At 34.6% G+C, this 72089-nt stretch overlaps 1 pseudogene; it reads left to right on the plus strand.

The window, feature by feature from the left end:
• Positions 1–20845: 20845 nt before the first annotated feature.
• On the plus strand, positions 20846–22392 carry LOC143641017 (antizyme inhibitor 1 pseudogene; annotated as a pseudogene).
• The last annotated feature ends 49697 nt before the right edge of the window (positions 22393–72089 follow it).

Here is a 72089-nt window from a genome sequence, read left to right on the forward strand (position 1 = left end):
TGTCCTGTATAACCTTAAAGAACAAATGAAAAAAAAAAGACAAAAAAGCAAACAACCTAATTAAAATCTGGGCACAATGTTTGAAAAAAATAACTCACACAAGAAAGGTAAAAATGACAAATAAGCATCTGAGAAGAATCCCAATATCATGTCTCATTAGGAATTTATAAATTAAAACAATAGTGAAATAGAACTATGAAACTATTATATTGATTAAAATTTAAAAAAATGTAAAAATACAAATTGCTGACGTGGATGATAACAGGAGTTATCGTTCACTGCTGTTGGCAATGCAAATGATACAAACATCATGATATACAACGTGACCAATTCTTACAAAGCAAAGCAAAATCTTTTCATATACTCCAATGATTATGCCCTTCATATTTACATAACTGATTTGAAAATGTATACCCATATAAAAGTCTGCATACTGTGTGTACAGCAACGTTAGTCATGTCCACCAAAACCTGGAAGCATCCAAAATGTCAATTACCTATTAAATTCAATAGGTAAATTAATTAAATATGATGTAACCATAGAATACAATAGTATGGGCTGACAAAAAGAAAGGTGAGTTATTATATTATAGATGAAGTTTTAAAATACATTGCTAAGAGAAAGGCATGCATCTTTAAGGATTAAAAATCATATGAGTTCAGTTATGTGACTTTCTACAAAACACCATATTAAGAGAGTTAAATGTTCCATTGTTCCTAGGTGTTAATGGAATGGTTACAAGGAGTTATTGGATGAAACACAAATAATTTTTTAAAGCAGTGATGCTAACCCATATGATAGTCTAATGGTGACACTATGAATTTGACACATCCATAGAACTTTGCAAAACAAAATATGAACCTTTATGAATATGAGTTGAAAACTAATTGTTTTCAGATCTCCAAATGGAATGAAGAATATACCCAACAATTTAACTCAATTTAATATACCCAACAATTTTACAATTTATAATGCAAAATGGCACAAACAAAAAGAAGCCTTTTAGTTTGATTACATCGATGCATGGAATAACATCATTGGGAATGGTAGTGGGTGATGGAGGAATGTACTGATGTAGTAACTATGGAAATGAGTGGACTCTGCAACAGCAAAGATAAAACAACTGCACAGAAAGGTTTTGATCTAGCTGAAGAAGCAGTTTCCCACAAAGTCACAGATAAAAAAAAATGACACTATTATATATACATCTATAATTGAACCACTAAAGAAGTGGATGGCAAATGATAAAAGTCAGGTTTATCGACTATTGGAGTGGCAGATTACAGATAGAACAGTGGAGAAGGCTGGAATGATTCCTTTGGAAATGAATTAGAGTCATAGAAATCAGTATGAACTGTTTAATATGGACACAGATGCCCACACATAGACAGAGTTATAGACTATGTTTATATATGAGTTAATGTACATATTTTTTTTCATCTTACTCTTGTAGGTGAAAGGCTCTGGAAGCAGCTACACTCCAATTGCAATGGACACACCAGGCATCTGTGTCTTGATTTCTAATTTATTCTACAATAAATGTGAATCAATTTTTTTTGTGTGTGAAATGGCTGATTCTAGGACTCAGTCAGAGAATATGTAATACGGGAATCTATGGAAATGCACAAAATACATACATGTACATGCACACACAAATGCACACCTCCTTACAGACGCCAACTTAAAAATCCCACAATTTTCAAAGCTGAAGCAATATGAATAATAAAAAACATGAAAATGGTATCTATATGAACAAATTTTGAAGAACGTAGATCATATTAAAACACAGTTAAAATATGTATGTAAACTAGGAAAAGAATATAAACTGTATAACTCATTCTGAGATTCATGTAATGTAGATTACAAACAGAGAAAATAAAACTTTAAAATATTGATAGCTGATTTCACTTTGAAAATGGATACAAAATTGTTGTATAAAATATCTACTGAATTAAAAGTATATTTTAAAAAGTCATTATGTAAAGGTTTTTACTAAATTATGCAAGAACATGAGGATAGACCAGAAAACCCATTATCATAGTTCACCATATTAAAATGTTTAATTTTCACATTTGATGAAGACAAATACATGACACAGCCGTATACCTAAAAGTTTTGTTAATAACTTTTAGTAAAGAAGAAGGAATGAAGAATGACCTCATCTCAATAAGGCCACATTCCAAAATTTATAGCAATCAATATGATTAGAGAAAATCTTGGTGCATTTCTTTTAAGAGGGGAAAAATGTACGTGTTCTGGACATTCACAAATGTTCAACATAATTCTGCTGGTTCTAACATGTTCATCTCAAATGGAAAGCTTGATCCTAAAACATAGAGTGACATACATAATAATCAAGTAAAGACAAATAAAAAGGGTATATTTTGTGAGGGAAGAGAAAGTACAGAAAAATTTAGAACAATAAGAGTAAGCATCAAAAATGGGAAAGTATAGAAAAATAGGGCAATAAGAGTAATCATCCAAAATGACAAAAATCAACAATAAGAGTAGTCATGAAAAATCAGATCAACTTACAGAATTCTACTGCAACAAGATAACACTTATAACTTCAGAAAAGCCAACAAAAGATCTAACTTTAAAAAATATTTTCATACACCCAATTTTAATGTATTGATTAAAGACATAGATGATGATGTAGATAATTTACATCTTCTTATATTAGAAGAAAAATTTTAGGAAAATTTGAATATTTCTCAAATTAATCTAAGAATATAAATGTTAACAAATTAAAATACTTATGCAACATTATTTGCAGAACATGGAAAATATAAAATAAACATTGAAGAGACGGATTTTTAATCAACAAAATCATCCCTGAAAAAGAATAATAAGGGAGGGTAAGTAAACTACCATAAAATATTACAATTTATTAAAATGCCTTAGGAATGAAACATTATAATAATGAAGGATGAAGGGGCAATATGATCAAGCTAAGAAAATGAAAATCTCAAAAACAAAGATAATATTATTTATTACATAATATTTTGTATTTTGACAAATGGTTTCCTCCATTCACTATGGAGGGATGGATGGTATAGTAGATATTTTTCAAAGCCTGGCTCTCCACTTAACACCACAAAAACACTAGACACAATAAGGACATAAATATATAAAATAAAATATATACAAATAATAGAAACTTTTAATTAAATTAGGTTGTTGTTGTTGTTGTCATTGCTTTATAAGAAAAAAATGTAGAAGAACATTTTTCCTGGATAGTCAAATAGATATTTTTAAATGCGACCCCAAAAAACACAAACTATAGAAAGGGAGGGAGAAAGGAAGGGAGAGAGAGGGAGAGTAAGGAAAGGAGAGATAAAGACCAGAGACAGAGACAGAAAGAAACAGAGAAATAAAGGGACATAGAAAGGAGGGGAAATAGAGAAAAAGATGGAAGCAGGGAGAGGTAAAATATGTGAAGAGACAGAAGCATGAATATTTTTTTAATATCAAAAAGAAAGGATGTCTGTTCAGTTAAATTAATGGACAGATGATGGCGCTTCTTGTAGAGAAAATTCCCAGAAATGAAATTTTGCAAATCAGCGGCAAAAAAAGGAACAACAATAAAATGGGAAAACATATGAAATATATTTGAAGAAGCCATTTATAGAAAAAGAAAATTAAATGGTTACCTTGTCAGCAAAGAATTCAAATATTAACAATAAGAAAATGTAGGGCTGGGGACGTGGCTCAAGCAGCAGCGCGCTTGCCTGGCATGCGTGCGGCCCGGGTTCGATCCTCAGCACCACATACAAACAAAGATGTTGTGTCTGCTGAAAACTAAAAAATAGTTATTAAAAAAAGTTCTCTCTAAAAAAAAATAAAATAAAATGTAAATTAAACCAACAATGAAATATCATTTTATATTAGAGAGCTCAATGTTCCCTGGAGCTGCAGTGATGTGTGACTACTGAACTGTCCTAAGGTACCAGGGGAGATGTAGACCTATGCATGCATCAGACATTATGGTTTGGATCTGGAATGTCCCGCAAAGGCTCATGCACTCAAAGATTTGGTCCCCAATACAGTAATGTTCAGAGGTGAGGCTTTTAGGAAACGATTGAATCATGAGGGCTCTGACCTCATCAGTGGCTTAATCCATTGACTAGATTAATAAATTGAATGGGATAATTGGGAGATCAGACATAGTTGGAGGAAGTAGGTAACTTAAAGCTTGTCTTGGGAGGACTTATCTTGTCCCTGGTCCCTTTCTCCCTTCCTCTCTGCTTCCTGGCTGTCTTGAATTGAAATTTCCTCTGCCATCCCCTTCCAATATGATGTTCTGCCTCATTGCAGGTCTAGAGAGCTGGAGCCTGCGACCATGGATTGAATTCTCTGAAACCATCAGCCAAAATAAACTTTTCCTCATTAGTTGTTTTTGGTCACAGTGACCAAAAACTAACAGAGGGAGCAAGCACTGTAGAATTAAATATAAACAGAAATTCAGCCAATCTACTTTTAAATATAAATCTTACAAAACTTCTCTCATCAATATAGGACCCAACAAATTTGAGAATATTTATCAAGGAGTTACTAGTGGTAGTAAGCATTTTGGAGGAAATCTATCATCAAATGGATATGTGAAATGCAATGAGAGTACTATGAACCAATTAGAAGCAATAGAATACTTGAATATATGGGTTCATGAATGAATCTTAAAAATCAAATGTTCAGTGATAAAAAGAAACATAATATCATAACAACAAAATTTCTAGGTACACAAAATAACAATTCACAGTTTGCAACAATGCATGTTTACTCACTCTGAAGAATCTTTCAAAATGGAGTGTGAAGTGAATTCTAAATACAATTTTTTTTAATTGGAAGTTGCAGTCCCAGAACAATAGAAGCAAGTCAGAGAAAGATGGGATGCTAGAAGAGAGTGGTGCATTTCTCGCCTGACCACTGCTTTATGGTGAACTACAAGAAGGTACAGCTTGTACTCTGTGTGCCTGGTTCATGTGCTTGGCCATGTGAGATGTTTCTGAACAGACTCTATGAAAAACATATATAAATACTTTGAAAGAATTAACAGGAAATTGAAATAGAGATCAAAATTTATTTGGAGGTCCCTCATATTTTCTGTTTCCTTTGGTTAAAATTTTCTGCTTATCTTTAAAGTTAGGGAAGGGAACTTGCTGCTTGTTGAAGGCAGAGTCCATGTTTTGTGGTGTGTGTGGCATATTGTGGAGTGGCAGGAGCCCCAGGTGGAAGATGCATATGAATGTTCACAGAATACGTGAGCTGCAAAAATGACTGAAGGAGAACAAAGTTCTAGAAAGAAGAAACTATGAGGGAATGTATAGTTGACACACAGAAGAAAAGAGGTACATAAGAAACATGTTAAAATGACTTCTGGGGAGGCAAGAAGGTGTGGGGAACGTGGACAGTGGGGTGTGAATAAAAGGAGATTGTGCTTTCTGGAAACTAGGGAGATGATGAGTGGGATTATAACGTTACCTGTAAAATCAAAAGGAAGGAGAAACATAGAAAATGCAATAGATTGTGTTGTCATCATCTGCAAAAAGTTGGGGTCTACATTAATGAACAAGCATAAGAAAAATGTATAATGGAAGAGGATATGCCTATTGTTTTCTTTTAAATTCAGAAAATAAATCAATATTGGTTTTGTTCAAATAAATATGAAGAAAACTTGTGATAAATGTAAGATTTTTCTATATCACTTATATTTTAAAGAATACTAGGAAAGTCCAGAAAGGATTAGTAATAATTCATGAAACAAAACAGAGAAATTATTTACTAATATATTGCCAAATGTATTTAATTTAGAAATGGGTTTCTCATAAACTCCCTCAGTTTTGGAATAGGAAAAATGCTGCCTTTGTAAAAGAGAAATAGTTAATATTTGTTAAGGTTCCTGTCTTAGTCAGCTTTGTGTCACCATGATGTAACACCTGAGACAGGCTACTTATGAGGAAAATGACAGTTTATTTCTCCTCATAGGTTTGAGGGTTCAAGTCCAAGATGAATGGCCCTAGAGGTTGCAGCCTCTGGTGAATGTGGCATGTCATTGCAAGACTTCATGTCCAAGAAGGTGTTCACACCATGCGATGGGAAGCATAGAGACACTGAGAGCCAGGAGTCTCCCACAGTCCTCTTTGATGGCAAACTGATGACCTAATCCTCCCACTAGACTTCACTCTTACAGGTCCATAGCACCACTAATACTGTACCTTAAGGACAAAGCCTTTATGTTTGGACTTTGATGGGACACTTATCCATGCCATAGCAGTTCCTTTTACTTGCAAATGATAAAAGACCAACTCAAACAAACTTTAATTAAACAGCAAAAGAATAGGTAAGAGGCATACATGGTAGTAACTTTCAAATAATGGGTGCAGTTAGGCTCATTTTCAGCTGAATCTCCAATATCTAAGAGCATCACCCATTTGGATCTGCCTTGATTTTCTCTTTCAGTTTCTCAGTTTCTTGTCACAGTTTCTGTCATTGTGTTGACATATCCTTCAGCTTTTTTATATAACAAATCACCATGTATGCTAGAACTCTGAACTTACCTTCAATAATGCAATAGGAAAGAAAGAAAAACTGTACCTCTAACTCAAGATCAGGAAATTCCAGACAACTCTGAGTAGCCAAGCCAGGATCTCAGACCCAGTTTGTAGCAACAGAAAATAGGATTTGTAGACACACTAGAAAAACATAATTTCTACAAATATTACCCATAATCTTCTGCTTTATCTGATGGCATGTTTTTTTCTCTTGCTTGAATTTTGACATAAATGGATTATTCAAAGTTTTTATATTTCTACAGGGATGAGTTAGCTTTAATTCTCACTGGAGAATTATCTTCTCATTTCTGATTTCTCAATTGGTTTCTCTCAAAATTAGGATTAGGAAAAATATATAAATTTCCCAAAAAATGCTGAGAAGGGGATCCTCATATACATAACTCGAATTTCTCCCAAATCCTTTAAATACCTTATAACAAATAAAAATCTTGATTCTGAAACATCAACTGACTTTTGACATAATAAATTTATGAAACAATCTAGTAGTTGCTCTCCCTTCCTCTTCTCTAATAACCTCTTCCTACATTTCCTAATGGCTATCTCTGAGGGGCAGAGATGGCTATTTAGGGTAATGGAGACTCAACAGGAAAGCTTATTCATGATGGATAGCTTCTCCATCCTAATGATAAAACAGTGTGTGTATTTGATATCATTCTCTATACAAAATTAATTTCTGCTAGGACAGAGGTACTCAATGTGATAATTGACTTTTGTAAAACATGGAAAGTGCAACAGGAATAGAACCTAGAGTAAATTTTAAATTTTTAAAGGAATATAATAGATATTTAGATATTACTGACATTATCCTTTTCTTTTTTTTCTGCTTTTTTCCTCTTTAATATTAGAGGACACCAGACTCTAAATGTCTTGATTAAAACAGTTATTCTAACTTTTTGTGATATTTTTTTTAAAAATAGTTTTAAGGCTGGGGATGTAGTTTAGTTTAAGATAGATCATTTTTGTATCATGTGTGTGGCTCTGGATTTCAATCCCCAATGTTTTCAAGAAGTTATTTTTTAAAAAGTCTGTCCTTTCTCCCACAATAATTACCATTCCAGGATACATTTTATATTATTCAGTTATTATGAGTTTTGTACATAAAACCTTTTTTGGCTTTCCAAATAATTCATGTTTGATGATTTCTTTACACACACACACACACACACACACACACACACACACACATCACATCACATCATATTACATTCAAATAATGTGTTTCTTATTCTTTCTTTCTTTCTTTTTAAGCCATTCTCTTTTTAAAACTCAGATCTGGGAATCTACAATCCAAAATCCGGGTATGATTACCTAGACAAACTAGTATTCCACAGGGAATGTAAAACCTACATGGTCTCGATTTTTATTCTTGATTAAGAGTTAATTACCATTTAAAATTCTTTTTTTTAATCTTTTCTGGAATGCAGGCTTTCCCAAGAGCCCAAATGTTTTAGAGTTATTATTCCATAGGTCAACTCTATGCCTTCCTCCCATGGAGTTAAATTGGCAGTCAGGACACAGGCTGACAGCACACAATGCTACGGTGGACTGAAAGGTTATATAATCAATCAACAGCCTGTTAGAAAAGGTCAGTAATATTACAATTATTAAAAAATACATTTTCTTTGGGGACTTGAAATAAAGATCTTCAATGAAGAACTAATGAAGCTAAAGTTTGCACTTCTCTGTTTACACATTCCAGGTGGTACCTGACCTTCATAAATTGTACAGTGCCTCAGAATCTTCATGAAAATGTTAATTTCCTAGAACTGTAGTGGAGCTGTGATGCTGGTATGTTTTTCTGTGCTTTGGGGTTTATTAGAGTTCTGTATTAAAGCATGTTTTTCCTCTTTGATTCAGAAAATTTCATTTAAACTAATTTTTTTTCCTTTAGAGCATGAAAATTAGGACTTTTCTGGATCTCATTTTTCTAGAGTTTTTTTTTTTTTAATTTGAAAGAGGTGGAAAGAAACCCTGCAATATAGGCCTCTATAGACTAATGACTCATCTCTATCTCCTTAAGATTCAGAATTTCTGGAGGTCAAGAAAAGAAGTGAGGGTTGATGTTTTTGCATTGTCCTCCTGCTGTTTGTTTTGGATCAGAGTTTACAAGATTGAATGTCAAGTTTTGGAAGTTGGAATCCAATTTTTATTTTTAACTACAACAGCAAATCCTTATATATTCTAACCTACAGTAAGGTTAGAATTTGGTTAGCAATGAGGTATTTTTATTTCAAAATAGCTAGAATAGAGGAGTTTGAACATTTTTTTTCCTATAAAGAAATGATGAATGCATGAAGTAATATGGAAATGCTAACTATAATGTTTGAATCAGTATACAGTGTTTATAGGTATTGCAGTGTCAAATTGTACTGTATAACATATATATATACACACACACACACACACATATATATATATATATATAATTATATCAATTTTAAAAAGAAAATATAATGGGGTAAAAGTTTGGAAGACCTTTATATAAATGATCAGTATGACCTTGCAGATTAGTATCATATCATAATACTGAAAACAATTTTTGATTTTTTTTAATGGGACATATATACACTGTCAGTTTTATTATATGTAAAAAGATGCTAAAGCACAAAGTATTTTTTATTGGTTGCTCAAGACAATACAATGATCTTGACATGTCATACATTTGATTAAATGGGGTATGCATTCTTATTTTTTGACATGTGCAGATTGCAGGATCACATTGGTTATACAGCCACATTTATACATATAGCAATACTAGTGTCTGTTGTATTCTGCTGCCCTTCCTAGTCCCCCTCCCCTCCCCTCACCTCCCATTACCTCTCTCTACCCAATCTACTGTGACACATATCTCTCTCTCTCTCTCTCTCTCTCTTTTTTCTTAGAAGAAGATTACCACTAAATAGGGACGAGAGGTGGGAGAGAATGGGAGGGAGAAGGGGAATTGCACAGAAGATGTAAGGAGAACCTCATTGTTATACAAAATTACATATATGATGGTGTGAGGGGGGAGAAAAAAAAGCACAAAGTATTTTTATTCTATAGTTCATAATTTGATGCTTTATTCATGAAGCAAATATGGGAAGAGCAAAACATATTTACAAGGTAACTCAGAGTGTAAATTTCTTAATAAATATTTCCTGGAAATACAACAGAATAATTAGAGACAATTCTACTAAGCATATTCCATAAAGAACAAGGTAAAATATTGGAACATGCTTTTGTAACCACATAAATAGCAAGAGAGGAATCAATTATTCTGGGCCTACATCCCTTCCTTCACAAAAGAAAGCAATGAATTCTTTTATAGTGAGGCAAAATAAGGACAGGAGTGATAACTAGTCAATCAGACAGGAATAAATCATAATTTTTCGAAATAATTTTAGAAAAAAAATTCAATAGTAGTTAAAAGAACATAAAAGTCTAGTACCCAGGTGATAAAATGCCAAAAGTATGGTATCAATTAAAAATAAATAGAAAGGAAACTATAGTTTATAGACCCCCCAAACTCAAGCTAATACTAGAAATAGCAAGGAAAAAACACATTAAAACAATTATCCTAACTCTGATCTATATTAAAAATAAGTAATGGCACAGAAGATATGGAAGAGTCAGTCTGAATTTTAAGAATGAAAACTAAAATGTATAAGGTAAAAAATGCACTGAATGGAATTAATGGCTGATTAGATAGTGTGGAATTTGTCTTTAAAGATTAATGTACTTGAAGACATAGCAATATAAACTGTACAAAATGAACAGAGTAAGAAAGGAACTTTAGAAAATGAAAAGGTTATCAATCACATCTGGGACAACTTCAAATATCCTATACATATGTGAACGGAATTATTGTGGGGGTTCCAAGATCAAAATACACAAATATTAGAGAAATAATGACTTTGAAAAATATTTTATTAAAACAATAAATCAACAGATTCAGTGATCCCCTAGCAGAAGAAACATGACAAAATCTCAACCAGTGCATGTCAAATATTACTCAAGAACAATGACAAACAGAAAAATGTCAGAAATCCCTTGAGATAAAAGAACACAGTGACATATGATCAAAGACAAAGATGACCGAAGATTTCTCATCAGATAAAAAGTCATAAGACAGTAAAGAAGTATTTTTAAAGTATTGAAAACAAAAAGAAATAAGACCTCCTTAACTTATAATTAATTCTATAATTACAAAAAAATGTCTTGGGAAAATTAAGTCAAAAGGAAGACTTTGAAATATACAAAAGATTTTTAAAAATCAGTCACCAGATGGGCACTACAAGAAATCCTTTAGTAGAAGGTGAAGAATATAGCAACATGGAGTTACATAGGAATTATACACACTGGATATGGTAACTATGTGGTTAATGCAAAAGTTATTATAGTTACTATTCCAATATCTTAAAAAGAAACCTGGGTGGAGGGTGGGGAGATTGGCATTTGAAGACAGAGGAAGTAGTATGAGCCAAGACATGTAGGCGAGTCTCTAGAAATGTGAAAAGAAAAGAAACTTGACTTCCTTGGATCCTCAAGAAGCCACACAGTCATGTCTGCATGTTTATTCTAGAACTTCTGACCTACAACCACACAACATTGTATTTGTGTCCCTGAGTTATTTTATAATTTGTTACAGCATCAATAGAAAACTAATACAAAGACCAAGTGAGGTTTATATCAGAATTGAACAATATAAAGTTTTAGAATCATCCAATTTAATGTTTCATATTAACAAACTGAAAAATTAAACCATATGATTATCTTAGTAGATGTAGAGAATGCATGAGACAAAGCTCACGTTGATTGCTGATTAAGAACAAAACAACATACAAAAATCCTCCTAGCCAACTATGACTAGAAAGGAGTTTTGATCTGATAAAGTAGATCTATAGAAAACTTACAGGAAGCATTATACTTAAAGATAAAAGAGAGTACTTTTCCCATAAGATCACAAGTATAACAAATTTGTAAGATACAAGATACATGTACAAAAATCAATTATATCACTATATATATATATACGATAACCAATTAGAAATTGAAATTTGAAATACCATATGCACTAGCTTCACATATACAAAATGCTTGGAAATAAGTATGACAAAATGTGTGAAAATTTTGTACCAAACTCATTTTGAAATGTTGATTAAAATAACTTAAGAAGTGCAATAGAAATTCAATCTTATACTTGGTCCTCATAGTCCAAAACAAAAATGATATTATTATATCAATTCTTTCCAAATAGTTCTATAAATTCAGTGCAATCTCAATTTAAACCTTAGTAGAATTTTTGCATAAAATGAGTAATTGTTCTAAAAAAAAAAAAAAAAATATATATATATATATATATATATATATATATATATATATATATATATATATATAACTGAGAATAACCAAAATAAATTTTAAAAATCTTTTTCTCTCAGCTTATCTATGTTCTGTGAATGAAAAGATTTTCTCCTTTATATGACTAAATAGTATCCCATCATGTATATATACTATATTTTCTTAATCTGTCCATCAATGATGGACATTGGGTTTATCCCATATTTAGCCATTGTGAATAATGTTTCAGTAAACATGGAGCACAGCTTTTTTTTCTCAATATACTGTTTTCATTTCCTTTTGATACATACTCATTTTATTATATAAAACAATCCAGGCACAGAAATACAAGTAACACAACGTGAATTCATTCATTTGTGGAATCTAAAAAAGTTGATTTTATGAAAGTAGAAAATAGAATGATGATAACTAGAGACTGGGAAAAGTGGCAGGAAGGAGGAGATGAGGTAGGATCGAATACATAAGTATAAAACTATAGGTAGCAGAAAGCAGTTCTAGTCTACTTCAGAGTAGGATAGCTATAGTTAACAACAGTACCTTGTGTATTTCAAAAATGATGAGAGAATTTGAATGTTCTCACCATAAAGAAGTGGTAAAATATTTGAGATGATTATATGCTTGAATTTGATCATTACACATTATGTATGTATCAAAATATGATATGATGCACATAAATCTGTCTACTATGTGTCAATTAAAATTATGTGGAAAAAGAGTAAAGTTGGTGGGTTAATGATGTGTTTCAATAATTATGAAGCTACTATAATAAAAAGTAATGCTCTGGTACAGTGATGGAAAAAAAGAGTGAACAGAATGGAGAATCCAGAATTAGACTCACTTATATAAACAGCTGATTTCTGTGGAAAGTCCAAAGGCAAACCCTCAGTGTAGAAAGAGCAGTCTTTAAGGCTGGTGCTGTAACAATTGAACAATCATATGCAAGTCACTAAACTTTGAATTGTCATTTATACCATACAAAACAATTCATTCCAATCTAGCATGTATCTAAAATGCAAACTGAAGAAGTACCAGCAAAGAGATAATAAATTGAGAACTATTCAAGTTAAAGATGTGATCACTCACAATTGAAAAAATACAAAAACAAAAGAACTTCCAAGAATCAAGGTGGACTAGTATAAAGAAAATCATCCTTAGATTTCTTCCCGGGAAACGGAGAACATCAAGAGAAAGAAAGACATCATAGAGAAAGATAGAGGCTCACTCAAAAGCCATGGAGTAGCAGATGTCTTCTCAGCAACAATAGAATCCAGCAGACAATGAAGTGATGCTTTCAAATTACAAGAGAAATTATTATGACCCTACCATTTTTATTGAACTGAACTCTTTCAAGATATTGTGACATAATTTTTTTTAGACAACACGATTTTTTATCCAGATAGATCAGTAATGAGAAAAGCATTACAAAAGAAAATTACAACATGGAAGGAAGTTAAGGCATTCAAGACAGAGCATTGGACACAGAAAACAATATGTATTTGGACAAATATAATTATTGTTAAATGTGAATTTAAAACAAATTTATGTGTTTACCATAAAAATGGTAGAACCAGGTGTTGGGGCTGTAGCTCAGTGTCAGAGCGCTCGCCTAGCCTATGGGAGGCACTGGGTTCAATCCTCCTCATTACATCAATATAAAATAAATAAAACAAAGGTATTGTGTCCATCTACAACTAAATTTTTTTTTAAAAAGGGTAGAACCATCTCTGATGACACTGGAAAGATGAATGGGGCTTTTGTGCAATGGATAAAGTAGGATTATATGCTTATCACATTTAAAAGGAAAATAGAAATTCTAAATAATTTTAAAAATTTTATTGACATGGGCTGGGGATGTGGCTCAAGCGGTAGCGTTCGCCTGGCATTCGTGCGGCCCGGGTTCAATCCTCGGTACCACATACAAACAAAGATGTTGTGTCCGCAGAAAAACTAAAAAAAATAAATATTAAGAATTCTCTCTCTCTCTCTCTCTCTCTCTCTCTCTCTCTCTCTCTCTTTAAAAAAAATTTTACTGACATAAAATTATTCATATTTATGGGGTACAGTGTGATACACATGTGTACAACATGAACTGATTAATTAGGGTAATTATCCCTTCATCTCCTTATTCAACCATCTTCTTATCATTTCTTTGAGCTCTTTTATGGTTCTTCATAAAATAAGTAGTAGGGTATTGTGAACTATAATCACACTACTATGCTGTGGAACAAAGTAAAGATAATTTTTGTTGTTATTTTTCAATTACTACTAGTATCATTGCACATAAGAAAAAAAATTCAAACACTAGTGATTTTCAAAAAGTGTAATTAAATTTTTGTCATGGTAGACCAAGGTGCAGTCACTGCAAGATTACTAGGGTGGCTCAGCAATCATTTATTTCAAGCTTTCAGCACTGTGTTTCTTCTTCAAGTTCATGTTCAAAGTCTAAGATAGTTGGTGGAGTTCTGGATTTCTGACTGGAAGAAAAAGAACATGTAAAATCTCAAAACCAAACCACTCTTTCAGACAAATGTGTTTCCTTAAAGATTACCAATAAGCATTTTGCTTACATCTATCTCACTTAGAAATGATCACCTATGGTTGCAAGTGAGGCAAGAATAGGCAATGTTCTATCCAGTATGAGCCATAAAATAATCCTTTATCCTGTGTTGTTAACAATTGGAGAACTCAAGAGTAGATTTTGTTGACCTCAGAACAAATCCCAGTTAATTGCTTACATAGGATTGATCTTTTTAACTGAAATTCTTATTTTTCTTTCTGAATGCAGTTCTTTACAAAAAGGGCAAAAGTAAGTCAAACGAGAAAGAAGTAAGCTTTTTCCATTTTGGAATAGAGGGAAAAGGCCCTAAATTTCCTGATGTAGTGATTTATAAATAGTGAGAATTCAGTAAATATTATATAATCTACTGAATAATTTCTTATATCACATATTCTTGCTAAACACTGAAAATTTGATCAGTGTTTAGCAATTATAGACTCATGCTACTGTGCAAATCCCTTTACATTTGGGATTCTCTAACATGGTGGCAAGAGATTTGGAAAATACAAAACGATTTCCTGTAAAATAAAGTTTTTCCTTTTCAAACCATTCAAGAAAAACAATATATTTAATTTAATAAAATTTTAATATTTATGTTTCATGTATTCCTTTCCATCTCTTTTTGAAAGAAAAATGATGTATAAATTCAGTTTGAACAGTTTTAATTCTGCTATAATATGACATTTCCCTCATAATAACTTGAACTGGTGCAGAGAACATAAAAGCCACAATATAGTTATATATAACTAATAGGATCCCTTTCCTTTGTTCCTTGGTTTACAAATCTTCCTGACTTAGCAGTGGCACCCAAATGCAATTCTCCAAACCCTGCTGACAAGTCTTAGGAATTCAGTTCAGAAGAAATACTGTCTAGTGCATATACTTTTCTTTCAACCAGAGGATTTTGAGCAAGCCTCTGAGGGGTTTGCTGTAATACACTTGTTCCTCTTGGGTAGATCAGTTCTTCAAGAAAATATTCCAAAGGATAGCTGCAGTAAACAGCTGAGAATATACTAGCAGCAAGGTTGATAGAATGCTATCAAATAAGCAAGAATTTCTTAAGACATAAAAGCAAAGACAAAAAAAAAAACACAGAAAAACTAAGAGAAATATTATAAACCCCACTTAATTTTCCAGTTGGCAAGCCAAAGATCATTCCATGAAATGCATCTAAAAATTTTTTCTGTTAAACTCTTTTTAATCGAAAAGAACTTTCTAGGAAAATCAACGTTTTCGTCATTTGTCCTTCATAATTCATAGGTGTTGGTATTGCAAAATAACAGAGACACTTACAAATATTACTGAATACCTCAATATGTCCACATATTTTAAGGATTTTTTTCTTGGCTCATTCTACCTTCCTTTGTGTATTTATAAGCGAGCAGTCAGCATTTGGAGCTTAAAGGGTGTCTGTGTTGCTAGCAATTAAACTATTTTTTCTGTTTCAAACTCAGTCTTCCATATTCTACTTTGTAATGCTGGGGTTAGGAGTCTGCCAACCATACTTCCCTTTTTCCAGCTGTTTCCCTTTAGATTCTGCCAATGAGGACACTAGGAAGAGACAGAAAACACAGAAGGAAGGAAGTCACCCTTCTTTTCATTCACTACCTTTTCTTCCTTTTCAGGTTTCCATTTTTTTTCCTAGTGTCATCCTGGCAGGTAAAATTTGTTCAGTAGCAGCACTTAGTTCCAGTTTGTTTTGTAAAAGTACTTGTAGGGCTCATTTCATTGTGCGCTCTCAATGCCATCAGTCCCAGCCAACTGACACCCCTCCACTGTCCACAGGCTAGCTCCAGGTCCCTCTCTGAGCTTGGAAACACCCTCATGGAGCAGTGCATCCTCCTTAACGTCTGTGTTCAGTTTCAGGAATCCTTTGCCAGTTTTCCAAGTTTTAATAACTGCAATTTTGCCCCGTTGTCTTCAGCATGAAGGATCGTACTAACTTCCAGTAGTTGTTAATTGTGTGATATCTCACTGGTTCTTTCTGCAATTTCAGTATTTGAAACCTTGAACACGATTCATTATTTTAAATGATCTCTCCTAAAATAACTGGTGTGTTTTTTTTCCTTCTAATTACACTCCGTCTAGTGCTCTTTGTTATCCTCAACCATAGAATAATTGCCCTCTTTGTGGAAGTAAATCTTTTTATTTAGAGATTAAATTGATGTGTAAGACTAATTCATTCTTTCAAAATATTTATTTGGTATCTAACAGATATATATATATATATATATATATATATATATATATATATATATATATTGCTTCTGGCACTACAAGGAATTCAGAAAGTTATTAGGCATAAATTCACCTGTGAGTATTTAGGAAATTTTAAATTGTGGAACCTGGATATGTTTATAATAGTTAAAAGACATTAACTTCTTTGTGAATATTACATAGAATGAGTTTTACAGCAATTTATAGTAAAGAAATTATTATTTTTGAAAATTAGAAAACACAAAGAATTTTAATAGAGAATACATAGTAGTAACTTAGATTTTAAAAGTGTATCTATAAGGAACAATTATAAAGTATATTCACAAAGAGATATTGAAATATGACATTATAAGGGAGAAAAGAAAATTAAAGGAAGAGAATATCAAAAGCACTCAAAACATGTATACTACATCAATATTTGGTAGGAATAGTGGGTTTATAAAATGTAGTAGCAGGAAAGAAACTCCATGAAGCATATTGGAGTGAGATAGTGTAAGATCTTGAGAGATTATTTAGTGATCAGAGGGTCTTGTTTTGCTTTTTTTCTCTCCAGGTAACACAGTGAATTCCAAAGATAGTTGATGGCTTACAAGGACTGATCTAAAATATCTTGAGAATTGACTTGATATGGAGAAGACTGAAGAACAGAAAAGCACTTGGAAATATGGGTAAAATAACTAAAAACTTCTTCTCATACAGGGAAATTCGTGTGTTGGGGGCTGTCAGAAATTAGTCATTCAGAGGCTTGTGTTCTCAGCATCTGAGGGAATAAATATAACATTTATTGTGATGGAAACACATAAAGAAGAGGTGTGTGTATGTGTGTGTGCGTGTGTGTGTGTGTGTGTGTGTGTGTGTGTGTGTGTGTGTTATGGAGACTTGAGTTCATTTTTGTACCCAGAAAACTTTTGATATTCTATCCCTCTCTTGTGATGAAGACGAACTTTATCATATAAGGTTAAAAATAAACCTTCCATGAAATCATGGAGGCAAGATGGCGTGTTGTTGTAGAAGCAAAGGTGTGTATGTTATGCAGGAAGGATTAACTGAACCATGATATCAAAAGACACTGCGATAAGATATGAACTGAAAAAGTATAAATTTCCAATGTATAGATAATTGACAACTTTATAAAGGGAAATTTTGGTGCAAAATATGGGGGTCTAAAACCTGATTGGAGGGTGTCAAGTCATAATTTCAGAAATGGATTAGACTTAGCCAGTGCAAACAACACCTTTGAGCATTTTTGCTGTGAAAGGCTTTAGTGAAATGGGACAGTGAGAGAGGTTCAGTTACATTGAAGTGTAACTGAGAAAAATTAGCCTTTACAGAGGGAACTAAGAAAGTTTTTGATAAACAAAAGAATGAAAATAATTTCAGTAAAAGGGCCTTAAATAAGTGATAGTAGATTTACTGATGAGAAAGAAGGTATCCGTAGATAAGAACAAAAATAATTTATTCATAGTGATATAAAGAAAAAAAATTGGGGGGCACAGAAGCATATATTTTGGCAGATTACTTACTAGGTATACATAAAAGTTCTCTTCTGGGTTCTTCTGATTTATCAGTAAAACAGTAGTCATTGTGAGCACTTAAGAGAGTTATTTTTAGAATTTTACAAAGAGATGATAATTGTTTCATTATGAGATTTAGAGAATGAATCAATTTTAAAAAGGCTTTTAATTGCCAAGGGGCACTCAAGATTTTCTTAATTTTTATTGACTATATATCAGTAGTACATATAAATGCTTTTGTTTTGTTTCATTTTGTTTTTCCAAATTTTCACCTGCTTTCAGTATAGACTGAAAATAAATTGATTTAATTGGCTAGGGTTTTGCCAGATTCGCACAATGGAGAGATGTGGGAATTATGGAAGTTGAGGAAAAATGTGAGGGATGATAGAACAGGCAACCTAAGTGAAGAAAAGAAGTAACTAAGTATTAGAAGCAGAGAATAGAAGGGTTCATTGTAGATCTCACTGGGGTAATTGGATTGTTGGATGTGTTAGTACAAGGAGTGAAGTGAAGAAGTATAAATTGATAGTCAACAAGAAGGATGCTTGACTCTGAGATTTTGGATGTAGCACCATTATTATTAATTAAAATATATGCATTGTGACCTTAGGAGTCAAGTAGAATGGGTGACAAAATCATGAAAATAGAGGAATTCAAAGAACTGAGAGTCTAATGTGTTGGATTATTTTTTTGAGTATCTAATTTTCATGATAGGAATAATATTGAAAATGAAGGCAATAATCCAGAAAAAATTTTCAGTAAATTAGTTATGTAAACTTTTTAAATCTATTTAATGCTAATTTTTTTCAGATATTTGTGCTTTGTGTTTGTGATTTTGCTATTTAAAATGTTATTCAATTCCTGTTCAGTCTTGATGAGGAGGCTGTGATGTGCTTTACAAAGAAAATATGTGTTAGAAAAGCTTTTTTTTTTTTCACACATGAGATACAGTCCTGTTGGTCACAATGGGTCAAATATATATACTAGTAGGGTGTCTTCATACAGAAACACATATAAAATAAAACCATGTGTTGATCAGTTGATGAAAATGTTGTGACTAGACTAGAGGGCTTGCAGGAAACTACCCATGCATATTGCTGGAGCAATAGCTCATTATTTGCTAATTCAGTGTTGAATGGGACTCTATAGAAAATAACTACCAAAAATAATAAGTGAAATTTATGTGGGTGTGTGTGTGTATACACACACAGAGAACAAAAATGAATTCAGAAAAATATGTGGTTATATTAAAAACAGTTCCTTAATTTTTGAATCTTTTAAAAGAAATATATGACTGGGGCAAAAATAAGAGCATTATATGGTAATATATATGTAAGTTTTATGTATGAAAATAATAGCATAGTAATTGAGAAAATGAAAATTTACTGTTTTAGGTTTTCATATCAAAGGGGTAACATTATAACAATATTTGAAGACAGACTGTAACAAAATGAAACTGTATACTTTAACCATTAGAACAGACACTATGAAAAAATACAGTATAAATAATAAATCTATAATAATGATAAAAATGAAAAAAATCAAATCTATCAATTTGAAAGAAAAAGAGAAAGGTACAGGAAACAAGAACATATAAGACTAAAAGAAAACAAACAACAGTGTAAAATTTTTAAACCCTCCATGACAATGAATAGCTTAAAACTAAATTAACTAGGTATGCCAATTAAAAGGCAGAAATATGCAATGCAAAAATCTGAAGGAATTTGAAGGTGAAATAAAGATGCACCACCTCATTCTCAATGATTAATAGAACAATATAAGCCAATTTTACCTAATTGATATCTGTAGAATACTTAACCCAACAATAGCAGAATACATATTTTTTTTGCAAGTGAAATTGGAACATTTATCAAAATGAACCAAATATGAAGATACATGATATATCTCTATAAATTTTAAATGGCTGAAATTATACAAAGTTAACATTCTAAGTACAAAATACAGTTTAGTTAAAAAATAAACAAGATATGTGGAAAATCTACAAATATTTGGAAATTATACAAAGTACTTTCATATAATTTATGCATGAAAGATAAATTATAAGGAAAGTTAGAAAATACTTTGAACTGAAGGAAAATAAAATTAGCCATATCTCGACACTCTTTGGCTCTCCTCGCGGCTGAAGCGTTTCCTTTTTTTCACCCTGTTGTCGCCTTCTCTGCCTCTTCTTTTCCTTTCTCGTTCTGCTGCTCTGCGGTGTGACGAGGCCAAATCCTCTCCCCACCCAGCCCGCGACTTTTTCCTTTTACCCGCGCTGCTCCATTTCTCTCTGGCCGCCGCTGCCACTGCTGCTCAGCTGGTGTCGGTGCAACGCTTTTCTGCCCACGTCGTCCCCGCAGCCTATGGCCCAGGCCGCCTTGGGTATTTCTGCTCAAGGTAACCACATCCCTCTTTAAAAATTCCGCCGAAAAAGAGAAGACGCTTTACCCGACTCTTTGGGCCGTTATCTCATGGCGAACTTTCTGACCAAGTATACAACTACCCAGAAGGCCTAGGAGAAGTTCTGTATAGAGAGCAGTTCGACTTTAACGCCGAGCCACCTTGGGAACCTAGCTAATGATAGGGGGGTTCCATCTCCTAACTTGTCCATGGAGGTCTTCACTTCAGAAATCCAAGATTCATATTCATCCAGCTTGGTGTCAAGTGGGCTGTTGCTGCCAGAATTATCTTGTGATTATTTGAAAGATGTATCAGTTTCTTCTGAAGTACAATCAACTGTAGAAGCCTTTGTAGCAGTTTGTTGCATATTCTAAGGACCCAGACATAGGCTTGGTGGCCCGTCTCTTGTTTTTCCTGGTTTATGACTTTCGGCTTTGTGGAATACGGCTGAGATGAAAGGATTTATTGACGATGCAAACTACTCTGTTGGCCTGTTGGATGAAGGAACAAACCTTGGAAATGTTATTGATAACTATGTTTATGAACATACTCTTACAGGGAAAAATGCATTTTTCGTGGGGGATCTTGAGATTGTGAAGAAACACAGTCAATGGCAGAATGTAGTGGCTCAGATAAAGCCATTTTACACAGTGAAGTGCAACTCTACTCCAGCTGTACTTGAGATTTTGGCAGCTCTTGGAATTGGATTTGCTTGTTCCAGTAAAAATGAAATAGCTTTACTGCAGGAATTGGGTGTATCTCCAGAAAATATCATTTACATAAGTCCTTGCAAGCAAGTTTCTCAGATAAAGTATGCAGCAAAAATTGGAGTAAATATCATGACATGTGGCAGTGAGATTGAATTGAAGAAAATCGCACATAATCATCCAAATGCCAAGGTCTTACTACATATTGCAACAGAAGATACTATTGGAGGTGAAGAGGGTAGCATGAAGTTTGGCACTACACTGAAGAACTGTAGGCATCTCTTGGAATGTGCTAAGGAACTTGATGTCCAAATAATTGGGGTCAAATTTCATGTTTCAAGTGCTTGCAAAGAATCTCAAGTATACGTACATGCTCTATCTGATGCTCGATGTGTATTTGACATGGCTGGAGAATTTGGTTTTACAATGAACATGTTAGACATTGGTGGAGGTTTTACAGGAACTGAATTTCAATTGGAAGAGGTAATCATGTTATCAGCCCTCTGTTGGATATCTACTTTCCTGAAGGTTCTGGCATTAAGATAATTTCAGAACCTGGAAGCTACTATGTGTCTTCTGCATTTACACTTGCAGTTAATATCATTGCAAAGAAAGTTGTTGAAAATGATAAATTTTCCTCTGGAGGAAAAACCGGGAGTGATGAACCAGCTTTTATGTATTATATGAATGATGGTGTTTATGGTTCTTTTGCAAGTAAACTATCTGAGGACTTAAATTCCATTCCAGAGGTTCACAAGAAATACAAGGAAGATGAGCCTCTCTTTACAAGCAGCCTTTGGGGTCCATCCTGTGATGAGCTTGATCAGATTGTGGAAAACTGTCTACTTCCTGAGCTGAATGTGGGTGATTGGCTTATCTTTGATAACATGGGAGCAGATTCTTTCCATGAACCATCTGCTTTTAATGATTTTCAGAGGCCAGCTATTTATTACATGATGTCATTCAGTGATTGGTATGAGATGCAAGATGCTAGAATTACTTCAGACACAATGATGAAGAACTTCTTCTTTGTGCCTTCTTGCATTCAGCTGAGCCAAGAAGACAGCTTTTTCACTGAAGCTTAAACAGGCATTCATGTTTCTTTAGATCTGAAGTTAGCAGGTTAAGCTTGTCTGGTCTACATTCTGATGAAAAAAATTAAACAATCTTATTCTGTTAATTCTCTTGGAAACAAAAATTAATAGTAATAGCTATTTGGGACCAGACGAAATCAGCTTTCATTTATAATTCATTTTGGGGGTAATGGGAGATTTAGATAATGTATCCAGATTTAAACTTACCAGTTTGAACAGCCCCTTAAGTGTTTAAAATAAAATATGCAACAAAATGGATGACTTAGTGGAGATGGAAGCCCACTAATTGGGTTCCCCATTAAACCGTTTACATACCAAGTACACAGTTTTTATACTAAGGATTCGTGTTAAAAAGTCTTGTAAAGTTAATGTCTTTCACCCAGATATATCAGATGTCAGTGGAAGGCAAACGTGACTTCATTAGATACGTTTAGTGTATTTAGAATGTGTAAATTTGTGCTTTGAACTGTAGTTTAATAAATGTAAAATTGCATCATAGTATTTGTTGTATTTGACCTAATGTAACCCTTGTATGATTGCAATAAAATTTTGTGTAGATTTAAAAAAAAATTAGCCATATCAAAAATTTTTAATGTAGTTAAATTAGTGATTAGAGGGAAATGTATAGCATTAAACACATATTTAAATATAATAGATATTTATTACCCAAAAAAGTAAATGATAGAATAAGAAATAACTGTATAGGTGGAAATAAGTGCAGTAAAAAATGAATCAATAGAACAAATCAATAAAACTAGAAGATGCTTGTTTAAGAAGATGAAGTAAATGAATAAACCATTAGTTTAACTAATTAGGAAATTAAAAAGAAAAGATAGAGAACAGGCAAAAATTGCCAATATTGTGGACATGTATCATCCCTGGGCATTAGATAGATCTTATAAAGACAATACCATATAGGGATATTTTTAACAATTTTATTTCAATGCATTTGACAATCTAAATAAAATGTACAATATCCACTTCAGACATATTTCACTTAAGAACAACTGGATAAACAAAAAAATCCACATTGATAAAAGAAACAGAATTGGCAGTCAAAACCTTCCCATAATTAAAATCTCCATCTCAGAAGGCTTCACTAGTGAATTCTACCAAATGTGAAACAATGAAATAACAGAAATTTTATTACACCAAATATATAATAATGAAATAACAGAAATTTTATTATAAACATTTTTTACAAAATTGAAGAGGAAAGAACATTAATACATGTATGAAGCCAACAAAGAATTTAGATTTCAATTTGTAAAAAATGGCTATCATTAACATACAAACAAGTTCTTAATAAAATTTTAGCATACCAATTCAAACAAAATGCAAAAGTAATATTATGATATGCATACTGTTTTAATCATTTAAATAAACTTCCATAACTTAATGATTGTATTATAGTGGCACCCCTCCTCCATAAAAAAGTCTTAACTGGGGTTCTCCAGAAATCTTCACCATGGCTGATTTTAGGACTGTCAGCAAAAGAATCTCTACAAAAGAGCTCAATGTAGATAAAGTTCCTATTTTCATGTTACCCTATTTTACTTGGCTACTGGCCAGGAAGAAATCAGCACTCCAGAATTATTGCCTGCAAGGTTGTGGTCTCTGAATATACAGTTGTATGATAAAATTGGGGATTCCCCTGTTTGTTTTTTTTGCCAGAAGTATGTTGATATATGATTAGATTGGGTCTGGCAGCCAAATAAAATAAAAGGTTACTTAACAAATTTACAAGCTATCTTAGTTCTTTCAAGAAAGATTTCAGGCAGTTATGTTTGTTTGCTCTCTTTGCTGTTTTAATGGAGACATAACTAAAATGGAACCATGGGGGAGGTTCATAAGTGTCGTGAAAATATTAACAGTCCCTTTGGAGTCCCAAGGTCCCAGGGGCTACAGTGAAAAAAATATATTTTTTCTTAGGTATTTGGATTATATTATCTGCCAATAATATTCCAGAGTAGAGATAAACAGGGTCACTTGAGGAAACCAACCTGATCTTTAGCTAACTTCTTGAATAAGTTACTCTATATAGAGATATAACAAAGTGAAGAATTTTATTTACCAGAATTCATCCTTGAGAATTCTCTATTTGAATTTCTCCTGAGACAACCAGGCTGAGTGTTAGAAGAAATGCAATTCCCGGGGCACTCTGAGAGTCTTGATTATTACAGATTGGGGGAGACTGAGGCAGGAAGGCTGCTGGTTCCTTCAGCCCTGGGAGACCAACTTGGTGCAGCTGGGAACCAGGACTATAAATATGAACAGCTGCTTTTAAGGAGTAGAGCTGCAGAGGGACACTAGGGAAAGCAGAAAGCCAAGATTCCAAACAGGGTGGACGACCCAGGGTGTTTCAGGGAGACAGCTGAAAGTAATTGCCTAATGGGAGTCTCAAGGCACCTGCAGTTTGTTAGAGAATTGGAGAGAAATAGAAAAGGAATTCTTTTGGTGGGATTCCTGCTGTGGGTTAAGAATTGGATCCTCATTAATGTTCATTGAAAGCTAAAAGTAAACGCAGGAATTGTTTCTTAATTACTCTTGCTAGACTATGGTATCTTTAAAGTGTGACCATGTAAGAAATGGGCCATATAGGAACCCCTGTTTATTGTTGCATTACATAAAAAAGAAAGAAAAGAAGTTCAATCATAAAACCATGGACAATAGAGAGATACTCTGGAAAACATTTGCAGTGCTCATCTGAGCACTGTCTGGTAGACTAGTAGGCCTAAAGATTCAACTCATCTGAATTATTGATATTAAGAATCTTAGCTTGGGCTGAGAGTATAGCTTAGTGGTAGCATTTGCCTTGCATTTATGAGGCCCCAGATCCCACCCCGAGCACCAAAACCAAAAACAGAAACAGAAACAAAAACTTAACTTGATATCAGTAGGAATTTAAATTATCTACCTATTTTTTTCTGGTTCTGTGAAATCTCCTACTCAGCTTTGTGTTGCATGCTCTCTGGAAAATAATGCATTGGATGAAGAACTCAAGATTTCAGTGCACTTCGCATTTGTAATTCTTATTGCACAATAATAAATGAATTTTATGATTTTATACTTCAGTGTCCGTGACCTCAGTTAATGTGAATCTTCGTTTGATTGAACAATGTGTGTCCTAAGGTTTCTGAGCTTAAAAGGCTAAGTAATTTACACTTGACCTTGGAAAATTTAAAACTGGCCCTATGAGGGCTCTTAAGACACTGCCAGTCTCCCAAACTTCATTGTGGCACATTCATCTTTCCTCTTCAAACTAGCCTAATTCACATGTCAGTCAGACCTATTTAGGGAAGAAGACACACAAACATACATGAACAAGCACACACATTTAATCTTCATAAACAAGGGGGAGACCAGGGTGCAGAGGACAGAGGCATAATAACCCATCTCATCACAAAGCACATCCCATTGTCAGCTGTGTTCTAACATGGTAAGCTTCCCTTCCCTGGCATTATGCAAGGAGAACTTGTTAGTTGCAGAGCAGGCTGAACAAATGTTTAGCTGCAGGATAGCCTGGACACTGGACCCCCATCCATCTGGTTCCTTATTGCTTGTTTGCCTCAAGGCTGAACACTCAACCCCACTCAAGGCTGAGCACTCCACCCCCACATGTCTTGTGCAAGGGAAATCCACATCTGGCCCCTGCCTGGTTTGCCTGAAGGGAGAAGATGACACCCTTAGTATGATCTTATCACTGTACACCAACAAGGCAGCTTGCAGACCCAGAGACTCCATTAGATTTTGGTTATAAACACTCTCTCCTGCCGGGCTCCCTCTTTATTCTCTCACTTTCATTATCTCTCTCCCTCTCTTTTTTCTCTCTTTCCTCTCTCTCTTTTTCCTTTCTCTCTCTTTCCTCCCCCCCCCTCTCTCTTTCTTCTTTCTCCTGTCAATCAGACACCGCCACAAAAAAGATCTCTTGGTCACTCTGAGTGTTGTAGTCACTTTCCTTTCAGGACTGACTGGTCTCTGGCAATGATAGCACTTTAACTCTGAGACTTATTTTTATCTTATTTTTTTTTTGATAGTGGGGATTGAACCCAAGGATGCTTAACCACTAAGTCACATCCTCATCCCTTTTTTAGATTTATTTTGAGACAGGATCTTGCTAAATTGCTTAGGGCCTCACTAAGTTGCTGAGGCTGGCTTGTGGTTCTTTTAGCTTCAGCCTCCTGAGTTGCTGGGATGATAGGCATTTGCTTTATCATTTTTTTTTAAGCTGAAATGAAAAAAAAAGTTCAGTCTTTTGCACAATCATTACATATGAATGCTCACTTTTCACTTAGTAGTCAATACTGTTGTTATAATTATTTTGACATTGTATTATATAATCAAGTATAAGATTTATAGCCATAACAGACACGGTGAATGTCCATATTTAATACTCTGTGACTATGAGAATATGAGACTCATAATGCTCAAATACCTGATTTATGGACATTAATTAATAACTTTACTAGGTCAACAATATGTGTACTCTGTTCTTAATATAACCTCATCTAAGTCCTTAGGAGTCATTCAAAGTCCTGTGCAATCCATACCCAGACATCTTTCTAGCTTCATCTTCTACGTCTCTCCTGCTCACTCCCTCTCTTTGGGCATATCAGCTTCCTTGTTGCATGATCACATGTCAGGTTCTGGGCAGTTGTTCTTCCCTTCTGAACTATGCCCACTCCTCTGCTGTCTGCTCAGCCTGCTCTCTCTGGCCTTCTATTTTGCGTTCAGCTTAGGGAGTCCTTCCTGACCTTTTCATATTATCTTGTCAACCTTTCATTATTGTTACTCTCCTTACCCTTATTTAGTTGGCTTCGTAATGTTTTTCTAATATTAACACAGCATGTCTGTTTTGTTATGGCATATCTTTCTATTAGTTCTTCTTACTAGAGTATAAGTTCCATTAAAGCAGGAACTTTGTTTTGGTCATTGACCCTAATGCCCTAAGCCTACAAAAATGCCCAACATATAGGAGGCACTCTTTAAATATTTGTTAATCTTTCTGTTATTGCTTGTAATATCCATTCTACCTGGGATTCTTTCCGTATTCCTTACTGTCTTTATTTCCTCTAACTGGCTACCTCCTCATTCATGTTTAAAAAGAAATGCAAATATGGTTTCCACCTTCCTAGGAGTAAGATATAGTTAGATGTCCTCAAACTATTTCTATTAATATTTGTGTCTCTCTTTATCATCACTTTAATGTATTAGGGTATGATATTCTCTATGCCTATTGCTTTGTGTTACAGAAAGCTGAAACCATATGTATCTCTACTGAATAATCTCTGCTAAATGCTCTGCTAAGCATTATGCACTCTGCCTGAATTACCTTATCTAATCATCACAAGAAGCCAATTAGCCAGCAACTCTGTTAGCGTTATGATTTTATCAAAGAAAAAAAATGAGTTAAGTCACAAGATTAAGTCACAAGATTGGGTTAAGTCACAAGACACCAAAGATCATGTATTTTTTGTTATTGAAAATGATGCCTTTTGGAATTGTTCTCTGTAGTTTCAGCACAAAGTGTATCCTTGTTAAATAATAGTTGATGAATAAGTGAATGTGCCAATGAGAGGACCAACCTACAAACCCAATCTTTCTTTCCTAACTTGTGAAGTTGCTGTGTAGAAGTATATCCTTCTGATTGGGAAGAGTGAAGATGAGATAAATAAAGTGTTTTTAGAAGGAGGGGAATTCCCTCTGGGAAACAATGCAGAACCCAGTTATAAGAGTTAGGCCTTACAGATAGAGGCTGGCTAGAAAACAAATTAATTCCTTGATGCCACTGGTGTGGCTTAGAATTTTTTAAATTTCTTTTCCTCCCAAGCTCCCTCTCCCTATTCCACAGTGAATCAACCTCCCCATATCAAAGAAAACATTCAGCATTTGTTTTTTTGGGATTGGCTAACTTTACTTAGCATTATCTTCTCTAACTCCATCCATTTATCTGCAAATGCCATGATTTTATTCTCTTTTACTGCTGAATAATATTCCATTGTGTATATATGTCACAAAAAATAATTTCTTAAAACTTCTTGAGATCAGAATTGATTCCAGTGTCTTAAGGAAAGAAAAACTAGAGCCAGCCAGGGTAGTATATGTCTGTAATCTAGTGTATTGGGAAGCTTAGGCAGGAGGATTGCAAGTGCAAGGCCAAACTCAGCAGTTTAGTGAGATGCTATCTCAAAATAAATGATAATAATAATAATAATAATAATAATAATAATAATAATAATAATAATAAAAAGTGCTGCGGAAGATGTAACTTTGTGGGAGAGCACCCCTGTGTTCAATTTCTAGTAATGCAAAAAAAAAGAGTTAAACTGCATAAATCTAAATACTACTTTAACAGTCAATTGTGACTTGCAAAATTTCTTATAATTACTTAATCTCTCTGTGGTTCAGATTTCTCACTTGTGAAATGAAATAATAGCACCTACCCCATCTAGTGTCTGTGGTGACTGAACAAGTCATTCTATATGAAAAGCTAAACTTACTGCCTATTCACCTAAGCATTGCAAATTGTAATCTACAATTACATTTCCCAAGCAGTTAAGAGTCAAGTGTGCCCAGCTATTGAAATAGGCAAGTTTCTCATTCTTACCATTGCTACTGTCTCTGAACCAAAATTTAAAAATTAACACTCTAGGTCATACTGAAAAAAAGTGAATTCTGTGCACCTATGAAGTAGCCTAGGCTTCACTATAATAAAAATGCATCAAAATATGAGGATTTCTACTTAGAAATTTAATGGTGTGAGATATTTAGAGCAGAGTTGTTTTATGATTTTTTTTCTGGAAAAAATCTTTTTTGACTTTGCTGTGACTAAGAACACCAGGTCAAAGTGTTCTGAGGTGAGTTCCCAAAATAACTATGGACTCACATAGGAGATGTGCTTGCTGAAGGAAGTGAAAGCTTGGCTCCTGAGGTTGCCAGGCAACAAGTCATGTACTTGGCATGGAGGTTAGTTTCCTGGAAACATTAGCAGAAGCAACTCAGACACGCTCGACTCTGCAGGTGCATACAGATCGTATAGATTGGACTTTTAAGCCATTTTCTGATATTAAAGAAGATTCTAATATGAATGCTTTGAAAATACATCTATCAATCATCCTCTGGATCTAGTCTCATTTCTATAAAAAACAATAGATGGGTGAATTAAACAAGACATTTTACAATAATAATGCAGTTGCTTGGTAGAAATTAGATGCCCTTTTCTATGCTATTTACAAGAACTGTGTGTCAGATCCTTTCCCACCCCCCACTTCCCAAAGTCAATCAATCAATTGATCAGTCAGCAAGTCTATGATTCTATAATAACGTGAATTTTTTAGGTGTTATAAGACATGCATGAAAGATGATTCCTATACTCTAAGTATTTTACTATTGTTTGTGAGAGTTAATTTAAGAATGTTGCAAGCTGCTTTTGATTCACATGATATTAAAAAGACCAGTGGGTTACAGGGCTTAGGTTGAAGGGAGAAGTGTTAGGTGGAGCATAAAGGATTTTTAATGCAATTAAGCTATTCTGTATGTACTGTTCTGAATACTAGGATAATAGTCATCATTGTACATTTGTTAAAGCCCATGGTACAACATCCAGAGTGAACTCTAGTGTAAAAACTATGAAATTTGAGTGATAATGAGGAGGGGTCAATGCAGGCTCCTTGATTTTTAACAAATACCACCTTTGGTGGAGGATGTCGATAGTGTAAGAGCAGAGGGCTGACAAGACCAAACAGTTCTGTTGTGAACCACCTAAGTCCTCTAAAACTAAAGTTTGTTTTTAAAAAATGAGAAATACTACTGTTAATACTTGTATCTATGAAGAAAAGAAAAGCAGGACAAGGAGAACCTAGGGTGAGATTGCTGTTTCAGATGTGGTTCAGAAGGTACCTGCAAGGGAATGTATGCTATATGAGCAGAAACATGAAGGAAAGGAGAGAACCATGGAGATCTCTGAGGGAAAAACCTTCCACACAGAAGAGACAGGATGTGTGATCGCAGAAGATATTTGGCAAAAAAATTATAAGTGCACTAACCAAAGTTACTAGCCAAAGAGTAGATGTGGTAATGACAGACACATAAAGCAAGTTAGAAACAGAATCTCAAACCTCAGAATATTTTAAAAAGAAATGGCCATGTACTCAATCTTTTACTCGTGTTTTCATTCACTTTAGCCAATGAGTAATGTCTCAGTCCATTTGCGCTGCTATAACAAAAAGGAACAAAAAGTGGGTGCTCATAAAAAGCAAAAATTTATTTCTAACAGTTCTGGAGGCTGGGAAGTTCAAGGTCAAGGTGGCAGCAGATTTGGTAGGGATGACTTCTCCCTATCCTCAGATAGTGGAAGAAGTAAGACAGCTCTATGGGGCCTCTTTTTAAAGTTTTTAATTGACAAATAATAATTATACATATTTATGGGGTACAGAATCAAAATTTGATACATGTATAAAATGCTGAATGATAAAATCAGGGTAATTAGCATTTTCATTTCTTCATCATTTGTCATTTCTTTGTCTGAACAGAGAAGCCTGCAGACACCTTTCTTCTGGTTGCTTATAAAATGTGAGAATCTGGTATCAACTCCAGTCACTCTACTGTGCTGTAGAAGGCCAAAGTTTTTTTCTTCTTATCTAAAAGTGTTTTGATATTCCTAAAAGGAGGCTGGTAATGGGGCCTTTTTATAGGGGCACTAACCTCATTCATGAGCATTCTGACCTCATTACCTAAGCATCTCCCAAAAACTCCTGACCACTAATATTGTCACCTTGGTAATTAGGTTTCAACATATGGATTTTAAGGGGAAACCAACATTTAGACCAGATTTTGGAGTCAGTTGTTTAAAATCAGACATTTATTTATTAATATTTATGCATCAACTTCTATGTACCAGTCACTACATTTCCCTACTTATGCACTTCTCATGGCCTAAATAATTATGGACTCTCATTTATCCTGGTCCAGGCAATAAATTCTGGACAAGCATTTGGCATCCCCATGTCCAGCATTTATTGCCTAGACTATTGCAGTACCTTTCTTCATGGTCTCATCCACTTTGTTCTCACCTGTACTAATACAATCTCTCCTGATCCATAATACATTTTCCTGTGGTGGAAAAAATCTATCCCATAATACTAACCTGAACACTTAAAATAACTATAATCCACCAAAATGAACTGAATTTCTGAATGCTTGATGGCTTTATGAATTAATGTATTCAAATTATCTAAAAATTAAAAATAAAGCAAAATATAGACTATGTAAAAGTTTAATACTATGCTGGAGAATTTTTCATCATTTTATGCAAGGGCCAACTCCCTTGGAGATTGTAAATATGCTCAACATATTATTTACTATTGATTATTCCTCATTTATTTTACAATTCATAAAGCTATAGGTTAACTTTTAGAATAACAATAAAACAAGATGACTTTATTTCTTTAACCAGGAAAGATAATTTTAAAGTTTATGATTTTATTGCAGTCTAAGATACAAAGAAGTTTATTTTAAATTTAATGTAAGAATTTTACATTAGCATTCCTAGTTCATTGATTATATAAAATCCTATCTTTTTTCTTTTAACATTTAAAATTAATTTATTTTAAACTAATATATAAAAACATAAAAGTTGCATGTTAATGGACTACAATGTGATATATTCAATACATGTACACAATTCTTTTATATATTTCTTTTACATAGTTTTGAATTAGTTTTCTCAAATTGCTGGTTCCCTCATTAATGAATTAAATAAAAATCCGACAAATTATCACTATATAAGAATTATGTTTTTAATATTTTGAGAACTGCATTGGACACATGATTGCATTTATGATATCAGATTCAACTAGCTAAGATCTGAATTAAAAGAAACTTTTTATATAAAATTCTGAATAGTATCTATGTCTGAGACAAGTTCCACAAATGTATTCAAACACTTTACAATCACACTTGCAAAATATCCTTCTGGGAGTTAGAAATGCTTTGAAATTCACTTCTGTTTAGTTTGAATTAGGATTTCCTAGGAAATGTGAATTCTAATAGGATTTTCAAAGATTTGTGGAAAGGCTGATTTAGATTTATGAACAGGTAACATTTATCTGTAGTATCTTGACTGCTTTGTATGAGAGCTCAGCCTGGAGGTGATCCACAATGAGTACCTTTATATATAACACAAATAGAGGGTAAAGAGTTTTAAATTCTGCAATTTAACATGTAATGTCAACCATCTGGATGTTGATAGCAAATTTGTGCTCTTGAAGTAAGCAAAGTTATGGTCAAAACCACTTGTAGAAATGATTTTTGAACAGAACTACAGAACAACCTGTATGTCATCGAAAAGACTATGCAATTGAAAACAGAAATATTTACCTCTACATATGGTAGCACAATTCTCACGTTTTAAAATGTTCAGTAAGTTCCTAAGTTTTACAAGGATAAATTGACATCAACTTAAATTAGGGATTTGGTAAAGGAATTAAAATATAAGAATAAGTCAGGAGGATACCACAAATTATGTAAATAGCAAAACTGTACCAATAAGTTGTATTCAGAACAGCATAGTGATTTGACTTACAGCCTAGTCTACTATTATCTGTTGTACCTTGAATAGATTACTTAAAGTTTTTGTTGCTTAATTTTTCTCATATGTATAATGGGGCTAATTGTTACATTTATTTGATAGAATTATATAAAGGTTCAATTCATTAATAAATATAAAAGACTTAGAAGAAATCCTAGCATAAAATTTGGATAATGTAAGTATAAGCCATCAATTGCACAAAGCAAAGAAAAGAGGAATGATAGGAGCTCAGGAATGTTGCTTCTAGAGATTAGAAAGGAATGTTAAATGGGGCTTACAAAATATTCAAAGCTTTTCTGGTTTAGGGATGACAAGTTCTTCCTGAGGAGTTGTCCACTAGATTTGTAACCTACAAACCATTTCAAACTCATTGAATTCAAAATTTTAAACCTATAGAAAGTCAGAACAGAAAAAGATTCTTAGAAAGTGTTTAGTAAACAATCCCCATGTTTAGTTTCTATGAGAATCACTAGGGAAGACTGTTTCAAAATAAAGATGCCTGGGTAATCTCTAAAATCTACTGAACAAGAAATTATGGGCATACTTCTTCAGATTGTTCTGATGCGGGTGATATTTGAGAAGTACTAATCTAGCCCAAATGCCTTCTTTCACATGTTGGAAAACTGAGGTGCAGAGACATTCTATGGTTTTGACAAATTAACATTCCTAATGCCACCTTTGGGGTCAGAACCTGAGCTCTTGTGACTTAAATGTACCTCTCACATATCACCACAAAGAGTGCAGAGGACAAGGGAAGAGTCCTCCATATCCATACCCTGATATGCAGAGGACTGATTCAGCCACGAGGGTTCTGATTGAGCACACATTATACTTTCCTATTCACCTGCGCCTTGAAAGGACATGTCTGATCTGTTGCCTAGCAATGGCATTGTTCAGGAGTCTTAGGATTTCAGCAAAGGAAAAATTGCCAGGGTGGGGGTTTCAATTACTAACATTACTAAGTACACTCCCAACATCTCATTTTTGTACTTTTTGCAATAGAATGATACATTTCTACTCTCCCTACTTATAAAGAGAATGCAGGAGCTTTGTAAAGATGACGATTACTCAGTAAAATCTTTACTTACTAAAGATCGCTCCTTTTGTGAGACTGGGGGTAGGAGAGATGATTGAGGTGTCAGAATACACATTGATCTTTTTATATTTTCTTTTTCATTCTCATCAGAAAAATAAGACAGAACCTAGAAAATTGATGCACTTAAGCGCTGTTTCTTGCCATCATTTTAAACGTCCCCCACCCTTTATTTTCACTGCATTTGAAATTTCCTCTGCAGGGAATTCCACTCGAGGCTTGAGAAGACATCTAGCATCAGTGTGGGGTGAGATTTGCCTTTTGGACAGTTGCTGGAAAGATGTAATAATTCCACTTTCTGTCGAACAGCCGAGTGCATGTTGCTAAATGTCAAGTGTTTCCACAAACAGGTGGAAAAATGAAGCCATGGAAAGTCTTGTTTATTACCCTACAGTTTCTTAGCCTGTACAGGAAACATAACTTGGTTTGACCATGTGGTACAGAATATTAATAGCACCTCTATCCAGGAGAGATTAATTCTCTCTTTTAACAATAAAAATGTCTACTTTTTCTTCTTCTCATTTTTCTTCCCACAAGTTTTGCTCAGAAGTCATATAGGGAGGATTTACCAAATCAACTTTGAAATTGAGAAAAAGACAGTCTTCCCACAGTTAATTCAGGCACACAATAAATTTTATGTTCTACAAAGATTGATGAAGTTATGGAGCATGGCCATGAACTGTGAATAGAGGCATCCTAAAAATGAGAATTTAATCATTATTATAATAATGGGGGCATTTTCCAAAAATCAAGAGTCAAAATTATATGACACTTCCCTAAGATATCAATTCATATATTCTGCCAATTCTTTCATAATGCTCTAATCTGCTCATCAGTCTGTAATTTCTGGATATTGGTAATAAGGAAATGTCCAAAATTCTGTGGGTTGTACATCATTTGGGGAAAAAAATATTTCTAGAAACCAAAGTATCCTACTACAAGGATCATAATCAATTTTCTGATTTATAGATTATGATATTGAAGCTCAGAAAAGTTAATTCAAGCTATAACACCAGAGTTGATACTAGCACCAAGGTCTCCTGTTTCCCTAACAGTTCAATTAAATTAAACAAATCTATGGTGAATTAGGGAGTTCATTTCACCAGGCACTGTGCCAGGCACTAAGCCAAAGTGAAAAACAAAGAAAAGGAAAGGCCATTAGCTCAATGAGCTGTGATAGAAGAGCTAAGGGGAGGGTTGGCAGTGGGGCAGGGATGGGGAAGGACTGTGAAGTCAGCATAAACCAGGGGGAGTTAGCCTTTCTTTATCGGTGCTTGGCCTTTTCTTGTGTGAGGCAATAGAGGAGTGAAAGTAGCATGGCATGAAAGGAAAGAGAAAAGTTGAAGGCAATTTCATTGGGGTTAGAATGGCTCCACTGAATAGGACTGAGAGTGAACAAGCACACATTGTTAAGGATTTAGACATTATTCTAATGGCTACTGGGAATTGCTGGGGTGTTTTTGGTGGGGCAGCCATAGTGCTTATTCCATGATTCCACATACAAATTCTGGACACTTGCAAAGTGAAGTGCAGCATGCAGGGCACATGTAGAGTAAGCCGAAAGATTGGAGGGATATAAAATTCAGGTCCTTCTGTTCCCAAATATTTACTGTGTCCACCTGTTACTATTCTCAGGGACCTAGGCTTTATGCTCTCCATTCAGCATGACAAGTTTGATGGCTAGATCCTCTAGGACAGCCATAGATAACAAGATAAAAGGGGGAAAAGAATACAATTAAAGACTTCTGCTAAGCTCTGGGGAAAACGTTGTACCCACTTAAGATGCCTGCCATAGACTCGCTTTACTTAAATGTTGTTAGCCAAAGCTTAATTACTCTGCTGGTATCTGGGATGCTATTCAGAACCCCCACTGCTCTAACTCTTTCTTCTACTTTGTACCAGTCAGAACTCAATCTGCAATCTGTACACGTGGAAAAAAAAAGAAGTCATACCCCACTTGATTCAAATGTATGATATGTCAAGATCATTGTAATGTTTTGAGCAACTAATAAAAAATAAAAAAACTCAATCTGGAAAAAAATAGGTTTGTGCTAAAACCCAGCCATGCCAGATGCTCTGCACGGTCCTGCCACTGCCTCTAATTGACAAAGAAGAAAAAAAATCACATACCTAGGTGCCAAATAAAACAATCAACATCAACTCATGTTTTAGGTTAATCAGATATTTGAAATGGATTTTATTAAGCTTTCTTTTTCTTCTTCTTCCATTACAGGAAATGATCCCACTGGCTCTTTGAATGTTTTGTCAGCCTAAGTACATGCAATAAATTGAAGGTCTTGATTTCTAATTATATTTTTTTATCCCTCTGGGGAAAATTCATCCTGCACTGAGCACAGTCTGGGCAGCTTTTCCTTCTGCCTTCTTCTGCAATATTTGGCCTCAAAAACATCTAGCATGGAGTCTGGCACAGAAAGAGGACCCAGAATATGTCAGCTCAAACAGAATGTTTTCTTATTCTATTTCCAGGAGAAAAAAAAAAAGTTGTTTGAGATTTCTTGGCAGGTTTCTGGAGTGACTGATGCTAATCACAAGGTAGGACATGGTAAGTTGCCGGTGCTCAGAGGTCTTGCTGACCATTAAATGGTGGAGACGTTGAGGAGTACACAACAGTGATGAGGTGACAGATGATTCATGATGATGCAATTTGTTTTATTTTTCCTAAGATATTGTACAAAACAAAAGGAAAAAATGAAAAGACAGCTTCCTTCTGACCATTTCAGGCTTTAATTTCCTGTGAGCGAGCATTGGGTTCTGGTCAATGAGCTTCTGATTTGGTTTGAAAAGAAAGTCATTATTGTATAAAGTACAAAAAAAGAAATAAACTTAAAGTCTCTCCTCTGGGTGTTTTGTATTTTCCTTCTCTCAGAAATAATCAGAGGGAAAACCTAGCCAGGATTTAAAATCTCTGTTTCACTTGGAGATGCTAATCAAGGAATTCATTTGAGACTTTCTCTTATGATCAGTTATTCATGAGGGAGAAATCATCATGTATTTTTGTTAAAGGATAAAATTGAAGAAAAAATAAAATAAACAAATTCTAACATCTAGAGGAGTTGCTCACTCTCAGAAAGCAGCATTTAATTAGAATGAAAATTCAAGGCCAGAGCAGCAGCTTTTTATTCTCAAGACTAAGAGTTTATGAGGTTTGAAATTTTGAATTTAAGGACTTAAGAAATTAGGTCTCAAGATTTTTAGTGTAAATTACCCAGTTGCTATGCATTTGTTTTTCAGAACAGGCATAGGGTGAACTTCACAATAATTTGTGGGAAATTTTAGAAAACAAAACAGTGGTTTAAGTTCAGAGTTTTCATCAGTTTCTTGGGTAAAGAAACATGAGTTTAACTAGAGAAAGTCTAACACTGGGATTTAACATCAACCTAAGAAAAAAAAACAAAGCCTGGTCCAAGATCAGAGAAAAGATACTCGAAGGTCTAATTTGAACTCAGCAATCTGTTCTTATGCTCTGGTCCTGACACCAGGGAGTGGTGGGTGCTCTATTTTAATTGAACTTCACCTTAGTCATTGACAGCTCTAAAATTAAGGTTTTCACTTATATGTAATAAAAGCACCCTGTGACATGATTGATTTCCTTATCCAAAGTTCTGAAAGGGCAAAAACAAAATCAAAGGGTACTCAATAATATAGAACAGGGACACAGGAATGCATGTGTAATGTGTCCTTGTCCAGCACAGACTGGATGGTCTCCCCGGGCATCCTGGGCATCCCTTAGACTTTTATTCAGGTTCACTCCTTGCATACCCACCCCAGCAGCCTGCTCTTGCTATTCCTCCAGTATGTTGTCTTACCTTTACACCTGTTGCGGCTTCTACCCAAACTGTTCTTCATCTGAATTCGCCATTTAAATTTGCAACCTATACCCTCTATCATCCCTACTATTCTATGTCTATATGCACCTATCATCATCTAAAATACAAACAATTAGCTCATTCATTGTGATTGCTGTTTAATTTCTGTCTTTCCTTTACTGAAATGTTTTTTGTATGAGGGAAAAGATCTTCCTTATTTTGTTAATGAATGTACCCCAGGGGTGCCTAGAAAAGTAGCTCAAAAGTAGAAAAGTAGGGGCTCAACAAAAATTTTGTGATTAATAAAAAATGAATAAATGGATAACAAATGGACTAAAATCTTGGTAGAATAAAATGTGAGAGTTAAAAATCATTTTCATGGGTTTATTTTCAATTTTTTTCACACATTGCTGATTATATTCTATAGAACTAGTTTGAAAATTAATATTACTCCCTCCTCATCAACACTAACTTTTCTTTGATGGACTTAACATGTGTGTGCGTGTGCATGCATGCACACGTATGTGTGTCAATAGCTGTTGGGTAACATAACATGATTTTTAAATATTTTTTCACTTAATAATTTGTAAAACTAAATAATTTGAAGCTCTTTACCATGAACAAACACTCAACCTCTGTATGCTTCAAAAATATATATCTTATCTCAGTGTTAAGTATGCCAGAGTTCTAACACCTAAAATTTCTATATTGCTTAAATCCACTTAGGTGGCCATGCTTAAATAAACCTTCTTCTCAATATGCTGAAAAGAGCTAAGTAAGCTGGGTCACCAGGGCTGACATCCATCTGCACAGGGGATTCCTTCTTTCCTTAGGACACTCCTGGATCTTAGAAAACATGAAACTTCTGTGGGCTCTGGTGAGTCCATATACTTTATATATATATTTGTGGGGAATACCAGGGATTAAATTCAGGGACACTCAATCACTGAGCCACATCCCCAGCCCTATTTTGTATTTTATTTAGAGACAGGATCTCTGTGAGTGGCTTAGTGCCATAGCTGGGGTTAGCTTTGAACACGCAATCCTCCTACCTCAGCCTCCTGAGCTGCTGGGATTGATTACAGCGTGTGCTACTTTATGTTTTAGTGCTTAATTTCTTTTTAAAATTAAAGTAAAACAAAAGTTCTATGTATTTTCCCCACACCCATAGATCATGTTGATCACCATGTAGGTCGCATGGGTACTTTATCCACTTTTGCTCTAGAGTGGCAAATGTTGCCAAGAAATCAATTGATCAAGCAAGAAAATGATGCAAAATTTTGTCAAGTAATTAATAGATTACTTTGATTCAATTTGATTTGCTCTAATGTTAGGGGCACAGGTGAGATTTTAAGAACTAGTCATGTTAATAAAATGGAAGATGATCAAGTGCTTGAGGAAGGGCAGTGTACTCAACTATGTTTAATGATGTGAACAGGTAGAAGGAGGCAGAGAGAGACCAACGCTAGAATATGAAAATGGAAGGTATGAATGATGGTTAGAAGAGCCATTTCATTAAATATGTGCTGTGGACAAAGGGGCAGACCCCACTCCAAACTCATACATTGAAACTCCAACTCCCACTGTGACTTTTTTGGAGACAAGTTTTTGATGGAGACAGTTACCACTAAATGAGGTCATAGGATGAGACTCTATCTGGTATAGCTGGTGTCCTTACAAAAAGAGAAAGAGACACCAAAGATCTACATATTTCTTTCTCCTTTTGCACACTCAGAGAAAAGGCCATGTAAGAAAACAGCAAGAAGGCCACAAACTATAAGCCAGGAAGAAAATTCTCACTAGAAACCAAATTAGCTGACCCCTGGATCATGAACTTCTGACCTCCACTGCAGAACTGTGAGAGCATAAAGTGCCTGCTATTTCAAATTTATGACATTTCATTACGGTAGCCCCAGAAGACCAGCATTGGTAACAAGGACACAGTCTGATTAAAGTAAGTTGAGGAAATAGTAGGTGGTAAGCAAATGCTGACACAAAATTAGGCAATGATTCCTAATTTTACTGTGTAGAAGAGTGAAGATATTGAATGATAGCTGGACAGGTAAGTGGGAAAGGGAAGGTCATTGCATACTTACTATGGGCTATATTTTCATAATTTAATGCTTTGGAGAAGAATCCAGTAGAGAGGAAAAATATTGCCACAAAGAGGAGATAATATTAATCATCTTAGGTAAGACAGTATAAAATCCAGAGCAAATGTAGAAGCAGCCATGTGAGATAGAAGCATAGGCTTCTCCTTTTTTTAATGTGAAAAAAAAGACAAAGTATATGAGTACATGGGTATATAAACTTGATGGTGTAAAAAAGAAGCAGAGCTGGGCATAGTGCTGCATACCTGAAATGCCAGCAGCTTGGGAGAATAAGGCAGAAGGATTGCAAGTCAGAGCCAGTCTCAGAACCTTAGTGAGGCCCTAACCAATATAGCGAGACCCTGTTTCTAAACAAAAAATAAAAAGAACTAGAGATGTGGCTCAGTGGTTAAGTGCTCCTGGATTCAATTCCTGTTTTTATTTTTTTTTAAAGAAGCAATACTTTTCTGAGATAGTGTAACTAGGTGTTTAGAAGTGATGTAGAAATAAGATGAAGATATCCTAATGGAAACAGGAATACAGAAAACAAATTTATTTAAATAAAACACTTTTAAAGTATATTCATAGAGAATGAGAGATGTCCATGTCTACAGTTTTACAACTGAAGCTTTAATAAATAAAGGAAATCATTGATAAGAACATCAATTAAGTGTTTAGCTTCAGAAGGGATAGGTAACTTCTTTCTCAAGTTTAAGAAAAAATTAGAAAAGAATGATTTCAAGATTCAGAAGTCAAAAAAGCAGTGAAAGAAGAAAATTGAGGAAAAGCAAGTTAAAAAAACCTGCTAAAAATAAGTAGTGCAAGGGATAGGGGTGAAGGTTGAAAAAAGTGAGGAAGAACTATAGAAAGTCTTGAGCAATGAGTGTATACTGAATGGAAAATAAGACATTTAGGTTGGCTGAAGATCAGCACTAGTGATTCTAGGTGAGTTAATTTAAACTATATTAAAAATATTTTATTTTCACTATGAGGTAGAAGACCATGAGAAAACGGGTAATTCATTTCCCCTACTGCAGAATTAGAGTGGTGAAAGAAGGCCAGGTGAAAGTAAAGAAGTGAACACAGAAAGTACAAATTCTAGACAGAGAATGTTCTGAAACTGAGGCAGTCCGAGGTGATATATGGTCAGAATTATGACCATGTGAGTTTTGTTTTGTTTTGTTATTTTAAACAAAGTGTATGCAACAAGGATATGGAGAAGGCAGATACTAATGAGAAATCCAATCAACAAGCTAACATATTTTCTGGTGCCAAGAAGCAATGGGAAGCATTCTCTCACATTTTGAGGAGCTTCAGGAAAACGAGAAGTAACTAAACAAGGAGGTAGAGAAAGTAATTAGGAATGGCTTTAAAATGTTCAATTGCAAATGAATGTGAGGTACTAAAGACACATTGAATGGGGCCAGTAGGGAGACTTGACAAGAGGGAAGTAGTCAAAATACTAACTGCATGCAAGGTGCAGAAAAGGGGGGACATGAACATGGAGAGTATCTTAGATCATAGGCACTTGCTCCACAAGAAGGGATTTGGAATCACAGGAAGTGGGAAAATTTAACTTAAAACAACACTGATTTCCTACAACTCTTCTGAGTTTGGGGGATTATTACAACTATAAGCCAATTTATTAATGTAGTTATTTCCAGAAGGATAAGTATTTAAAATATATTGATAGGATATGATATGTACTAATGCTTGGGTTCCCACAAAATTTATATGTGAAGCCTTTTCCCTGGTGTGTTAACAATTGGACGTGTTACCTTCAGGATGTCGTTAGGTTATGAGGGTGGAGACCCTGAGAATGAGATTTGTGCTTATAAGGAAGACCCATAAGAGAGCTTGCTTCCTCGGACACTGCATTGTGAGGATATGAGGAAAACCAAGATGGGGGCCCTCACCAGTCACAGAATCTGCCTGCATCTTGATTATGAATTTTTCAATCTCCAGACTGTGAGAAATAAATGCTTGAAAATTAAACCACACAGTCTACAGTATATTTGTTGATAGTATCCAAACTGACAAAGACAATGTGTTGCATGTATTTCAATCTATTGGCACAAATAATGTCCATTAAGACCGAAGGTAAATCATGAATCTGAATATCAAATTAACTGACTGGGAGAACCATCGAATTATGAATGGCAAATCCACCGAAGTTCCTTACTTACTATCATTATTTTTATTCCTATTCTCATCATAAAGTAATCTTTTAATACCCTAAAGATACTTTCTGAGTATAGTAAGAACCTCTCTAAGCTTAAATTAAGGCATTTAAAATATTCTTAAAAGATATAGAAATGCTCATAATTTATTTAAGTTGAGCTAATTTACGTACAGTAAGTGGAGGCAGTGAAAACATTTTGAGTTCTATAAATACGATGTGAGAAGTGCATATATATATATATATTATGTTCATGGTTTGCATCTGTCCTCCTTTATTAGAGATCATTCACAACACGATAACCTCCTGTCAGGCTCACATAAGTTATCTCTTTTGTCAATAAAGAACATGTTACTTTAATCTCCCCAAGGCCAGATTTTGTCATAATGAGGACCTTTCTCATGCAGGATGATGAGTACAAAGTGTTCGTGGTGAGTCTCCCCATCAGGTGGACACTGTCAGAATAGGGAAAGGCTTTCACCTTTGAAGTGAGCCATGTGTTTTGGGATTATGACAAAATAAATCCTAATGTTGTATATAACTAAAAATAACCATTCAAAATTAATAATCAAATGCTAACAAAAAGAAAAGTCAATAGCCATAAACATCCACTGTGAGCAAAGAAACATCAGAAAATGTGTCTTTTGCTTTGGCCATCAAGCTTTAAGTCTTGTGATCCCATTTTGCAAGGTTATGTGTAACTAAGGAAAAATTATAAGCATCCCAACTAAAATATATTTTGGAGCAACGTGGTAATAAATAATATTTAAAGCATGTTTTAAATTATTTTATCTCTCCCATTAGGTTTGAAAGTTCTCAGGTTCTTGATACTAACTGGCATGGCTCCTTGTGGATTTACCCTTAAATCCCACTGTACAAATGTGAATCACCACCATATCACCCTGACATTTACATTTACATCATTGTTTGCATTTGCCAACACAATTTTATCATCTCTTTATTTAGCCCAGTGACGTAATCACCTCTACCATCATCCTTCAAGATTTCCTGAGTGCTTTCTGCTTTCATGGCCCTCCACAATTTACCCACAGGAGCAGAGACAGAGATGTCATTCTGTTAATCCACTTCACTGATTCTAAGGATAAAGGCCACAAATATAAATTTCTGTGTATAGCAACACAGTTTGGATGACTTGGTTGAAACTGAAACACAACTAGTAAGGCAATACCATTTTTCTCTCCACCATAATACTGTTCATAGCTATTATTATCTATGAAGACAGCAGAGGGAATCTCATCTCTGAAACAATAAGAAAATGCACGTTGCACCCAGTAGAGTGGCTGAAATCCAGAACATTGACAAAACCAAATGCTGGCAAGGGTGTGGAACAGTGGAAGCTCTCCTCCATTACAAAGGGGAACACAAACTGGTACAACCATGGTGGAAAATAGTTGGAAGTTTCTTGCAAAACTAAACATACTCAGATCATAAGATCCAGCAGTTGTGTACTTTGATATCTGCCCAGATGAATTTAAAACTGAAGTCCACACAAAAACATGCACATGGATGATTTCAGCAGCTTTGTTTATGATTTCTAATACTTGGAAGTAAGCAAGATCTTCTTCAATATGTGAGTGGATAAATAAAATGTGGTATATTTAAACAATGTCACATTATTTATCACTAAAAAGAAGTGATCTATCAAGTCATAAAAAGAGAAAATTTAAATGTATATTACTAACTAAATTTCAACTATATGACATCATGAAAAAGGCAAAATTATGGAAAAAAATGAAAAGATCAGTGGTTGCCAGAGGTTGAGGGGCAGGGAGGGATGAAGAAGCAAAGCACAGGATGGTGAAATTACTCTGTTTGCTACTATATTCTACCATTTGTTAATTCAAATCCATAGAATAGTGATTGAACAATAGTGAGTGAACCCTAAAGTGAATATGGACTTTGGGTGATAATGATGTATCAAGGAAGGTTGATCAATTGTAACAACATACTCTATGCCTCTATGTGGGCAAGGAGAATACAGAAAATATCTATACCTTCTAGATTCTGCTGTGTTCTAAAACTGCTTTTAAAAATATACTAAAAATAAACAAGAAACTAGACAGTCACAGGGACTTCATGAGACCAAACACATAAAACCACTGGGTCAATATGAATAGCATATTTTACAATACATGAATGAACAACTACATGATGCATCCAAGGACAGAAATGCTAAGAAAAAGGATTATTGAAGTAATTTATGGAAATAAGAATAATAACTATTGGAAATACATAAAACCACGAAGTCAATATTTTCTCTGGGGCTTATGCTGATCTGAGGCTAGAGCTTTATCTTAATAGACTGCTGGATGAACATGCAGGAACAAAACTGCATGTTTTGTTCCTTACAGGAAGCTGAGATCCCCCTTGCCATCCTACCAAGAAAAACAAGCAAACATATTAATAACTAGCATATGAAAACAACAACAAAATTGTTTATTGCCTAGGAAAACAGAAACAGGATTGGTTGCCAATCTCCGTTTTGGGAAAAAAGAGGAGAAGTGAAAAAAAAAGAAAAGTGTCTCATAGGAATGTCAACTGCAATCCCACCTATGCTTACTTTGGGTGGTAAATTCATATTATTAATTCCATCCTAACAACACTAAAATAGAATCACCTTAAATTGGATACCATAAATTGGTCCTGGGTTGCTGGTGTCCTCAGCCACCAGACAGAAGTGAATTCAAATTTTCTTTCAAACAATACACTTTAGATATAGAAACACAGGCAACAACGATAAAGTTGCAGAGGAAATGAGTTTGCAGAATGATAAAAATCAAAGGTACAAGTGGACAAGCGATTGCTAAGGAAGAGTTGGCAGGAAAAAAGATTATAGATGTAGGTACTCAAAAAATTTTATAACCTGACCATATAAATGTGGGCCTAATATTTCTAGGTATTTTAAAGGTATAAGGAAACATGAATTGAAAAATTTTAAAAAGACAAAAGAGTTTTAATTTAGTAAAATTTGTATAAATAAGTAACATGATAAATTATCAGATGAGACATGTGAAAGAGACATTTAATGAAGTGAGAGGCAGATGGAAATAAATTATCTGGGATGCAATGTTCAAAAGAGAAGAGGCACTTGCCATGGTGATGCACACCTATGATCCCAGCAGCTCAGGGGTTTGAGGCAAGAGGATGGCCAGTTCAAAGCCAGCCTCACCAAAGGTGAGGCACTAAGCAACTCAGGGAAAACCTGTCTCTGAATAAAATATAAAATAGGGCTGGGGATGTGGCTCAGTGTTTGAGTGCCCCTGAGTTTAATTAAATTCCCAGTACCTTCCTCCCCTCCAAAAAAAAAGAGAAGGGGCATATGAAAAAGTGATTATGATAAATGTATGTTGAAGTGACAAAATAGCTTGACTTCAGAATTTGTAGATGGAGAAAAGAAAGAAACTGGAGTGTGTTCATTGAGGCAGTGATGGCTACTTTTACAAATATATCTCATCTTCTTAATAAATTAACACAAAATTAGTAGAAATATTTTTCATGTGTCATGTTAATTAAATATTCCATATCTACAGATCTTTCACACAATGACCAGAGACTGAGATACCTTCCACCTAACTATGACAGCAAACATGATTGGCATAAAGCCAAAGGGAATACAATGATGAAAGTAGGTAAAGAAATAACACAATAAATGTTCTCCCTCAGAGAAGAGAAAAGGAGACATATGCCAATTACTTACTCCAAAACAAGATATATAGTACACTATGTGAAAACTGGGGCAAAGTTCATTCATGAATGTAGATGATTAGATCTTTAAAAAAATTAGTAAATCAAATTCAACAATATATAAAAAGGGTAATGCATAATGGCTGTATTAATGTTCCCAGGTATGTAAGGCTGATTTACTATTTGGTAACAATTCGTATAATTAAACACCTTGAAATTTAGTTATGGGTTTCAAGACAAAATGATAAATAAAATAAGCAAGTTATAGAAGAGCACCAGACTTAAGAATCTTTGATGTATGGTTTGTAATGCACTAAAGTAATAAGTGTACTTTTTAAGAATGTTTTAAAACTAGTAATATTAAAGCAATAAGCCAGACACAGTGGCACATACCTGCAATCCCAGAGGCTCAGGAGGCCGAGGAAGGAAGATCAAAAGATTGAAGCCAGCCTCACCAACTTAGTGAGACCCTAAGCAACTAAGGAAGACTCTGTCTCAAAATAAAAAATAAAAAGGACTGGGGATAGGGCTCAGTGCTTAAGTGCCTCAGGGTTCAATCCATGATAAACAAAATTTAGAAATTTAGAGAAATGGTTATCTCTGAAACAAGGGGCTTTAAAAATATTGTCAGTATCCTTCATTTTTATCAGTGATTAACAGCCTAGCTTATTTTAGTTGTAGTCGGACTTTGTACATATCAACACAAATGACCTTTCATATGTAATTGATATTTAATTAAAAAAATAATCTATAAGTGCATAACACTGAAATAATCTCAACTAGGGGCAAATTTTCTCAGGGAAAGAACAGTAGAAGAGAAGGCATATAGGGGAAGAGGGGCCAAAGCTGAGTCTTCTTTGCCCAACAAAAAAAAACTAGGTTGTAGCTTCTGGAATCCAAGGATTGAGGACCCTTAGCTGCTTGAATTATTTTTCATAAGAGATTTTGGGAGACACTGAAAATAAGCTAAACACACTGCTCAGGGCCTCTGTGACAACATATGACCCAGAAGTAGAGGACTGAGGACTGAGAGAAGTGAGAACACTGGTTGAGACATTGACCTTTCCTAATGGACACTGTCAATGTCCCAATCATTGTGGAACTCCTTCTGGGTTCCTCACAAACAGCAAAGAAAAATATGTGACCATCAGCACCCGAGAGGCTAACCATAGTGAGTGTCACATGGTGGCTGAGGCTGACACGAGGACTTGGGGACCAGGGAAGTAATTATTTGGGAGTGCCAAAATTAACATCATAAATCACTTAGAAGAAGGTGAGATCCTGCCCTGAAATATCCTAATGAGTCTATTTTTATCCATAGCCATTTAACACAGTTGATATTGTGTATATGCATATAAAAGTGTGTTTCATACATGACCAAAAATACACAGACAATAATCATCTAAAAAATGTGTGGTGTATGGGTATGTGGGGTGTGTGTGTGTGTGTGTGTGTGTGTGTATACTCTGTAAGATGTTTTGTGGCATTTTGATTTTGAAAGACAGAATCAATTCTATTGAGTTCTCTGAAGATATGTATTCATTAAAAAGAAATTGAAAAAAGGATAAAAACTGTTGCAGAATTATTTGAAATATTTGCTTAAGAGCTTTGGTACATACTCCATTTCCCAGTTACATTTACATGGTTTCTTTTTTTTTCTTTTGCAGTGTGAGGATGGGCCTAGTGCATCAAGTGCTCTTCCACTGGACCATGGCCTTGCCTGGATTCCATTCTTCTGTGACGATGGTGGCTTGCTCAAAGGTCCCTACATACAGTGCATGCTTACCATGCTCCTTGCCTCTGGGTTTCTATCTAGCACCTAAGGACAAGGTAGAGACTTGTCCAGGAGCCACTTGGATTTCCTTAAATTTCAACACATTTGATTGTTTATTAGTTGACTCAGTTGTTTTGCCAATTCCTCAGAACTCCTGTGACTGAGATACTGCAATCAGATTTAATTGCAGGAAATAGTTGCAACTAGAAATTCACTTACTAGAACACACAAACACACAAAGACTGATGGGGGGAAAATGTTTCTACAGTGATGATTTCAACAAAAATGCTCTGGTGTTTGTTGATGTCCTTACTATTAAGCCAGTCTAAGTCAGTTCCCTGTTTTAGCTTGCCTAAAAATGAAGCATACAGTTAAACCTGCTTACCAAGCATATTCCACAGACTTATTATTATATTTTTAAATTAGCTTTTCCTCTTTCACTTTCAAATGGATCGAAAAGCAAAAAGCAACATCCATCAGATGAGGTGATCTCAGCAGGAAGCCCAATTAACTCAAAATAAAATCTCAAATGGTAGATGAACCAGAACTCAGACTAAGCCTCCCCCAGGGTACTATGACCAAGCTGTGCATTAAAAGGTTTTAATATGATCATTTCCCATCCTCTTAAGTTCTGTCACCTTTTTTTAACAATATGTTATTGTCCTTAATGTATAAACTATTAGATAAATTTATCTAATAGCTTATATTGAGTTATCTAATAGCTTGTTTTACACATATATATGCATGTGTGTGTGTCTATATAAATGGATGACCTGTAGACTTTTCAGTGTTTATGATTGGTTTGTTCACAGTTATGTAGACAGCAACATCTGCTTTTGCCTCCTTTGCAGGTAACAAAGACTACTAGGCTTTATCTTTTTTAATTTGACATTTCACAGCTATTTGCCAGAATGTTTTTGAAAGAGTGGGTCAGGGAGGACAGAAGAGGGGAGTGAAAAAAAGGAGTGGGAGAGAAACAGAGACAAAGAAAGATGGATAGAGGGAGGGAGAGGAAAAGACAGACACACAGAGAGAAACAGAAAGAGATAGAACCTAATTATACAGCAGATGCCAGGAGTGGTATTTATTCACCAAAACTGCACGGATCATTCATTAAAATCTCAGTTTTAATTAGCAAACACCTGTTTTCTGTTTGATTTTACACTGATATCTACTGTCTGCAATTTGCTTTCTTCAGTACAGGCAATTAGATAGCCCTGACAGTAACAGTTAATCTAATTAGTCCAGAGGTGCCCTGGGAGGTAACTATCGACTTGTAGAAATTACAGATATCAGTGATCACAGCTTCATTCACCTGACTGAATATTTGTACACAATTATTATTGGGTATCACCTTTTCTCCTGGCCTTTCCGTTGTGACTTGGGTTCAAAAGGAAGAGTGAACTAATGTGATTTTTTGAGCATCTACTATGCACCAGTTACCATGGAAGGTCCACAAAATTGAAAAATGAAGACATTATAGCCCCAAGCCTAGAAGAATTTACAGACTGAACCAAGAGACAGATACATAAGCAGATTATTGTATATGTAAGGAGCTCAAAAGCCCAGAGGAGCCAGGATGAATCCAAACATTTTCACAAGCCAGAATTCAAATGTTTTTCTAGTAAACTTTGGCAGCCACTGAAGAAACAGGATAATGATACTGATTTTTTAAATTGAGAAAGTTGTGTTTGTTTTCAATTGGCACAAGTTTGTTTGCAAACATGTAATCTGGTGACTCTCCTGGCATTTTATCATGAAATTTAATGAATCTCTCTGATGTCTCTCTTTAGATAGATGATGACATATAAGATGTTCTCTTTCCTAATTCAGAGCTTCAGCAAAAGCACGTTGCCACTGAATCCTAGGGTCTAGAAAATATACATCAAAGAGTATGCATATTTTCATCAGACATAATTTCATATACACATTTAAAAAAATGGTGCGGTTAGATGATTTAGAGTGAATATTTCCATAAGTAAAGCAAAGGCCAAAAATGGTACTGATAGAGATGTCTTTTCCTGTGCTTCAGATTTTAGTCTAGTATGCTTGCTTGAAAAGTAGACAGCCCTAAGCTTACATAGCTCCATCCACAGGTTAGATGCAGAAAAGAAAAATGGGGAAAGCAGACTACCTGTCAAACACATGCAGATTGACACACTGGTTTAAGGAGGTATCTTCTATGAAGTACAAAAATTTAAAGGCTGCTGCCTCTGACTTCACGAGCACCATATTATGTTGTTGTAAAAGAGGATGGCAGAGGGACTTTGAATAACAGTACTACAAAAATTAAGTTATGTTCTGCCTAAAACTTTCCAAAGGCTTTTGCTAGAAGACATTTGTCTGTTGGTGTTGAACATGGTAAATAACTGAATTGGAATTTTGTTTATCCTTTATGGAATTGAAATGCATTTAAAGTAGGCTGGGTTTGTACCTTCTCTAAATTATTACCTATTGATAGGTTGGATGATCAATACATTGGAAATCTTCTTGACCACAGATATCGTAGTGGTGATGACAAAATAAGCAGTATCATTGAGATAACTGGGATGAACTTCTTTAGATTATTTTGCAAACAATGTATGAATGTTCAATCTCGTGGGAGAAAAGTGAATGAACAGTTGTCCAGAATGTGCTATATGTCCGCAGTCTTTTTTTTTTTTTGAACACAAAGTAGAGTCACATCATTCATGTTTTTTTTTAACTTAAACATATTTATTAACACAGAGAACACTCAGGATTGCACTCACAGACTACATTTCCTTTGCAGTTGGGTGATGGGATCGTTGGGGTAGTTTTTTTCCAGTTGTTCCAAAAATTGCTTATTGTTTTTATAATAAATAAAAGAGGTAAGAATAATGCACAGAAGCAGGCAGGCTCAAACTTTCAGTCACTGAAAAGTGCTGAGCAAGAGAAGTCTGAAAAAACTAGGGATAAGTACCACCCCCATTGCCTGCAAGGGCAAATGCTTGGCTCTGCCTGAGGCAACTAAGGACAAGTTTGGTTTGAGTACATAAGGTCACTGCACAAATAGCTTTAAAACATCATGCTCTGTTGTTAACTATCAGGGACTACAGGAAAGGTAAATATTTACTTTTTCCAGGAAAGAAAACACATTATTCTGGAATCCTATGGATAAAATCTTCGTGACTGTTGCAAAATTGACATTTTTGTTTTTGTTTCTTTGCAGTACCACAAATTGAACCCAGGGGTGCTATATAACTGATCTACATCCACAGCCCTTTAAAACAGTTGTTTTTTGTTTTTTTTTTTTAATTTTAGACAGATTCTTGCTACGTTACCCAGGTTGGCCTCAAAGTTTGGGATCCTCCTTCCTCAGTCTCCATAGTATCTGGGATTACAGGTGTGTAACCACTGTATCTGGCTGAAGGGTTCCTTTTAAATTGTCATTCATGTTTTCATATATGTCCCTATGTGCTTAGGGTAATGATCCTCATCTCACTCCACTGCCTTTCCTAACCCATCTTCCCCTTCCCCTAGAAGTTCCCTCTATCTAAAGTTCATCTATTCCTCCCACCAGTCTCTGCTCCATCCCCATTATGAATCAGCATCCTTATATTAGAAAAGACATTCTGCATTTGATTTTTTTGGCATTGGATTACTTCACTTAGCAACTCCATCTATTGACCTGAAAATGCCATGATTTTATTCTCTTTTAATGCTTGCTGAGTAACATTCCATTGTGTATATATGCCATATTTTCTTTATCCATTCATCTACTGAAGGGTATCTCAGTTGGATCTACAAATTAGCTATTGTGGATTGTACTGTTATGAACATTGATGTGGTTGTGTCCTGTAGTATGCTGTTTTTAAGTCCCTTGGGTATAGATTGAGGAGTGGCATAGCTGGTTCAAATGGTGGTTCCATTCCCACTTTTCCAAGAAATCTCCATACTGCTTTCCTTATTGTAGGCCCCTATTTGCAGTCCCACCAGCAATGTAAGAGTGTGCCCTTTTCCCCAAATCCTTGCCAACACTTACTGTTGTTTGTATTCTTAATATCTGCCATTCTGACTAGAGTGAGATGAAATTTTAGAGCAGTTTTGATTTGCATTTCTCTAATTGCTGGAGATGTTAAACATTTTTTCATATATTTGTTGATCATTGTTTGTATATCATTATTGTGTTATTGAGTTCTATAGTTTCTTTGTTCAGCTTTTGTTTAGAAGACCTATCCAGTGGTGAAAGAGGTATGTTAAAGTCACCCAGAATTATTGCACTGTAGTCTATTACCTCTTGAACTTGAGGAGAGTTTTTTTTTTTATGAACATAGAAGCTCCTTTGTTTGAGGTGTATATATTTATAATTGTTATTATTTGTTGGTGTATGATTACCTTGAGAAGTATGAAATGTTCTTCTTTGTTCCTTTTGATTAACTTTGGCTTGAAGTCTACTTTATTTTGTATGAGAATGAAAATCCCTGCCTATTTCCATAGTGAGTGATCCATATGGGTCTTTTTTAAAATCCAATCTACACCTATGTCTTTTGATTGGTGAGTTTAAGGCATTAACACTCAGGGTTATCATTTTTCTAAAGATTATGTATTTAGGAAGCAGCAAATCATTGTATGGACCAAAGTTTTTCTTACAATATCTGTCTCTAAAGAGCAACTAATAATACTGATATTCATATCAAGCTCTTCATCTTATAGCACATTTTAAAAAATTATGTGAGGTTTCTACTTAGGACAGTGGCTGAATCCATTCTCTTGTTTGATTCTCATGATAATGTTGACATTGTTGGGACAGGTGATATATTCATTCTGTTAAAAGTAAAGAGATAAGCAAGCAGCAAGTCAAGAAAACGTGAGGAGTCTGCTACATACAACTAGACACTACATAGATGAAGATAAATAGTTCCACCAGTAAAGAACTCACAATGTCATGGACAACCAGATTTATCTAAATAGATTATAATATATAATAGAGGATTCGATAGGGACAAGATTGAGAATTTTTAAAAAATATGAAACAGAAATCTATTCTTTAAAACAATAGCACAGCTGGGCACAGTGGATCATGCCTATAATACCAGCAGCTCAGGAGCCTGAGGCAGGAGGATTTCGAGTTCAAAGCCAGCCTCAGCAATCACAAGGCACTAAGCAACTCAGTGAGACTCTGTCTTTAAATAAAATACAAAATAGGGCTAGAAATGTGGTTCAGTACTTGAGTGCCCCTGAGTTTAATCCCAGGTACCCCTCCCCCCCAAAAAAAGAATTCACACATATTGTCATTTCTAAATAAACTGCCACCAATTCAACATATACCTGTCCTGTGTTTTATTTCTTCAAAATAAACTAACAGGTGAGGGTGTTAGTGGCAGCTTATAGGCATATTAGGCATATTATTTAATTAGTCATAATAAGTTTTGCATAGGTAAGTATTATAAAACTGACACTCTTAAGGGGAAAACAAAAAAGACCCAATTTGAAGCATTGTCACTATGGTGTAAATTACATGGCAATGAGAAAATATGATTACAATTGGTTCCCAAGAGCAAGTGTGTAGGGATTCTGACTGTGGATATGTACAAGGAAGTGTTCCCCTGGTAAGCAAACTCCCAGGTGGTAATAGGAGCTCTGTTTCCCATCCTTCAAATGCCCTGCAAACTCTCCTAGGATCTAGTAAAATAAATACATATATATGCAATGTCTAACTGGTATGGCAATGCCCTGCTTGAGAAGCCTCTGTGCTAGAGCCCCATCATCCTCCAACCTTGATTGCAGGCAAATAGTTCCTGGGAGTAAAGGAACTTGCTTGCTAGATAACTACAATGTTTCCTCAAGCTCAGGTGCTCCTGGATCTGCCCACCTAACAGTAACTTCAGACAATGGACTTTCTTGAGAGCTGCACAAAGCTCCTAACATTGCATATTGTAACTGTAGTATGCAACTGAGGAATAAGCTGCAAAATATTGCTAAGTCTTTAACTTGCCTAGTAATACAGTGAACTATATGTATTAATGATGCCAATGACTTAAAGTAACCTATAGACATAAATAAAGCTGGCAACTTGGCTATTCTGCCATTTTGCCACTTCTTTTCCTGCCTCTCCATCTTGTCTCTGTGTCTCCCTTCTTATTTTCCTCACTCAAGTGGGAACTGGCTTCATCACACCAATGGCAGAGTCAATAGGGGAGTGAAGAATATTTTTCTTCAACAGCCTGACTCCTTCCTCCCTTCATGACAGCTCATCTTTATTCCCACACTCACTAATACTGGTCTCCTTACATCTGCTTGTTCCCTGGAACACCATTTCCATTAGGAAAGAAATATATCAATCAGTCACCTTTCCTAGATTTATGCTTAACTAATTAGTGAAAAAAAATAATGGTGAAAATAACCAGGTAGGGAATGTATTTTAAAGACAGAGCCCCATGTCAAGGTTCATGTAATCATAAAAATCAAGTTATTTTCAGCATTAGCTAGACATCTATGGGAACCTAGCATCACTGGCTCCTATAGGAAAAATACATTCTTTAAATAATATTTGAGCAGAACAAAGGCACTACACAAAGGAACAATTGCAATGCAGGAAACAAGGTGGATGAAATAATACAAATAACTAAATCCTTGTATTTATCAAAGGCTGTGATGCTACCATGACACTTGCAGGACTCTTAGTTGTTTTTGCAATGATGCCCCTTTGTTATTAATGGTTTAGTCTTACCTAAGTTAAGATTTCTGCTGCAATCTTTCTCTTCAGCCCAGATCATTTTTTTCTTTTTTAGACTTTGGCAGGATACAGAATGTAAATACTGCAAGTGTTGTTATTCTGTTGAGAGATGCTGAGGAGGGGCATATAATGAGCTACTTCTCAATACAGAGAGCTATGAAAGGTTTAGCTTTCTATTTTCCCCCTAGTCTTGTTTATTTGTCAAACAGAAAAAAAAAGCCCTGGCTACTTTCCCATTCAAGTTCAATGACTTGATTTGAATATTGTTTTAAAACTTCATCAGAAAATTATCATTCACTTTTTCCTTTAAGCATATATTTTTAAAAGTTTGCTGAATTTTAAAATATCTTTTTGTTGTATCTCTAGGCTTATTTTTTTCATGAAAATATACACCTTCAATTTTATAGGAGAGACCACTGAGGGATTTATGTTTTGAAATGAGCTCTTCAGCAGGTTATTTATTTAATAATCATAACAGCAAACACATAGATAGCATTTTCTGTGTGGAAGATATTGTACAAAACACTGTCCATGTGTGAGTTAGCTCACAGATTCCTCATAATTTAATCTGCAGGTAAGTACTGCAGTTTCTCCAATGTTACAAATAAGGAAGTCGAGCCACAGAAAATCATAAAGTAGCAAATGGTACAATGATCACTATTTGAATTCAGCACATCTGGCTGTAGAATATATGATTTCAATTCTATCCTATGGCTTTTGACAAAAAACAAAAATTATGATGTATTATTTGATCTATCATACTGGCAACACCAAAGACAAAGTTGGTTTGAGATTTAGAGTAAGTCACTATAGTCCTAATGAAGAAAGCACAAGATAGATCACCAGTATATAGAACTCAGGAAAAGAGAAAAATCTAAGGAAGAGAATATCCAAAATCACAGTAATATTTGTGGAGGTTAAGTCATTCCATTGACAATCTCTGTGTAATATTGGTATTATTTCCTGGCTTCTTTGACAACAGCTGCCATACCTCCCTGACACCAGAAGGAGGGTGTCTCATTCTAACAGGCACATCAAGGTACAGAACATATGATCAATTATTTAAATTCTTCAGTATGATTAATACATAAGAATGAATACATATGTTGATAGCAGTTGGATAGATATGTATGTGTACATATATCCACACATACAGAGAGAGAGAGAGAGAGAGAGAGAGAGAGAGAGAGAGAGAGAGAGAGATGTGTGTATTTCCCATGGATCTCTCCCTGAGGTGATATTAGGCAGTTCAAATAGGCAATCAAGGGATAAAACTGAAAATATGACTAACATGAAAATCAAAGGTAGATCTTACAGAAATCAATTCAGAGAATAGATCTTGCATTGGAAAGACCTGAACAAACTCATGTTTGGAAAATTGAATGAAGCAATTACTAAGGTAAAAGTTTGACACTGAGAAGTGAATGCAAAAGGCTAGGCAATGAGGTCAAGAATTCAACCCATGGAAGAGTTGATAGTTAAAAGATGAAGAAAAATAGTGTGTGGGAGAGAGCAATTTCTGGAAATGAATGGATACAGGAGAATTGGTAACAGTGGAAACACTGCCAGTCAGTGAGGTCACAGTTGCTTCCCCAGCTCAGACAGTGTTCCATCTGACAAATAGTTGCATGGGACAGGAGCTCATTTGCATTGTCTCATTTTAAAGAAAACATTTGTTGAAATACTGAAATAACTCTATGGGCGAGGATGAACATCGCCTTTTAGAATTTTACTGGTTTAGCTAAAAATATATTTTCTTAACCATCATTCTACTCTGAAAAGTGTGATGGAAAATGTAACTAGTGAAAGTTCCAATTAAAAAGCCAAAAGTTCAACACTAAAATGCTGGTATTGAGAGTTACGACAAGAAGAGTTTTGTGTGTGTGCACACATACACGTGCACATGCTGGTGACTCAGTGAATTGGTATCAAACTTAAGAAGTTTTTGAATCTTTTCCTATTGGGTATAAAATTTTATGTGTCACAATAAAATTATTTAGGTTCATTCATAACCTCTAAGAACTCTTCAGAAAGAAATACGAAGAAGCATGTCTGACATCCAAGTTCACATCCTTAAGTCACTACAGTACTTAGGTACTTGAAATAATTGGTTTTCAAGGACCTCAGTGTGGCTAGTTAGTTTCCTTCTCTCATTTTCTCTCCTTGCAACCTCCCATGGGATGCTCACACTTGAGCAGAATCCCTCTCTCCCTGCATTGGAGGAAGGCCTGGGACTTTGTTTTTGTCATCTGTCTAGGGTATCTTCTTTGTGTGTCTGCCCTCTTTGCTTTCAACTTTGCTTCTCTGTTCCTGGTTCTATTCTGTTTCTCTATCATAATCTCTGCCTAACCCTTTGTTGAAATATTAGAATGGTTTCAGGAATAGTAATTGTTAAAAATGGGTTTCTGTATTCATTCACAGATGAGTGACACAGAAGATAGACAAGCTTCCTTTCATTACCTGACAAATAATCCTCTTGCTGGGCTGTGTTGTGATGTGACATGTTCTAGTGAAAGCAAACATGGATTTTTGAATCAGACAGGACTGTGTTTTTTCCTGTTTCTTTCACAATTACACAACTAGCTAGAGGCCAAGTGCATATTATTTATCAAATTATTTATGAGGGTAGGGGAACTGTAGATTGAACCTAGGGTTACTTTGCAACTGAGCTACATCTTCAGACCTTTTTAATTTTTTTTTTTAATTTTGAGACAGAGTCTTAGTAAGTTGCCAAGGCTAGGATGGAACTTCCAATCATTCCGCCAAAGCCTCACAAGTCTCTATGATTACAGGTGTGCAGCAATATTTCTGGCTTTAAAAAACGTTAAAATCTATAATCCATAGAATAAGAATAGTATTATTTAGTTCACATAGTTGATGTAAGTGCTTTACATCAATTTACATAAAGGTGCTGTAAAGTATATAAAAGTTCCATGGATGTTAGCATGTGTTATTGTTTGTATATATTTAACTTTTCTTCATGTCAACTTCTTTCTGGGCTCATTAAACTGCTAAAGCTTGCCTAATAGTTCAGAAATGGCAGCATGTAAAAATGGAACACCAGTCCTGAATCTCATGCTTTTGGGTCAGTTTAGCATTATATCCCTTCTTAAACATCTCCCCATACATTGGCCTCTGAACATGTTTGTAATTTTCCTATTTTCCATGTTGAGTTCATATTTGATGCTTGGATTCATTTTATAACTATAAGGTCAAGTAGTGGGCAAATGGCAGAGCTGGGATTTTGACACACACAATCTGAACCAAGCCTGCTTTGCTGACCATTACCTGGACTACTGTGATTTTGACTCATATTGACTTGGTACTTAAATGCTGTGTGTATTATCCCGTGGGCTCCATGAACTCAGGTCACGTTGAATGAGCATTTCCCTCTCTTTGTTGGATTCTGGGTGTCATTTTGGACAGATCCGAAGTGCTTTGAACGTTGAATCCACCTGACTAGTCAAGAATGAGCTAAAGCACTGGAACAACTTACACTTGACTATCCAAGTGCTAGCAATGATGCTTTTTGGCACACTGAAAGCATGTGTCACACTATTGTCAGGCTTAGGGTGAAAATCTATTCTTGTACTTCCAGTCACTTCCAAAGATGCCATTAATGTCTCTGGTGTTCCTTGGGTTCCTTGTGCAAAATAATTTGGTCCATCATGTTTCCCAATTTTTAGGAGGCAGAGCTGAGGGATCTTTTGTTAAACTGCTTGTTGGAGAAAACATTCTTGTCTTTCCTCATATGACTAAACAGACTCCTCCAAAAGGTTTTCTAATGATATTGCACTGAGTTTATACTGTCTGTAGCCATTGGAAGTCAACCTCTGTGCTACCAGGTTTCTGTTGTTTGTTTGGTAAGGGTCTTTAAGGAAGAGTGGCATCGTCCCACCTCATCACAGAAAAGGTCTGCTGATCTCCCTGGCATTACCATAAGGCGAATAATCCACCCTAATGTTACTCTATGTGAAAGCAGTTCCTGAGTACCCACTGGCCATTTATCTTCTCAATTATGAACCACTTCCCTGTGTTTTCTTTGCACTATTACCCATTTGGCCCCTCCTTGTGCTTCCATGTATTTGTTTGCCCCCAACATTTGATACATAACACTATTACTTGTTTTGACTAAAGTTGTCCTCTGTGATCTCAATTCAGTAAATACCTGGGTCTGTAATTCCAGGTAAACCTGAATAAGCATTCAGTGTAACATGACTCAGTTCCTGAATTTCTTAGTTAAGCACAAATTCCTTCCCCTTTCAAGCTGAGCCCAGCCACCAGGTTTACCGAGGCTTCATAAAGTTGGACCTCTCCCTAGCATCCATGCTCCCTTCCTCTCCCTTCTTTCTATTTTTGCTAACATTTAGATTCTCTTTTCATGTTCTCCATTCATTCACAAACACAGGGAGCTCTTTACAGCTGGAGCTCACTTGCATGATTATAGCTGTGTGTTATACCTGCAGTAGTTGAGGGAGATGAGGTACCAGGTGGAGACTTTAGATATATCAGCTAGTTTCAAAACCCAAAGGTGTGATTTCTACCCAGAAGAAGAAAAAGAACATTTGGAGTAAAGGCATCTGCTAATGAAGTTAAGTTGTGTAGTCTGAGAAAGTTGAGCACTATAATTAATCTTAGCCCTCTTATAGGGCCAAAGGGGACTCCTTTCTGATGCTCCAAAATGGAATTTAGTGAAAGAGACTGTGATGACTCCAGTTTCTCTGGGTCAAATAGGTGAAACAGAACCTGATTAAGCAAGGTAGTAAGACTCAGAAAGGAGTCAGAACCCAATATGATCAAAATACAGTAGTCATTTTGCCTCAAAAATTTCCTAAATTAATGCACACTCAAAGTCCCCCTACAGAGCACTGAAACAGATAAGGCAGATCAAAGATTATAAGATTGTTTAAAAAATTGTCTCCAAATGCTATATTCTCCTCTGTTAGATGAACTGGGCAATCTTTGAAATCAGGGATAATAAAAGAAAACCTAGGAAATGTATTCATTTACTTAACAACTATTTGGAGTGTGTCTATTATATGTCATGGCCAGTTCTGTATGATGGAAATGCAATAGTGAATAAAATAGACAAAATCCTCTTTCTCATACTAGTATTAGGAAACTGGATAACACAAGATATATATAAGTAAAATGTATACCCATTAAAAGAGATAAAAGTCAGAAAAGAAAAAGGGTATATAATTCTATGAGTTGCTTGGTGCTGGGGTGGTGGTGACAGACAGGAAGGTGACTTTTGAATAAAAAACATGGAGGAAGGAAGGGACCTGTCAGGAAGGTATCTAAGGACAGATCATTCCAGGAAGCCGAATCAGCAAATGCAAAATTCTGAAGGTAGATCCCTCCTTGAAAAGTTTGAGAAACAGCAAGAAGGATGCTGTAACTGGAGAACAGTGAGCCAAGGGTGGAGCATTAGAAATGGGGTAGGAGCTCATGTGGGGGGCAGGTTAAATGCATAGTAAAAACTTTCACATTTTACTCTCAGATGATAGCCATATGTTTTGACCTGTGGAGAAATATGACCTGATATGATTTAGCAGATGATCTGAAGGTTCTTTTGAAAACAGATTTTAGAAAGCAGATGTAGAAAGAAGACCAGACCAGAAACTAATACAAAAACCCAAATGGCTTGGACCCAAGAGTGAAAGTGGGGTGTTAACAAGTGGTAATTCAGCATATATTTTGAAAACAAAAGCTATCAACTTTATGATATAAACTAATTTAGAATATGGAAGAAAAGTTGAGATTAAAAGACTGGGATTTGGGCCCAATCAACTAGAAGAAAAGAATTGCCATTAACAGCTACGTAGAAAATGAAGAAAGATTACATAGGAAACAGACTTTATGAAATTCATTTTTGAGTATGTTTATTTATAAACAACAAAATAATCATGCCAAGAAGACAAGCAGACATTAGAGTCCCCTTATTTTTATATTTTCATTCAAAGACCCTTTCAAAGTGAGAAGAAAACATAAAGTAAAATCAGAATAACTGAACCTTCCAAAATTTTTGTCATTCTGAATGAAACTTGGATCAAGGTAGTACAATAATATATAATGCAACTGAAGGGAAAAAGTTCACAGAGCATAGCAATGCCCCTATTTTCTTGCAATGGTAGTTTATTACAGTGAAATTTTAATGCTATGTTTTGTTCTATTTTATAGTAACTTCTAGGATCTTAGTTTTATATCACAGTCCACACATTAGAGGATTGATTTTACATTTTCTAATATTATCTTTAATTCTGATCATAATTTCATCTGCAAACATTAAAACACACCAAGACCCATATTTTGACTTTGGGACCAGAAAACTGTAGCCAAAGAGATTTCTGGATTTGTTATTGGCAGTCTAGCCCAGGAACACTTCCTGGATTCTGGATGGCTGGATTCATCCACCCAGCTGATGAAAATAGAAAAAATGGCCTTTATGTAGGTTGATCAAACTGAGAAAGAGCTAGATTACTTCTCCCTGCTGATCCCACAGGAACATTTACAATTTAGAGAAACAAATGCAGGTGCTACAAATATGCAGGTTTATTTAGCCTGAAGAGGGAGCAAAATGGAACCAAAGGCAGGAAATTTTCACATACAGATTTAGTTAACCTGTGCTCTACAGGCCTGAGGACAGGGCAATCTCCCCTCCTGGCTTCTTGTTGCCTGACAGGGTTGGGTGGCGGGGGGATACAGGCCTTCAGTCAGCTGGAGGAAGTTGTTCTTAATGAGGGGGGAGGGTGGTGGTGAAAATACAATCTGTTTCAGATTTATCTTTTCGTTCAATGGCTCTAAGTTCATGACAAGCTGAAATGAAACCACAGGACATTCTTGTTGGAATGCCATAACTTTTTCTCTCTCTGAGGCATTAAGTAAACTGAGAAGTTGTGACTGAGAGCAGGTGTCTGCCTTTTGCACACGTGTCTGCCTGCCCTGACAATACTGACTGGGAAACATCTATGGTTCTGGTTTCTTCTCTCCTAGCTTATCTTTTAAGATAGTCAAATACCACATTCTTCACTGACCACACTGTACCCAAGAGTTCTGCCATCAGGAGCCCCCTGGACAGGGATTCCATTGTCCTTTGCCTTCTACACCCCTGAGTGCACCCCATTTTAGCAATTTGTCAGCTCTGATGAATAGTCAGTTTTTCATCAATTTTAACAAATGACAATTATTTCCCCCCAACACATAATTTTTTCCCCACTTATTGCCTACCTAAGTGACCTTCAGACTGCATTAGCCATTAACATTTTAAAATTGCATTTTATTTAATTTTGAAGCTGGAACAAGATGAATAAATGTTTGGTCATATTTTTCTCTCTATTATGCCAAAGCAGTGTTTCTCAACCTTTTATTCATTATTTAGAGGGGAAAAAAGGAGTCTTTAGACATTTTTCCCTCTTATAATCCTGCTTTCATATAATTTTAATAGCACAGATGTACTACAAATTTGTTTGTGTATGGGGGATCCTTGGAATAATACTTAAGATGCTTGCCCACCAAAAAAGCGATTTTTACCAGCTTTGGGTGCGATGTTCTTCTCCTTGAGAATGAGAGTGCATTTCTGGAGTGTTTCAACTTAGAACAAGAGATACAGTTACAGGGTGGGAAGGGAACAAGTGGTTTCTACTGTAGACATGGTTACTGCAACCCCACTTTTTTGAGGAATGAGGTGAAACACTCTCTTAAAAGTTTATATGGATGAGGGGAATGTATTTTTGTGTGCCAACTGATTTATTCACATCAGGTGGTCTAATGTCACCTGAGACATGTACATCCAAACACTGAATGAAATGGTCACAGTGTGTGTTTTCCAAATTCATAGATAATTTTCCAGTTTCTCTATCTACTTAAACTTCCCTAAAGAAAAATTCTCCTTACAGGATGAAAAAAAAATAGCTGGGAATGTTGTAGAAGTAGTATTACTTTAGATGTTGCTTTATTGTTCTTTCTAGTAATATATTATAACCCAGGTCAGAATAGGTGAAAGGCCAGTAATTAGAGTATTAAGGAACAGAGTTAGGACCAACTACTTGTTTTTGCTTTATAAATAAAATGTGACATTTGTAAAGGTTTTCTACTTAAAGCTACCTGAATAAAGCTGTATTTAAAAGATAAATGGGTTGATGTCATGCTTTGTCACTTGCCAATTTATTAGCTTTTATGTATTCCATTGCATTCTTAAAGTTTCAAAAGCTTGATGTTTAATATATGAATGAATATTTCTAGATCAAAAGTGTAAGATTATGATGATCACAAAAACATTTATATAACTAATGTGAACAATTTACCCTAAAAGTAAACTTTGCATAACTTTTTGAGTTTTTGCTAAAGTAGCTTCATATTAAAGGAAAAAGTTAAAATCTTATTTATTAGTGGTTAACATTTAGGCGATTTTATGTGTGGCAAAAGAGTCAATATCTGAACTAAAAACATCTCCATATAATCCATTCCTTCCTCACCAGTCTCCAACTTTCAACATCGCTTGTTATGTTCTAAGATAAAATAAATTAATTTTTACTTTTTTACTTTAAAAAGACTTATCTCTACTTTGGGTTTTAGAGTTGCCTGGTAGAAAAAACTATTAGTGATTAATATACATAACCTCAAAATTGAAAAAAAAGGTAAAGAATTTTTGACTACCTAATTAGGCTCCCTTATCATATTGATCTCTAACTGTTATACTCTTAGTGTCAGAGAAAAGAACTCTATTGATTCTAAGGCAAAAGAAGCATTGTATTATTTTCCATATGGGTTTGCATGCATGGGTCCAATAATTCCTTAGTGTTGATATTCCATATTAGTAGAGTCATTTACATGCTACCCCTTCTATTATGTGACTAACTCATTACTAATCGCATTACTTGATATTTACTTTTTACCTTTCTTGGATACTAATAAATAGTCTTGCTACTGAATGAACAAACTTCAATTAATTTGACTATTTGGAGCATATATTTGAGGTTACTTCTGATCAGACCATAAAAGTATGCATTCAAAAACTGAAATATAGATATTCAGATAGGTATCATAACATGATCATTTTTAGAGGAATTGTACACCCACCTCTTTTTTTAAGTACAATAATAATCCTACAAAGGATGAGGGCATTCTTCCTACTTAACAGATTAAAAAAAGTTCAGAGTTTTTGTTATTTGCATAAGGTCAACTGATTCTATCTCAGAGGTGAAAATAAACCCTGACTATTAGTACCTTCCATAGAATATATGTTCTTTGGGAAATAATCAAAGGTAATAAAGAATTCCTCTATGCAAAAAAAAAAAAATGTGATGTCTGTGGCTTTCAAATCACCTCAGTCAGTATTTATGGAATTCTCCTCCCTATTTCTCAAACAGTGAACAAGGAATCACCCTTGGCTCCCAGGAGTCCACTAGGACTCTTTAAATAAGATTTTAAAGTGATGCTTAACCCCTAAAACAGCAGAAAATGGTTGTTTTTCGTGTCTAGACTTCTCCATGTCAAAATTAATTCCTGTCTCTATCCCTTTATTTGCCTATCTAATGCAACTATCTATACAAATAAAAACAGCAATTTTCAAGGTGGCATTTTACATTCACATCATTTATTAGCCTAATGGGCAACTAAAGGACACTATTTCATGCTTGGTTGATTTTTCTTTTCAGTCTCTGCCCAGGGTATCATGAATTTTCTAGGATTTGAACCAGAACTGATTTAAAAGACACGAGAACTCCTAAGCTCATGTCTTTATACCTTTTATTGATAGATATATCCTTACTAAAATAGAAAATATTTTAAGATTAAAAACTTTGAAAGGTTTCTCAAAAATTTAAATATATTTTAAGCCATTACTCTATAACATATTTTAAAAATAATACCATAATGTAATATAAACAGGATGCATACTTTTAAAATCTCAGAATGAAACTAGTTAGATGAAAAACTAGGACTTTCCAGTGCTCATTCCTTCACAGAAACACCAATTTGAAAAACTACGTACACTAAGAATCCAGGTGTAAGATTTCATCACCAAATGGAGCACAAATAAGAAAATATGCACTAAGAAGAACAATCTCACATTTCCTGCATTATCTTTCTATCGAACACAGGCAACAGAACATAGAAAAGGATACCACATCATGGGAGAAGTAAATAAATAGAATATCTGATTGAAAAATGAACCCCAGAATCTGGTCTTCTTTAGGGAACTCTGCCACCTGACTGGAGTTTAACAGATCTTGGCTGTAAGACCACCAAAGGGCAGGGTTGCTACCATGGACGCTAGCAATAGGTCCACTCAGGAATCCTTAATGCCAAGCTCTTTCCCACATTTCTAGTACCAGAACAGGCTCTGTAGATTAGGTACCTAGCTAGCACCCATATTCATGAGGTCAGACCTGCATCCCTAGGCTCAAAGCCCTACTCAATGCTAGCTGTTCCCCCAAAGACCCAGACTCAAGGTCAGCCTCAAAGTCTCTGGCCCCTAGTGGGGTCCAGGTCCATTTGAGTGGACCCAAGGTCCAGGTGTGCCCTGGCTCACTCACCTGATGACCCAGGCACCAGACTGACCTGCCCATGTCCAGCAAACCCTTGTGAATCTTGCCAAATTGCACACCGAGAACCTATGGACAAGCTAAGTGGTGAAGGGCTTTTCCTCTCAAAATCAGCCTATAAAGGAAGAAAGAGATGTCTACTTCTTTAAATATGCAGAAACAAATGCAAGGCCAAAGGGTCACAAATAATCAAGGACTTATGACATCACAAAAGAAAAAAAAATAAAATAAAGCACCAGTAACTGACCATAAAAGATACAGACCTATGGACAGCATGGCAATGCTTTCAAAATTATTTTTTTTTCAAACTGTGAGCTGTAAGAGAAGTCAGATAACTTCATGATATCAGGAAAACAATATGAGAACAAAATGAAAAGCTTAACAATTACACAGAAACAAAAAGAAGCAAATGGGTATTCTGGAATAGAAGAATGCAATGACTAACAACAACAAAAATTCACAGAGTGTTGACAACTGACTTATTAATAACAAAGAGAATCACCAAGCTCATTGGAAAAGTCATTTGACATTACCCAGTAAAATGAACAAAATGAAAAAAAAAAAATATATATATATATATATATATATATATATATATATATATATATATATATATATAGTGAAGAAAGCCTAGAGGATTAATGGAACAATAATATGTGAACCAGGATATACATTCAGAGAGTCCCTAAAGAAGCAGAAAAGAGAAAAAGATAAAGATATTCTGTAAAGAAATAATGAAACACAGCTCCAGATCAATGAATACACACAAATACCAAATATGTAAATTATAAAGTGATTTTTTACTAAGATATATTATAATCAAATTGTCCAAAGTCAAGGATAAAGTAAGAATTTTGGAAGCACCAAGACAAAATCAACTCATCACATTTAAAGTACCTCTCATGAACCTATCAGCTGACATTTCAGCAAAAACCTTGCAGGCTAGAAGAGCAGGGGATACTATGTTCAAAGTGCTGAAAGAAGAAATTGGGAAGGAAGAATACTATATATAACAAGTGTGTCATCTAGAAAGACAGTAGAGATTTTTCTCCAGGACAAACAAAAACTGTGAGAGTCCATCAGTATTAGAACTGCTTAACAAGTAATGTCAAAAGGAGCTCTTCTACTTGAAATTTAAAGACACTAACATTAAAATACATAAAAGTATAAAACTCTCTGCAAAGATATAAATATAATAAAATTCAGATACTCAGGTAATGTAATGTGATGCATAAATCACTTTTAACTCTATTATAAATGTTAAAAGACAAAACTGTTAATGTAACTACAGCTACAATAATTTGTTAATGGATAGACAATGTAGAAATATATGACATCAATAACATAAAATACGGGGGAGGAAAGAAGTTAACATTCAGTTTTTTTTTCCCATGCAGTTGAAGTTAAATTCTTTTCATTTTAAAGTATATATTATACCACCAATTTCACTATTCCTGCTTAGAATTACTTTAGCTATTCTGGGTCTCTTGTTTTTCCAGTTGAATTTCATGATTGCTTTTTCTGTTTCTGCAAGGAATGTCATTGGGATTTTGATGGTAATTGCATTGAATCTGTAAAGTGCTTTTGGTAGTATGGCCATCTTAATAATATTAATTCTACCAATCCATGAGCAAGGTAAATCCTTCCATCTTCTAAGGTCTTCTTCTATTTCTTTCTTCAGGGTTCTGTAGTTTTCATTGTATAGATCTTTCACCTCTTTTTTTGAGTTGATTACCAGGTATTTTATTTTTTGAGGATATTGTGAATGGAGTAGTTGTCCTCATTTCCATTTCAGAGAATTTGTCACCGATATACAGGAATGCCTTTGATTTATTGGTATTGATTTTATATCCTGCCACTTTGCTGAATTCATTTACTAGTTCTAGAAGTTTCTTGGTTGAATTTTTTGGGTCTGCTAGGTATAGGATCATGTTATTGACAAATAGTACTAATTTAAGTTCTTCTTTTCCTATATTTATGCCTTTAATTTCTTTCATCTAATTGCTCTGGCTAGTGTTTCAAGAACTATATTGAATAGAAGTGATGAGAGAGGGCATCCCTGTCTTGTTCCTGATTTTAAAAGGAATGCCTTCAATTTTTCTCCATTTAGAATGATGCTGGCCTGAGGCTTAGCGTATATAGCTTTTACCATTTTGAGGTAATTTCCTGTTATCCCTAATTTTTCTAGAGTTTTAAACATAAAAGGATGCTGTACTTTGTCGAATGCTTTTTCTGCATCTATAGAGATGATCATATGGTTCTTATCTTTAAGTCTATTGATGTGGTGAATTACATTTATTGATTTCTTATATTGAACCATCCTTGCATCCCAGGGATGAATCCCACTTAGTCATGGTGCACGATCTTTTTGATATGTTTTTGTATCTGATTTGCCAGAATTTTATTGAGGATTTTTGCATCTAAATTCAATAGGGATATTGGTCTGAAGTTTTCTTTCTTTGAAGTGACTTTATCTGGTTTTGGAATCAGGCTGATGTTGGCCTCATAGAGTGAATTTGAAAGTTCTTCCTCTTTTTCTATCTCCTGAAATACATTGTAGACAATTGGTATTAGTTCTTCTTTAAAGTTCTTGTAAAACTCTGCTGTATATCCATCCGGTCCTGGGCTTTTCTTGGTTGGTAGTTTTTTCGATGGCTTCTTCAATTTCCTCACTTGATACTGGTCTGTTTAGGTTGTTTATAACATCCTGACTCAATCTGGGTAGCTCATAGGCCTAAAGGAATTTATTGATGCCTTCACTATCCTCTATTTTATTAGAGTATAGGGTTTCAAAATAATTTCTAATTATCTTCTGTATTTCTGAAGTGTCTGTTGTGATGTTGCCTTTTTCATCCTGTAAGCTAGTAATTTGGGTTCTCTCTCTTCTTCTCTTTGTTAGCGTGGCTAGTTGTCTATCAATCTTATTTATTTTTTCAAAGAACCAACTTTTAGTTTTTTCAATTTTTTTTATTATTTCTTTTTTTTTTCTTTTTTTTTATATTTTTTTTTATTGTTGGTTGTTCAAAACATTACATAGTTCTTGATATATCATATTTATTATTTCTTTTGTTTCGATTTCATTGATTTCAGCTCTGATTTTAATTATTTCTTGCCTTAAATTGTATTTGCTGCTGATTTGTTCTTCTTTTTCTAAGGCTTTGAGGGAATCAGAGTTCAGTCTGTATTCCTAAAACTGGTCATCTTTGAATTGACACATTGTGTCCAAATAACTTGACTTGCCAGGAATCCTTTTTACAGGTTAGAAACAGTTAAGGAAAAATGCTATTGTTTCTAACATTTACAAGGAAAAATCATGATCTTTTGTATAGGTTAGAGCAAAAATACAAAATTATCTAAGAATACGAGATGCTCATATTATGTTCATAATCATATGTTAAGAAAGAACATCTTTAAAAATAGAAATTTGTTTTCCTATTTGAAACAAATAGACTGAACATAAATTTTATAATTTTTCCTAAACATGATCTCAGACAAAAGACAATATTCTCTTTGTCATCATATTTAAGAAATATGGTGTTATTTTACAGTAATCATTGATGAAATAGTCCCAAAGTTCTATATTATCAGCCTAAAAGTTCATATAAAGCCCTGCAACACATAAAACATTTTATGGAGTTTTAAATTATACAGTACATCAAAGTTTTAGTTGACTTATCTGAAAAGACTTTTTTGGTATGTAAATAAAAATGTAAAGAGAAGAACCTGTCAGAAAGTAAAAAAAAAAGTATGTAAATTAAATAAAAGGTAAGGCAGCTACACTTTTTATATAAATAACTGTGTTAACAGAGCTTTATGCATATTACAATATTTTCAGATGCATAGTTTTTGCAAAAGTAAATTCATTACTCCTCTCCAAAGAATGGATTAAAACAATTTATTTTAAAAAATTTGGATAGATAGGATAAGAAATGTAATAGCCATCCATGGAAAATAAGTATAAAAATTATTCAAGCTCCATCTACTTTATGTTAGTAATGAGTTGCACTTCATTCAAATTCCTTTCAATTGAAACAGTGCTGAGGAAGCAAAAACATGATACTGTAGGAAATGATTTCTAAGCTTAATGATAACATACCAATATAATACAATTATTTACAATTGACTAAGAGTTAATTTCAATAGTATAACATCTTTCTTGCAAAAATGTCAGCTTTTATTGATGAAACAAACTAAGAATAAAACATTTTTACTTGTAGTATTACAGTGCTGTTTTTCATTCTGTTAACCAAAACTACACAGTAATACTGTAAACAAAAAAATAATATCAGATTGCTTGTGTTTGCATGATTTTATCAAGAACCATAAGAAATGCAATGAAGTACATTAGCTATGATTTTGGAAAACACTCGATTCTTTTAAAGTACAATCACACTTTATTCAAAGTAAGATGTGACCATTGAGCTAACTCTGTTAATTATCAATTATGCCACAAAAGAACATAGTATTGATCATTTAAAATGACTGATTTCACACATTTATTCAAGGTGTAAATACTTGACTTACAATCAGAGTAAATACTATACAAGAGACAATTCTGTCTGTCTTTCTACCTAATCTATTTATTATCTATCCACATACATACACAAACACCCTGGTTCATTCATACCAGTGTTTCTCAAATGGAACCTAAATCTTTGGAAAAATTTTGTTGTCACAGCTTTCAGAGGCAGTGCCAATAGCATCTAGTGGGTAGAAGTAAATGATGCTGTTAAATATCCTAAAATACACAGGACAGGCTACCCCCCTTCCCCTTCCACACACACACACAAAGAAAGAATTATCTGATCTGAAAGAGTTTGTGTACCTACCCTGATAGCTTAATATGTGACCAGAGCTTTTATTGCTACCACTTGCCCTCTTTTAATTGCAAAAATATGTTTCTATTTACTACCAGTCCTTAACTACTAAACTGCTTAAATCAGATAATTTTTTACCTTAGAGGAATAGAAATCCTACTCACATTTATGGAGTGTATCCTCTAGTCCAGGGTTTACTATAGGAATGGTTCTAGATCAAGTTGGCACTAGTCTTGTTCATTCTCCTCAATTAACATGTTGGTAAATAATTGCCTACATAAGTAAAGTGATTTGTCTGTGCTCACTTTGCTGTGGCTGGGTGTGAATGGGGTTTTCTGACTCTGAGATTTTATTCAAATCTTTGTTATATCAGAACTTCTGCTTTCAGCAAGCCAAGAACTGAGATTGGCCTCTGTATGATGCTTTCATTGTATGTGTGTGAATTCCTACTTATTGGATAAAATTCTCAACTTGCTTTGACTGCTTTGAATAGGATCTTTCTCATTAAGTTTTAAGAAATGAGGATAGACTATGAAGGAATAAAATTGATTTCATTGTTGTCATGCTCTCGTTTTTCCATTAAGCACTCTTAATAGCAACTAAAACAATAAAATTTCATTTCACAATGCTCTAACATATAAACAAAAGTAGGATATAATATTATCAGAATAAAGTTTATAAAAAAATTTTACTTCCTAAAAGGTATGCTTTCCTTCCTTTTTTCATGGCCACCAGGAATATCACAAATACAAATTTAACAAGCAGTGAAGATACCAGTCCTTATGTTTAATACACTTTTTTAATTTATCATTTTCCCTTGATTTCCTATACTTTTAAAGAAATAGGTACATGTAAAGAAATAAAGAAGAATTATTTTCTGTTTTCCTAGAAATTTCTCTGAATAGTATCATGGAATAATATCATAAATGGTTTTTAAACTGATGAACATGCACCTTCTCTCATGAGTTAATCAATGATTTTGTACAAATTTCCCATTTGTGTCAATTAGTTTTTCATTGATGTGACCAAAAAACCTGATGAGAACAACTTAAAAGGATAAAAAGTTTCATTTGGGGATCACAGTTTCAGAGGTTTCAGTTCATGGTCAGCTAACTTGCTCTTGGCCTGAGGTGAGCATGCCCAGAAGGGCAGAAGAGTGTGGAGAAGGAAAGATGCCCACCCAAGGCTACTGGGAAATAGAGAGGACAAGCAAGGAGCCAGGGAAAAATATAACTCCCGAAGGCATGCTCCAGGTGACCTAATTCCTTCCGCCACACCCTACCTATCTACAGTTATTGCTCAGTACAATAGTCCTTTCAAATTATTAATCCACTGATTATCTTATAGCTCTCATAATATAATAATTTAACATTCAGTCATTGTTACATTGTCTCTTGAGCTTTGTGGGAATAACTTTCATTTGTGACATGCTAATAAGAATGCTTGTTTTGATCATATTTTTACTTAAAACTACCTAGCAAGCCATTGGCAATATAAAGATTTATAATTATGATAGTTATAATAGCTCTTGTATGTGCTGGACACTTTGTAATGTGCTTTGTGTGTATGCATGTTTTCTTATCAACTCAATTCTGCAAACTGGATTCAATTAATATTCCCTTATAAACAACCCCCCCAAAAGAAGGTCAGTACCTTGCCTCCTATTATCCAGGGAGTTAATAGCCCACCTACAGATCCCACATAGATCTGTCTGACTGCAAAGTTCTTGCTTGTTTTCACTTGGTTTATTCTCCTTAATGCATGAAAAAGTTGAAAATTTTTCATAGACTATGAGATAAATTTTAAGATAGACTCTTGAGCACTGATTGATTCCATTCCCTTTCTGTCACTTTCTCCACTCTCCCCACCACCATCTATATCATAACCTAACAGCACAGTACATCATTTGGAACATTCAAAATAGATTAAAGTTCCTCACAGTTAAAATTTATTTATGTCTGTTCTCAAACAGTACTTAAGTATACCTGTTCGGAGAGCAGCCTTGTGAATTATGTTACTGTCAATCAAAAAAGCCTTAAAAGTGTGTATAATATTTCATGTTCATGAAAAACTAAAATTATTAAGTTTTTTCAACAAATATAAGAATTCATAAATAAATTCAGTTATACCTTATTTAATTATAACTGATTATAGAATGATATCATAGAAAAAATTATTCATCATTTTATGTTATAGAGCTACCTGTTTTACCAGCCTATTAAGACCCCACAATGCTTGAAGGTAAACTTGATAGACTTGAAACAAATTTTCAAATTGAAAAAAATATGCAGTACATATTTGAATTTTTTCTTGGATGGATGACAGGCATAGGTTTTCTTTCACCTTGACAAAATCTATCACCTCCCTCCAG

This window comes from Callospermophilus lateralis, unplaced genomic scaffold (assembly GCF_048772815.1).
Source record: "Callospermophilus lateralis isolate mCalLat2 unplaced genomic scaffold, mCalLat2.hap1 Scaffold_82, whole genome shotgun sequence".
Lineage (NCBI taxonomy): Eukaryota > Metazoa > Chordata > Mammalia > Rodentia > Sciuridae > Callospermophilus > Callospermophilus lateralis.